Source organism: Zingiber officinale, chromosome 1B (assembly GCF_018446385.1).
Source record: "Zingiber officinale cultivar Zhangliang chromosome 1B, Zo_v1.1, whole genome shotgun sequence".
Lineage (NCBI taxonomy): Eukaryota > Viridiplantae > Streptophyta > Magnoliopsida > Zingiberales > Zingiberaceae > Zingiber > Zingiber officinale.
In genome coordinates this window covers 162,853,237-162,925,325 of record NC_055986.1, presented here as the reverse complement: position 1 = coordinate 162,925,325, position 72,089 = coordinate 162,853,237, and the positions used below count along the sequence as shown (strand labels likewise).

General features: G+C 37.2%; 1 protein-coding gene across 1 annotated transcript; it reads left to right on the top strand.

The window, feature by feature from the left end:
- Nucleotides 1–45,463: 45,463 nt before the first annotated feature.
- On the top strand, nt 45,464–46,962 carry LOC122016188 (putative anthocyanidin reductase). The gene is made up of 5 exons (XM_042573452.1): nt 45,464–45,626; nt 45,699–45,865; nt 45,949–46,161; nt 46,241–46,629; nt 46,706–46,962. Exons 1-5 carry the CDS (start codon nt 45,503–45,505, stop codon nt 46,869–46,871), a joined length of 1,059 nt encoding a protein of 352 aa, XP_042429386.1. The 5' UTR covers nt 45,464–45,502; the 3' UTR covers nt 46,872–46,962.
- Nucleotides 46,963–72,089: the final 25,127 nt, after the last annotated feature.

Sequence of the window (72,089 nt, the reverse complement as noted above, 5' to 3'; positions counted from 1 at the left end):
TTAAGCTCTCAATTTAAACTTGGCTTGAGCTTGGTTCGAGCTTGGCTTGAACTTGGTTTGAGCTTGGTTTATTTAGATGTTATCAAGCTCTTAATTCAAGTTTGTTTGATTATTTGAAACTTTTAATTATTTGATTAGTTATTAAGATTGATAATTTAAATTTATTTATTTATTTAGCATATTGAAAAAAGTTTTATTAATAAATATAGTTCGTGAACATTGTTCACGAACGTTAACGAGCTGAACACATATGTGTTCAAGCTTGCTTATTTAGCTTAACGAATTGTTCAAGCTTGTTTGTTTAATTAATCTAATGTATATTTAACGAACATAAACAAGCTCTTACCAAGCCGAACACCAAGTTTGTTCACTAACACTTGGTTCATTTACAACCCTAGTTAGCGTGGCGAATTTTCCAAAAGACGAACTGAGTTTAAATTTATGTAAATACCCCTGGCGATTCATCTATATTCACTAAACACCCCCTTAGGTTAATTAATGCTGTCATTTTCGTATTAGTGCTATGGTAAGAGTTAATTTCACATAAACTAATCAAACTTGTGATGAATTTAGCACCAAATTATAATTAATGTTAAAGGGTCAATTCCTACGCTCATCAATTCAACGGTTTTGGTGGAAATATAAAAGAATATTCAATACTGAATTGCCACTTCAAAATGTGACCAAATCTAATTTGGCCGTTCTAAAGAGAGCAAGATTCTCTCTCATCTTTACAAATAATGTGATTGGATTTGCCTCGTGAAAAAAATAGCAAAGAAATGAAATGAAAAAGTGTTTGGGTATTTTGATAATATTAAAAATATAATATATCTAAAGGCATTGAAATATTAATTATATATAAATAATGAATAATGGTGGATGGAATTAGTCGATGGAGTGTAGAGGATGTAATCAATTGAACCAATCTCAATCGCTAAGTGGAATATTATTATATGATTGATTTTATTTCACAAACTGAGTATACTCGTCCATTCAATTTCCCATCTTCTCTAATTTACTTATCCAAATAAACAATAAATAAAAAAATATTTTCTCTATTGTCCATTTGCTTGTGATAATATTTAATTTTCTCTATTGTCCTTAGGAGATTTCTATATTGTCGTATTTTTGCATTTTCAAATATCATTGATTTCCATTTTTTTTTTCTCCAATATAAAATTCCATTAGATGGCAGCCATGATTTCAATCAAATTTGGATAGAAAATGACTCCATTCAACTCTCATCGCAAGAAAAGTAGTTGAGACCTCCAACCAAATCTATGAGAGATACATTTAGATATTCATTATGTTTTACATTAACATGATTGACATAGATAATCATTTGTGCAGCAGCTAATTCACTATCATTGAAATATATTAAATAACTAGAGATGAAGTTGCATATCTTATTATTCAGTTAAGAATGGGGAGTTTTTAATAATAACTCTTAATTAATTTAATAAAATCTAAAATTAAGTTATCTTAATATTCTTTTTTTTCTTTGTGTATCAAAAATAATTTTAAGACCTATTAGTAATTTTAATTTTTTATCATTCTCAAATCACATATGCATTATCTACATCGCTCCTTATCACTTCAATTCTCATTGGTTTTTATCGTTCTCTCCTCGCCTCTCCCTCTCTAATTTTTACTACAACTTTCTCATTTTTATCCTTTTTTATATCACAATACATTAATTTATCTGTTTCAGCTCTTCTGCATATCGATACAACAACATCAATCTATCCGTATCTCATCAATTCTTCGGAAAAAATCACAACGACATCTATCCATTTCTGTATCTCATCAGTTATCTCATTGGTTCTTCGGAAGATATAAGACATTCTCGTTACATAACTTGAGGTATGCTTAATAACCTAGTTTCTATTTTATTTGCGGATTAAAATTTTTATAGAATAAATTATGCTAGCATTGAATAATATTGTTTAATTACTTGACAATAAATATTTATTTTATATAATTTATGTGTATTCATGCATTATATTATATACGTAACACGTGTGCACGATGGCTAGTCTAAATAAAAGATGTCTAGATTGGCTTCGCTTGTAATGTATATTTTTTTTTTAGTTAACATCAAGTATTCAATTCTTTGAGCCGACTAACCTTGGAGGTATTCGGACCGGCTCCGCAAAATTTTTTCATGCGCATGTGCACAGATTGGGCACTTTAGGATGCACTTTGCACTTCTTAGGACGGGATATTGTGTTTCTTGAGAAGGGATATGATTTATCGATTATCCAATTCAAGCTAAACGGATCAGATCTAATTAAATCAACAAATTCTTCTAACCATTTACAAAGTATAAATAAGGCCTCCACTTTGTCATTTCACTCATTCAAATTAGAATACAAGAATTGCATTTCATATTTGTATTATAAAGAGTTCAGAAAACTTCTTAGATTTGAAAGTCTTGCGGTTTACAATGCTGTTATCGTAAAGTAAAATTATTATATCTTAGGAGACGATTATTTTATTCCGTGAACATCATGTTCAAGATAAATTTATTTTAAAGAAATAGAGTCCAACTCTTATCTCAACTTCACCTAAATAATGTTATATCATCATTTTAACCCCGTTCAAATTGCACCACATTCACCGACTCTTACCACATTTTCATAATTAAATTTTCTATTCGGGAGATAATTAATAATATAGTTAAACTCTTTCAAAAACAGAGTATTGTTATATAGATTATTATATTATATGCAAATGATCAAGAGATGTTTATATAAGATTTTCAACTTCAAATCCCTTTCGGTCATAAATTCATCCTAAGAAAATAGGCCTAAAAGTGGTCGAACACTCGATGACAGCAACAAAAACAGGTGACCTTTGGTGGGTCAAATAGATAATGAATGGCTCAACAGGAAAATAATATTGTTGTTTCTTCCGGTTAAATCCAATAGATATTTGACCATCACACTATTAAATTAATATCAATAAATATTATTTTTTTTCAAAAGATTTAATTCCTGATTTTTTTATTGAACTCGTGCTATATATATATATATATATATATATATATTGGAGTCTATTTCTTATGACATACGTAATTACAATGTCCATTTAACTTATATATAACTCTGATAGCAACATAAAAGAAGACTAAGGCCACATTAAAAATTAATTGATACAAGGGCAAACATAGAAGAGAGTTGGATGGCTCTTGCATCATTTTTAATATATTTTTTTCCTCTCTACCAGATAAAAATTTGCACACAAAAAAGTAATATAATTTGTTTGAATCATAAGTCTAGCTACCACTAGGAATACATATCATTAATTATATCTTGAGGCTTTGGAAAGACAAAATTCATACGCATCTGTGAGGCCTATATTTTAGAGTGGTGACACAATATATATGATTGATCACATGCATATGAACAATAGCCATAAATGTAGCCACCAGTGGCCTTCAAATAATTGCAAAAGACAGAGCTCATGCATCACTCTCAACCCATGTTCAACCTAACTGTTTTGCATCTAACATCGTGTGTTTTTTTGGCTCCTGCTAAATGTACCAAATGGTCGTTTAAACCAAACTTCATTGCTGGAAAATCTCAATGAGACATCAATAAATATTTGAGGAACATTTTACGGCAGGCCATGGCGCTTAGTGTCCTTTGATATGTTAGAAGAACACATTTCACGTGATCGTTTGAAGAATCATTGATGAAGAGGCGACTGGCTATGAGGAGCTTAATTGCAGCAAAAAGATCCATAGGATCGTAAATGAATCAAATATTTTTGAACAAGTTTTCTTTTTAATTTAGTAAGAATTTATTTATATTCATTTAATATATATAAAATTAATTAAATAAATAAGTTTGAAGATCTCGTTAAATTAAACAAATAAATTTGAACACATATGTATTCAGCTAGTTCATATCCGTGAATAATTTTCATGAATAACGTTCGTGAACAATATTCACAAATCATATTTATTAATCAGACTTTTATCAACCTGCTAAATAAATAAAAAAACTTTTAAAATGAATAAAAAAGATTTAATTATCAAACTCAATAATCAATCAAATAAGTAAAAATTTCAAACAATCAAACAAATTTGAATTGAGAGCTCGATAATATCTAAACAAACCAAACTCAAGCTAAGTTTAAACCAAACTCAAGTTCATAAAAAATAAATCAAATCAAACTTAAACAATCATTTCAATAACTTAGTTTATTTTAGACTCAACTTAGTTTGACTCAGTTACTTTATCAAATAATCATGAACACCCTAAAATTTAGCTCAAGTTAACTTGTTTACCGCTCTGATCCATAGTTGTATCAACACTTATTAGTCTCCAATTGACGTGAGTTTTACGCCCTTGCTTTTATGCACTTGTAGTGTGACAAATTCATGGCTCGGTAGTATTCTAACCATATAATTTAAAGAATAATTGAGGGAGAGTAGATCTCCTGGTCCACTTTTTTTGGACCAGGAGGTGGCCCACTCCCAATTACGGTCGAATCATAATTGCGATACGACCACAATTAGTTGCGATTTCTCCTTGAGTTCATCGTCCTTACTGGGTTATAGTTTGGGTTGGAGCGGGCGGTCGGAGGTTGCCCCTGCTTAGCGCCCGACAACTTGGACACTTCTCCACTTTCAACAGCCTCCGGGCGATCTCCGGCCGCCCTCTCCGACTCAAACTATAACTTGGTGGAGACGGTGAACCCAAGAAGAAATCGCAACCAATTGTGACCGAATCGCAGTTGTGATCAGGTCGTAATTGGGAGTAGACTATCCCCTGATCTACTTTTTTTATGAACCAAGAGATCTGATCTGTAATTGAGGATGCATTCAAAGTTAGGTTTTCCAAAAGAAGCATTTATTTTTTACCCTCCCCATCAACCACACTGTAATGCTACATTTAAAATAAAATAGTAATGTAATATTGATATAATAGATGATGATATAATAGGAGATAGAATTCAATGACGTAAAATGATTCATACAGTCAATCTCACCTAGTAGGAAAAAATTTGGTTGCTGTTATTGTGACACTGTAATGTTGAATTTCACATAACACATTAAAAAATATCTGATTTTTAAAAATAAATACTAGAGTAGTGACAATTTTAGGATTTATGCTGCGCTAAAGCGCTATTGATTTTTGAAATGTAAAACTACTGAGATATTAATTTTTAAAATATAGCATCATGATAATGTTCTTTGAAATCCCTATTCTTTAAAAGCAACAATACATTAATTGGCGAGTGGGATAAAATATGAAACAAGTACTCTCTTCGACAAATCTCAAAATTAAATGTGTCTGTTGAGAATTCCGTAACTGCAAATGTGCATTGTAATTTAAAAAAAGTGGCTACTGTTCTTTTCAGTTCACAGTGAGATGAAGAAGAAGGTATGTGAAGAAAAGTCTTTTCACTGCATCTTTTTCTTTTCTTGGTGAAGCTTCCTTGTCCATAGCAATAAGCATGAGTATTCATTCTTTTTGAGACTTGGATTGATCCTTATCCAGCTGCAAGAAAATAATGAATTTGAGTTAAATTGAGCAAGAAGCTGATAAAATTCTTAGAAGGCTAGTCATCTTCATCAGAAGGTTTTGGGTCAAAAAATAAAAAAAGCTGAGAGTTGGAGTCAATCACAAAACTGAACATTTGATAGAGAAAATGGTGTTTTCTTCTGATGTGTGATATGTGTTGGACAATCTTCGTTCTGAGATAGAGGGGAATTTACTGAACTGAAAGTACCCGAAATTAATTTTAGATTTATCTGACAAGATGACCTGCATTGATAATTACATATGGTTAAGCTCCTTACTGCTTGGTTATCCAAGTGAGCGACTGAGTCTGAGTGGGAAGTGGAGTCTAAGTCAGCTTATCACCCAACTGTCGAGGTTGAGTGCCGAGCTGCTAGGTCGGTTGCGTCAGCCGAGTTCCACCTCCCAAGTATAGAGTCAGCCGAGTTCCGAATGGGCTTCCATGCTGCGAGTAGGGAGAGCTGTCGAGCCACGCCCCAAGCGGGTAGATGAACACTAAGTCAGGATGTCAAACCGCCCAATTGCTGAGTGGTCGGAGAGTGAAGCCGAGTGGTGACGGCCTTATCTGAGTCATCATCATAAATGGCCAGTGCCTCTGCTACATTCTTTGATGGGAGGCCTATCTCGCAGAGAATGTTGTACCCTTTCACAAATTCCCTCATCTGTTGAACCATTGTTTCAAATTCAAATATATTGTTTCATATTTTTCCAAAAAAAGAAAAGAAAAGAAAAGAAAAGAAAAGAAAAGGGCTTAAAGAAATGGAGAAAGACAATGTCATTCATTTGGGAGACAGCCGAGAAGTAAAACTTTAGCTTACACTCTGTATCTAGTTCCTCCATTTCGGTTATGAATCACTTTATTACATCCACACCAAAGATGAAGTTTGTAACAACACAGTAGGATAAGAAACGCAGTTGAAATGAGAAGAATAAAAAGAAAACAGCGGCAAATTTTCATCACAAAAGGAGTTAACTAATACCAGATGTGTAGTTGTATCACTTTTATGATGGGAGAGATTTTTTTTTTTAAGAAACATTAGGTACCTTTATTGGATTGTCACTAATTTTATCCGAAAGTTGAGAAGATGGATGATTAAAAATGTGGCTCTCGCATTAATTGGATGGAGACTCCTTACTATCCCACATGTCACAAAGACCGTTAGTGTCAGGCTAGAGAAGGGGTCCTAGTCAGTGATCAATTTTTGAAGAGGAATAGAAAAAGGAACAGTAGCAACGAGTATGTAAAATTACGTAGCGTCGAGTACTTCTGCCTATAGATGGAGATCCATTTTTATAGTATTTGTGTCTATGCATGAATCTCAAAACGTTTTTAAGAAAGGATAGATCATAAAGTGACTCTGACATCTTTCCTAAAATGAGCTTACAAATCCCTATGATTGGATAGGCTGGAAGCTTCGAAAGCATGATTTACCTGCAGAATATTCTCTATCCCCCGTAGCATAGAATGCCAAAAAAGATTAGGAGGTCATTGGACCACGGGACCCACAATAAGCCCTCCTGGCCCAGCGATCAAGTCCCTAATATAATCTGACTGGCAACTACTCGCGGGAGTCACTAGCTCGGCTTTGTTAAGTATAGTCGGCGACTTGGCCTTCATTCAGCTTCTTTACTGGAACACCTAACGAACAAGTCAAAGCGTCCATGATGTTCGATCGAATCATAAGTTTGATCGGCTAGAACACTTGGTCAGGCTAGTTGACACCGGGCTTCAAGTCTTGTCTAATTGGTCATCAGTTCCAACCGAGTGAGTTCTTGATCCACCTCAAGATTCGCCTATGCGAAAGGAGATCAGAGATCGAGATCCGAGGCCTGACTCGATCGACCATAAGGCCCGATCGGCGATCGATTGAGCTTTCGTTCATGTTGGTGGCTTAAAAGGTTGACTGCCCCTTGACTTTGACCGTCCTGTTAGTCGTCCTCCTGGCTTTTGACCTGCGTTTGGAGGGTTCATCTTAACCACCATATTATAAGCCTCCCCCTCAAGTCTAGTCGAAGGAGGTTGCAAGTCTGACTGAGACCTTTGGTGTTGTCTGTAATCCTCCAATCGAGCGTTCCTCTGCTTTGACAAGTTATTGTATTTATTCTCCAATGTTTGTGAGGTTCCCCATGTTCGACCGGTTAGTTCAACATTGTCAAGTAGCTTAGGTTGATGAAATACTCCCGATCGGATATTCACTTGTAAATGCGACCTGGATTAAGCTGATGTCATATTTGTTAGAGTGTATACTGAAAGCCTAAGCTTTTGTAAATATTTATTTTGAATAAAGAATCACATTTGGTCAAATCATCTACATTTGTTGCAGTTGTTCAATTAATTTAAATTGTAGATAACATAGTATGTGGTGTCACATACAGAAGATGATGTTATCAGTACCTTATAAATTATAAACAGTAGCTCACGACCAAAATGGAAAGGAACAAGCCATTGGAAGGTCGTAGTGTAATTAGATATTAGTTTATCTTAACTATATAATTACACTAGTACACTTAGAGTGTATTGAGTAGGACCATCAGAGGTCGTTTTCTTTTATACTGACTTTATAAAGGAACAAAGACCTCAGTTATTATGGAAGTGTGTGCTCTTAATCCTAATATAATAACAAGCACATATATTTGATATTTATTTCTTTAATTTATCAAAGGGTGAGATTTAGTTCGATGAATCAATAAGCCCGATAAGTTGGGAAATGATATCACTTATAGTGTGTGTTGTTGATTATAGAAGGAAACTGTATCCTAGTAATTTAGGTTGATAATGTCCTCAAGATGAGCTCATAAAGATTGTCATGTTAAACCCTGCAGGTGGACTTAGTCCGACATGACGATAAGGTTGAGTGGTACTATTCTTGGATTAAGATATTAATTAAATGAGTTGTCAGTAACTCACTTAATTAGTGGACATTCGACATCTTAAACACAGAGAGACTAACACACTCATAATAAGAAGGAGCCCAAAAATGTAATTTGGGATTGGTGCGGTAGTTCAATAATAGTTCTCTAGTGGAATGAATTATTATTGAAAAAATTAAGTTGTGTGTTCGGGGCGAACACGGGATGCTTAATTTTATCGGGAGACCAAAACCAATTCCTCCTCTCGGTCCCTATCGTAGCCTCTTATTTATAGAGTACTATACCCACCTATACCCACCTTCTATACCCACCTAAAGGGGGCCGGCCAAGCTAGCTTGGAATCAAGCTAGGGCCGGCCTAATCAAGGTTTAGGGTGGCCGGCCCTAGCTTGAACCCAAGCTAGAGGGGGCCGGCCATAATTAAATTAAAAAGAATTTTAATTTTAATTTTTATTATGTGGAAGATATAATTTATTAAAGAGAATTAAAATTAAAATATCTCTTTTAAAAAGGATCTACAAAAGATTAAAGAGATTAGATCTCTTTCCTTATTTGTAGATTGGAGAGATATTTTATTTTCTCTTTGAAACTTATTCACATGTTGAAAAATTAAAATTATAGAAATTTCTTTTTATCAACCATGAAGGGATTTTTGAAGAGAAATTTTATTTTTAAAATTTCCGGAAACAAATTAGGAAGTTTTAATTTGTTGATTGAAACTTGTCTAATTTGCCTCTCTATGATGTGGCCGGCCATTAAGAGTTTAATTGGGAAATTTTATTTTATTTTTCTCAATTAAATCATGTCAAGAAAATTAAGGAAATTTTATTGTAATTAAATTTCCTAATTTACCAAGGCTAAGGAATATAAAAGAAGGGGTGGGGTGCCTTCATTGTGTACAACCTCTATTATTTTTCCTCCCTCTCTTATTCCTTGGTGTGGCCGGCCAACATCCTCTCCCTCTCTTCCTCTTTGTGGTGGCCGAAACATCCCTCTTGCTTGGAGCTCTTGTGGTGGCCGGATACTACTTGGAGAAGAAGAAGAAAAAGGAGAGAAAGCTTGCATCCCTTGGAGCTTGGTTGGTGTTTTTCTTCTTCCTTGGTGAAGCTCTCTTGTGTTGGCCGAACCTAGCTAGGAGGAGAAGAAGGTTCATTGGTGGTTTCTCATCTCGGAAGATCGTTGCCCACACAACGTCCGAGGTTAGAAGAGGAATACGGTAGAAGATCAAGAGGTCTTTCTAGAAGGTATAACTAGTAATTTTTCCCTTTCCGCATCATACTAGTTATTTATGGAAATAATACCAAATACAAGAGGCTTACGATTCTAGTATTTCGAATATGTTTTTCGATGTTGTGCTCTTTTGTTTTTTCTTTTCCTTGTGATTTGATTGTTCCTTTTGGTTAACCTAAAGTTATTTTAGGAAATTAAATATTAGCTTTCCATAAAAGGTTTTGTCTAGTCGGTGGTGGTTGCTCCCATATCCAAGAAGGCCATGTGCCTCGCCACGTCAGTACTGGGAACCAATTATGGAAATTAATATTTAATGGAATTAATAACTTAAGGTGATTTGGATCGAACGTGTTAAGTTTCGCAGGAGATCCAAGTCTAAACCTAAAAGAACAAATAGATTAAGTTTTGGATCAAACGTGTTAAGTTCCGCAGGCGATCCAAAATTTAATTTAAAAGAACACATGGTAGCTAGGAAAAGGTTCAGACCTTTGTACAAAATTTTTGTACAGTGGAACCTCTAGGTTTTCCGAGTAGCAACCAACAATATTAACCTCTTGGAAGTTGAGAAAATCACCTGTCATTAATGCCCCCCATGCTGAGCATGAATCTTTGTCATAAGTCTACTAATTACTTCTCATCCCTCATAAATGAGTCATATGATTTATTACCACATGTTGTATGCTTGCACTGCCAAATATTCGAAGTGACAGGCGATTGTTGAGATGTGATGTGACAACTGTTGATCCCTTTAGCGACCGACTAGAGGAGCGTGAATAGCCTGCACAATAAAAGCACACAAATATCTTTCTCAAACTTTTACAGCTTTAATAAATTTAACACTCGCATAAAAAAAAAGAGACTAATTAAAGAAAGAAAGAGGCACAACGAGATTTACTTGGTTACAAAAGGGGAGATTGTTAATCCAAAAAAATTGAAAACACACTAAACTCTCCTTCAGGTGGAGAAGCCTCTTTACAGCAATTAACGCACTAGATCAGAAAGCTAAACGAAAGAGAAATGATTACAAGTGTTTTGTCTAAGCTTCTGGGACCAGGGCTGTATTTATAACCCTAGTTGGGGCGCTTGTAAGGGTTCCAAGCGCCTGGGAGGATAAACTTTTATCTCCATCGCAACAGAATGCACCACGTCGCATTTTGGATAAAAACCTACTCCGGGCGCGCGGAAGGGTTCCGGGCGCTCGGATTTGGAAAGTCAACATTCTGTTGACTTTTTATCCCGACCTTCTGCTCCGGCTCCGGTTCCGGTCGCATTGGTCTGAGTCTTCTGTTTTGACTCCACTCGTTTGTGTGATTTCGGCCATCCGGAATAGGGCTCACCCAAACCCATTTTCCAGCCTTCAAGCAATCTTTCGCTCCGGCTTCTTGTTCCTCGGAAAACACTGCGCGCCTCCTTCTCGTCCGTCAGCGTACTCTTCCGCAGCATTTCGTCCCTCGGACGCACCGAGCCAGTCGACTCTCTCCCGTGTTATCCTTCTCGCTAGCTGTGTCTTTCGCTCGACTTCCTGTGCTCTTAAGTTCCTGTACACTTAGCTTGATTGATCACATTAAAACTACCACGAGGTACTTACAATCTCCCCCGTTTTGATGTGAGCAAATCCCAAGTTAAGTTAGGGTAAAACCACAAAAAAAAAATAGATTTTTGCAAATACAAAAATTAAAAATTATACTACCCTCCTCATAGATTTAATCTTTACTACTCCCCCTTTTGATCACATAAAAAATGAGGTACATTAAAAAATTCTACTTAACAAAAAAGTCTAAGGGACAATTAAAAAAAAAACCTTAAAGTTTAAGCTTCAATTTTTTTAAAACATATTTAAGGTAGAAAAAAAATTTATATAAAGTTGAAATTATCATTAAAAAAAATTCTAAAAAATTTAACATTCAAACAATTTTAAGATTTGAAAATTTTCTTACAGTTAAGTGATAAAGTTCTCAAAAAAGTTAACTTTTAAATAATTTCTAACAAAATTTTTGACAAACATTTGAAAGCATTTTTATAACAACTAATTGCTTAATATTTAGTTAATTAAATACTTATTTCATAATTGACTTCCAGGCTATGACAAGACACTAGACCGTCTTGGATATTGGAACAATAACCACTTTCTAGATCAAATCTTTTAAAGAAATTAAATATTTAACTTTCTATCTGAAACCCCAAAAAAATAACTAATCTAAATATGATTTTGGAACTCAAAATAGGTTCCTTCTTACAGGATTAATAAGAAATTTCTTATGGTCGATTGCATCAGGTATCAAAATAACATTGGATAGAACTCCTTGGCATCCCCTCATCATGAGTTTCCTTACACTGATGCAAGAAATGAGGTGCAACCTCTGTCTGTTCCTGGTTGCCTCAAAAATAAACAACTCCCCGCGGAGTGGTTGGACGGCCACTGACCTCCGTCGGAAGTCGATTGAAGCTCCATTCTGCGATAACCAATTCATTCCTAGAATAATGTCGAACTCAGGCATTGGCAACACAATGAGATCTGCCTGAACCACATGCTCCTGCAGTCTAAGCTCCATGTCCTTCGCTATCCTGGTAGATAACATCTGCTCGCCAGAAGGTCCGGTGACTCTAAATCCAATCCCCCTATCTTCTGGTAAGATTCCTAGTCGCTCTACGAAGGTCTCATATATAAATGAGTGTGTAGCTCCCGAATCTAGCAAAGCATAGGTAGCTACACCTGCGATGGATATCCTACCTGTGACAGCAATACCATTATACCCACCTAAGCATAACAATTATCGAAAATTACCCGTTAAGCCCCTTAACATTTCTAATCGATCAAATTTTCGGCCTTATTATGTTTGGAGCTCTATATTTTTTGTCTATATTTCAGTTATTAGAGGTCCCATCTCAGATCATGTAAATCGGTCATGCTTAACATTTTATGCGATATACAATAAATACATTAAATTAGTTGTATTACATGTGACAAGCATAGTGTTTGGCTCTGCTTCCTTAGCATGCATCACAAATGCTCGTCCGGTCACCAGTTCTCGCAACTTTGGACATTCTTTAGCTTTGTGTCTGTCTCCTCCGCATTTGAAGCACTTGTAGGTACCCCACAGGCACTGGCCATAGTGTTGGCGATTGCACTCCTTGCACAATGACTTTTCCTCTGTCTTTGGGGCAGTTGCTTCCTGTGGTTGTTGCTTCATTTTCCCTTAAGGCTTCGACTGTCCTTATCCTTTCTATGGTCTGATATATGATTCTTATTCTGCTGTTGTTGCTGTTACGAAGGAGGCCTCTTCCTATGCACTTCCCACTCGATATATTTCAAGGATTGCTCGGCTCTGAAGGCTCTAGTGACAGTGTCCTGGTATTCAGTCGGATCGTCCAACAGAATGTCCCGGCGGATGGAAGGCTTGAGACCATTGAAAAAGTGTCTTAATTTTTTAGTAGCATCATTTGCAATTAGGGGCACAAAATGGCATCCTCTATCGAACTTTTTGACAAACTCAACAATAGACAAGTCTCATTGTCGGAGACTCATAAACTCCCTCTTCAACCTCGATCTCACATCAGCGGTAAAATACTTTTCATAGAAGATCCCCTTGAACTCCTCCCAGGTCAGGGTATTCTGATTAATCCCCTTTTGAGCTCCCTCCCACCATAGAGAAGCATCATCCTTAAGCAGATATATGGCACATCGAACTCTGTCAGTGCCATCCATATCCATATATCGAAATATCACCTCCAAGGATCGGATCCACCCCTCAGCAACAAAAGGGTCGGTAGTGCCAGCAAAATCCTTAGGGTCCATCCTCCTGAAATGCACATACACGTCTTCCTATCGTCCCTTATGGGAATTACTAGTATGCCACTCCAGGAGTCGAGCCATTCCTTCCAGTATAAAGGTAGCAACATCTGGTAGCGGATATGGGGGATCAAGCGCGACATGTCTCTCCTCCTCACGTTCTCCTCCATCACGACCATCTGCCCTACGCCTTTGATAGGCCCGTCTTGGAGGCATACCTGCACATATCATCCAATCCCACTCGTAATCATCTTACACTCGTTTGAAACATTTAACCGCCTAACTTTTATAACATATAAGCATTTAAATTTAGCATATACAATTTAAAGAGGTAACAACTCACATACTTGGAGCTCAGCTCTTGGACTTCCCGAAACTGACAGTACACATCCCTTACAAGATCCTTGCTCTGATACCAACTGAAACAACTCTAAGTTTTTTTTATTCATGCATCATATAACATTCCAATAAATAAGAAAATTGTTTGTAATTAATAAACAAGTTATACATCCTGGGGATCTAAATTAAAAACTACTTTATTCTCTAAATCATAAATGTTGTTTATTTATTCTTTATGCGGAATTGGAAGGTCCTCGGGAGTGTACTGTCCAACCAATCTGGTCAAGGGTCCAAGTCTCCAACGTCGTCCGTTTCTACACCTGCCACAAACTAAACCTAGTGAGTTTAACTCAGTACCTCCAAACTATAGCAGCAAAATTTCTTAACTAGTCGCATGCATCATTAAATCTACCTTTACTTGGAACTTGTTGTCAAGCATACAAGTAGCAGATATATAAGCATTTTTCCATAAAATATTAAACTATGAGTATCACATAATATTATTTTGAGTATCCTTCAATCATTACATTATGGAGCATTTTCCTTTTACATTTATCGTATATCATTCTTAGGTGGAGATACATTAGTCATCCTTTGTTCGATTGATCAATCTGTTTAACCATGATACCAAGTGGCGAGGTGTCAACAACTCTTGTCACTGGGCCATGGCCAAATATGGAAATATGATATCGGGGTCCTTCTGGGGCCTTGTCCCGTAAATGGGGTCCCTCTGAGGCCTTGGCCCTCACAGAATTTCCTTTAATCCTTCTCATTATTATTTATATATATACATATCCTTTCCATTAAGGTAATCATGCATTATAACTCTAGCACATCCTATTAGACTACGTAAAGTCTAATAAATATACAGGTATTGATCCTCTGGACCACTTTTTGCGGTCCAGGAGATGGTCCCTTAGCATGGATTGGTGAAATGAATGGTCCCCATTCATAAAATAGGTGGGGACCATTCATCCCCACCAATCCACATCAAGGGACCATCCCCTGGACCGCAAAAAGCGGTCCAGAGGATCCGGGCTGTAAATATACATATCATTAAACGTTGCAATACTCAATAAACATGCACATCATTAATCTACAAAAAGTCTAATAAACATGTATGCCACTACTCTACGTAAAGCCCAATAAACATGCTTATCATTAATCTACAAAAGTCTAATAAACATGCATAACATTAATTTATGTAAAACTCAATAAACATGCTTATCATTAATATACAAAAGTCTAATAAACATATATAACATCAATTTATGTAAAGCCCACTAAACATGCATATAATTATTCTACAAAGAAGTCTAATAAACATACATATCATTAATTTACGTAAAGTTCAATAAACATGCATATCATTAAACTACATGAAGCTAAACAATTATTTACAGTACTCATTTATTTTATTGTGTTGCGATTACTCATGTCAATGCCACGACACCTATCTTCCGCAGAGGTGGCCAACTATTCGTCAAACCTACTGTTTACTCTTTCCAACAACCATACGAAAATCTTTAACATACTACCCTCGAACACCCCTCGAAATATTCTGCCCACGATCTCAAACAACCCTCCAAAAAAAATCTGCTACATACCACTCTCAAGCACCCCTCAAAAAATGCTACACACGACCTCAAACAACTTTCAGAAATCTGCTATGTACCTCCCTCAAGCATCCCTCGAAATCTACTGCACATGACCTCGAACAACCTTCCAGAAATCTGTTACGTACCCCCTCCAGCACCCCTCAAAATTTGCTACACACGGTCTCAAACAACCCTCCATAAATCTTCTACTCCTAGCCTTCAAATCCCCTCCAGCACCCCTCAAAATTTGCTACACACGGTCTCAAACAACCCTCCATAAATCTTCTACTCCTAGCCTTCAAATCCACCTCGAAAACCTGCTGTAAATAATCCAAATATCTTACAAAACCTACTACTTGAAGCCCTCCAACCCCCTTGAAAACCTGTTGCGTATACATGTTCAAAGACATAGAAAGAAAAGTCGAAAACTTGGCGCGTTTATAGATTTAAAGGTATAGGAGGAAAACCTACTACATGTATAGATTCAAGGTGTAGAAAGAAAAGGGTTTAAGAGGTGCCTTGCTCGGAGGCTTGTTGTTGGCGCAGGTGACGACGAGGGGTAATGGTGGGGCATCTCTTTGGCCTCGTTCTTCCTTCCAAGGTCAAAGCCAAGAGCTCTCCCTCCCCCTTTCTTTTCTCCCCCGAGACTTCTCCCTCCCCCTTTCTTTTCTTCCGCCGAGAGCCCTCCTTCCTCTTTTCTTATTCTTTTTTTTCCCTCTTCACCGCCCCTCTTATAAGAACTAAGCCCAGGGTTAGGTCTAGTCCTCACTAATTGGGTCGATCCCATGTGCCCATTAGTTGATTATTAGCAAATTAGCCCCCCTTAAGTAAATAAAGAACCTATTATCATGCTCCCCCTTGTTTTTTTTTTTAAAGTTGGGCCTTACATGAAGGCTCCCTCCATCCGGATTGGAACTGTGTCAATCAATCACGGGGAAAAGTCAGAGAAGTTTAGTGGAATGAACTTCAAGAGGTGGCAGTAGAAGATGCTCTTCTACTTGACCACGCTCAATCTGACTCGATTCTTGATCAAAAACCCTCCTAAACATGCTGAGGATGCTGATGCACAGACCATCAGTGTAGTGGAGGTATGAACTTATTTTGAGTTCCTTTGCTGAAACTACATCCACAGCTGTCTTGTCGACTCGCTGTACTCTATGTATAGCATGAAGAGAACGACTAAGGAGGTATGGGAGTCCCTGGACAAGAAGTACAATACGGAGGATGCATAAGCCAAGAAGTTCATCGTGGGCCGATTCTTGGACTACAAAATGGTTGACTCCAAGACGGTGATCAACCAAGTCCAGGAACTTCAGGTGATCTTACACGAAATCCACTCAGAAGGAATGATTCTAAGTGGAACCTTCTAGGTGACTGCAATCATTGAGAAGCTGCCTCTAGGCTGGAAGGACTTCAAGAACTACCTGAAACATAAGCGAAAGGAGATAAATATGGAGGAACTCATTGTTAGACTTTGTATTGAAGAAGACAACAAGAGTTTAGAGAGAAAGTTGTTCTCTCAGGCTACTATGAAAGCCAACATGGTTGAGCACGGTCAAAACTTGAAACGAAAGAACACCAAGTCTTCCAAGATGGGATCTAGAGGAGACATTAGCAAGAAGAAGTTCTCTGGAAAGTGCTTCAACTGTGACTGAGTCGGTCGCAAATCTTCGGAGTGCAGAAAGCTAAAAAAGAAGCAGGAGGCCAACCTGAACGAGGGACCAGAAATGGATGACCTCTGCACTGTGGTCTCTAAATTGAACCTAGGGGGTTCAAACTCGCAACAATAGTAGATCGATACTGGAGCCACCAGAAATGTTTGTTGAAACAAAGAGTTGCTCCATAACTTTGAAGAAGTCAATGGAGACAAACTGTTCATGGGGAACTCAACAATCTCGGACATCATGGGCCAAGGAAAAGCAGTGCTGAAGATGAACTTCGGTAAGAATCTTACTCTAAACAATGTGTTGTATGTTCTGTAGATTCAAAAGAATCTAGTGTTCGGATCACTGTTAAGAAAGCATGACTTTCGCATTATTTTTGAGTCAGACAGAGTTGTATTGTCCAAGAATGGAATGTTTGTAGGAGTGAGCTATGCATCTGATAGACTATTCAAGCTCAATGTAATGGCCATTAGGCCTAAGATAAATAAAAATTAAAGCTCTTCCACTTATATGCTTGAGTCTTCATGTTTGTGGTATAATAGACTAGGATATGTTAACTATGATGTGTTGTATAAATTACTAAACATGCAAAACATACATACATTCCACTTTGACCCGAAACACAAGTGTGAAATTTATGTTGAAGCTAAAATGACAAGGTCATCATTTTAACATATTGAAAGAAGTAACAAACCACTTGATCTAATCCACACAGACGTGTGCAACCTAAAAGGTACGCCAATACATGGTGGTAATAAGTACTTTATCACTTTTGTAGATGATAACACAAAATACTGCTATGTGTATCTTTTCAAAAGTAAGGATGAAGCTATAAAGAAATTTGCTCTCTGTAAGAATGAGGTTGAAAATCAACTTAATAGGAAAATTAAGGTGCTTCAAAGTGACTGAGGTGGTGAATATGTATCACCATTCGCTGAATTATGTACTGAACATGGATCAGACATGAAACAACGACTCCTTATACACCTTAGTAAAATAGAGTTGTAGAGCAGAAGGATTAAACTCTAAAGGAGAAGATGAATGCTCTTCTATTGAGCTCTGGGCTGCCAGAGTTCATGTGGGGGGCAGCTGTGTTAACAACTAATTACTTTTTAAATAAGGTGTCCCGGAAGAAAATAGATAAGAGCTCTTATGAGTTGTGAAATGAAAGACAACTATCCTATAAATATTTATGAATATAGGGGTATCTTGATAAAGTTTTGGTTCCTAATCTGAAAATGATTAAGATAGGAATAAAAATTGTTAATTGCATATTTATTGGATATGTATATAATGGCAGTGCGTATCAATTTTTTATATATGAGTCACAAATATCGGATATACACATGAACTCGATAATAGAATTGAGAAATACCTCGTTCTTTGAGCATGTGTTTCCTTATAAGACTTGAGAGGAAGCTAGCTCCTCAAAATGGGCATGTAAAACACAAGGTGAAGAAGAAACTGATGAGGAACCAGTCGAGGTTGAGCTTAGACGGAGTAAAAGAGCTCGGATAGAAAAAACTTACGGATCATATTTTATCACTTTTATGTTGGAAAGTGAGCCTTAGAGTTACTCAAAAGTCGTAAGCTCTTCTAATGGATCTCACTGAAGAGTGGCAATTGCATTTGAGATAGAATCAATCTTGCAAAATCACACTTGGGAACTTATGGATCTTCCTCTTAGGAGTAAACCACTAGGTTGCAAGTAGATTTTTAAGAAGAAAGTGAAGTCAGATGTCACAATTGATAAGTATAAGGACAGATTGGTAATCAAAGGATACCGACAACAAGAAAGTTTTGATTACTTTGATACATATTCTCCTAGGTCGAGAATAACTTCCATTAGAGTATTGTTAGCTATAGTCGCTCTATGAAATCTAGAAATATATCATATGAATGTGAAGACAACCTTTTTAATGGGGATTTAGAAGAAAAAAATCTACATGAAGCAACCTAAGAGATTTTCTATGCCAAGATAGAAAAATAAGGTTTGTAGATTGGTGAAGTCATTATATGACTTTAAACAAGCACCAAAGCATTGGTATCAGAAATTTGATAATGCCATAAAGGAATGTGGATTCAAAATTAATGAATGTGATAAATGTGTTTACATGAAAATCACTGAGAATGACTATGTCATCTTGTGCCTATATATAGATGACATACTTATCATTGGGAGAAATTATAAGATAATCAAATCCACTAAGGACATGTTAAACTCAAGATTTGACATGAAAGACATGAGCCTAGCTGATGTGATTCTCAAAATCAAAATTCTTAGAACAACAAAAAGATTTATTCTTAGTCTGCCCCATTACGTGGACAAGATTCATGAGAAATTCACCAATGATGATACTGCGTTGGCACAAACGACAATAAATATGCGTCAACATCTATCAAAAAATTGAGATGACAGTATCTCTCAAATAGAATACTCTTAAGTGATTGGAAGTCTAATGTAACTGATGAGTTGTACACGACCAGACTTGGTCTACGCAGTAAGTAAACTGAGTAGACACACGAGTAATCTCGGTGTTGAGCACTAGAAAAGAATAACAAGAGTACTGAGATAGTTGAGCTATACTCATGAATATGGACTGCACTATACAAGATATCCTGCTGTGATCGAAGGATACAACTGTTGGTTAGTCCTAAGAAAATCATACTGGTTCCACTGTATAAAATTTTTTTGTACAAGTGTCGAACCTTTCCTTAAATAACCTATTGTGTTCTTTAGAAGTTAAATTAGGAATCACAGACGGAACTTAACATCATTGATTTCAAATTTAATTTATCTGTTCTTAATGGTTTAGATTTGAATCGCAAGTGGAACTTAATACTATTGATTCAAATCTACATAAGTTATTAATTCCATAAATATTAATTTCCGAAATTGGCTTCCAGGACTGCATGGCGAGGCACATGACCTTCTTGGATATGGGAGCAACCACCACCGCCTAGGCAAAGCCTTTTAAGGAAAGCTAATATTTATTTCCTTAAATAACTCTAGGTTAACCAAAAAGAACAATCGAATCACAAATTCGAAAAAGAAGAAAACACAAACTTGAAAAAAAAAACTATTTCGAAAACTCTAGAATCATATGCCTCTTGTGTTTGGTATTTCCATAAATAACTATACAAAGAAAACTAGTATGATGCGGAAAATAATTGCTAGTTATACCTTTCTTTGTAAGCAAAATAACCTCTTGATCTTCTACTGTATTCCTCTTTTTATCTCGGACGTTGTGTGGGCAACGATCTTTCGAGACGAGAACCACCAAGCTCCTTCTTCTCCAAGCTAGATTCGGCCACCAAGAATTCTCCATGAGAAGTAGAGGTCCGACCACCACCACCAAGCTCCAAGAGATGCAAGAAACAAAACCTTCTTTCTCTCCTTCTTCTCCTAGCTTGAACCGGCCACCAACAAGAGCTCCAAGAGGGGATAAAACCGGCCACTAGAGAAGAAGAGAAGAGGAGAGGGAGAACCTCTAAGGGCCGGCCACACCAAGGAGAAAAAGAGAGGAAGAAAAGAATAGAGTTGTTAGCCATGAAGGCACCTCTACCCCCTCTTTTATATTCCTTGGTCTTAGCAAATAAGGAAATTTTAATAAAAACTTCCTTAATTCCTTTGCCATGAAAAATAAATTTTAATTGATTTAAAATCAATTCCTTTTTCAATTTCAATGGCCGGCCACTTATTTCCCCAAAACAAGGAGAGTTTTAATTAAAACAAAAATTAAAACTTCCTAATTTGTTTCCGAAAATTTATAAAAAATTTCTCCAATAATTTTTCTCTTCATGGTGGATTATAAAAAGGAAATTTTATAAATTAAAATCTTTCTTTTAAACATGTGGATAATTTTCAAAAAGGAAAGTTATTTCTAAAAATTAAAAACTCTTTTCAATCTACAAATAAGGAAAGATATCAAATCTTTTCTTAATCTTTCGTAGAAACTAATAAAAGAGAATATTTAATTTTTAAACTCTCTTTTAAATCATGAACATGGTTAAAAAAGGAAAGTTTTCTTAAAATTTAAAATCCACCTTTTAGTCTACAAATAAGGAAAGATTTTAAATCTTTTCTTAAACTTTTGTAAAAAGTTATAAAAGGAAAGATTTAAATTTTAAACTCTCTTTTAAAACCATGGAATCCACATAAGAAAAAATTTATAAATAAAATCCTTTTTAATATGATGTGGCCGGCCACATCATGCTTGGACTCCAAGCATTGGCCGGCCACCAACTTGGCTCAACCTTTGGGTCTTGGCCGGCCCTAGCTTGGGTTCCAAGTTAGCTTGGCCGACCCCTATAGGTTGGGTAAGAAGGTGGGTATGTGGTGGGTATAAATCTCTATATACAAGAGGCTACGATAGGGACCGAGAGGAGGAATTGATTTTGGTCTCCCGATGAAATTAAGCTTCTCGTGTTCGCCCCGAACACACAACTTAATTCCATCAATAATAATTCATTCCACTAAAGAACTATTATTGAACTACCGCACCAATCCCAAATTATAATTTTGGGCTCCTCCTTCTTATTATGAGTGTGTTAGTCTCCCTGTGTTTAAGATGTCGAATATCCACTAATTAAGTGAGTTACTGACAACTCATTTAATTAATATCTTAGTCCAAGAGTAGTACCACTCAACCTTATCGTCATGTCGGACTAAGTCCACATGCATGGTTTAACATGACAATGCTTATGAACTCCTCTTGGGGACATTGTCAACCTAGATCACTAGGACACAGTTTCCTTCTATAATCAACAACACACACTATAAGTGATATCATTTCCCAACTTATCGGGCTTATTGATTTATCGAACTAAATCTCACCCATTGATAAATTAAAGAAATAAATATCAAATATATGTGTTTGTTATTATATTAGGATTAAGAGCACACACTTCCATAATAACTGAGGTCTTTGTTCCTTTATAAAGTCAGTATAAAAGAAACGACCTCTAAATGGTCCTGCTCAATACACTCTAAGTGTACTAGTGTAATTATATAGTTAAGATAAACTAATACCTAATTACACTACGACTTTCCAATGGTTTGTTCCTTTCCATCTTGGTCGTGAGCTACTGTTTTTAATTTATAAAGAACCGATAACACGATCTTCTGTGTGTGACACCACACACTATGTTATCTACAATATAAATTAATTGAACATCTACATTTGGTATATATAAATGTAGACACTTGACCAATGTGATTCTTATAAATGTTTATATAAAAGCTAGACTTTTAGTATACACTCCAACAACAACGATACGAATTGGATAATTTACATAAAAGACTCTAAGTCTACGAGTGGATGTGTATTCACTCTAGGAGGTGCAGCCATTTCCTGAAAATTTTCTAAGCAAACAGTAATAACCATATCCACGATGGAATATGAGTTTGTGGCTCTTGACAAATATGGTGAAAAGGCTGAATGGCTAAGATAATTCTTAGAAGATAGTCCGGGATGGCTGAAACCTGTACATGCAATTTACATACATTGTGACAGTCAATTAACAATCGGTCGGGCACATAGCCATATGTATAATGGCAAGTTTAGACATATACGTCGTAGACATAATACCATTAGACAACTACTCTTAACGGGAGTTATCGCAGTTGATTATGTAAAGTCAAAGGATAACCTAGCAGATCCGTTAACCAAGGGGTTAAATAGAGAGTTAGTTGCAAGCTCATCGTGAGGGATGAGCTTGATGCCAATGAATGTTGGTGCAAAGGAAGCCCAACCTATGCAGAATCAAGCATGTTCATGGCCAAGAACGAACATACTCATGAGAACTGAGTTGTATCAGGGAGAGTCTTGAGTGAGATATGCCAATGCTTGCACAGACGGTAGAACAATTCAAGGACATCGTGTCTACTTTCAACCAGTAAGAAAACAGATCTTCACAAGGGAAGGTTCAAAGGGTAAAATGTACCTGTCCTATACTAGACTCAACTACTGAATGCTATCACATACATACCCTATCTCTATTTATGTGGGGGATTGTTGTACATATGTGAATGAAGAAGATGTAGAAGAGGAAAGAAGCTCTATTGTGAATGAGACTTTAGTTTTACATTGGGAGTTTCAAGGCATATTGGTTAGTTTATATTGATTAACATGCATTGATGATGTGAAAAAATACAAGGGGAGAGGCTCTCTCTCACGTGTGGGTGCGCAAGGGGGGGGGGTGTAAATCCAGGGCCCGGATTGCATTGAACCAAGTTGACTCGTATGCGAGCACGATCTGGCCGTGCTGAATGCCAGACCGGTCGAGGTAAAATTTGCCCAAGTGGAACAACCAACATTTTACCACATAAATCTTTTTGATACTTATTTAATGGATGCATTAATTTGAGATTAATGCAGCTGAGTGAAATGTTGACGTTTCATAGCTCGACGAATAATGATCATTAAACGATCATTAACGTTGCTCATTGGTCTAAGCTCCTATATAAGGAGACTGCGACTACAGGCAAAAGGTTACACACACAAAAAGCAGAAGCTCTCCACCTACGTTCCCCTCTTCCTCTGTCATGCAACTCTTGCTCGGCATAGTGCCCGTGATAGCAGTTGGGTACCAGTTCACCGTGACCATCAGTGTTTGGTGGGAATCACAGTTAACCATTGTATCCTGGGAAACAGACGACCCGAGTAACGAAGCACAGTTGGAGGTGGGGCGAATCTGTTTTAAGAAAACTACGACCATCGCAGGCCTTAGTCTATTTGCCCACTCAGCCTCGTTGCCCGGCCGACCACATGCTCGCCCGACCGCTTGCTCACTCGATTGCTCGATTTTCTGCCCTACCAATCAAATATTCACTCGGTCGCTCACTCGCTCGGCCTATTCACTCGCTCGACCGCTCACTTGCTCGACCTCTTCGTCGGCTCGTCTGACCACTCACCCTCTCGGTCTCTTCGTCCGCTCGTTCGGTCACACACCCATCAGGCCGCTCACCCGCTTGATTTCTTCGTTCGCTCAGCTGCTCACCTGCTCGACTCTGTGTTCGCTTGACTGTTCACTCGCTCGACCTCTTCGTATGCTCGACTATTCTGCTCGTCTGGCCGCGCTCGCTCGACCGCTTGCTCACTCAACTGCTCGGTTTCTCTACCCGTTCGACCGCTCGCCCACTTTGCCGCTCGACCATTGTGCAGTTTGCGTTTGACACTTAGCAGAAACCAACCCCTACTGGTAGCCTGAAATTATTTGCTCAGGTCATGTCGATAGATATAAGTTGAATTTAATTCATTGCAGTTTAAATTTAGCTAATTCTCAAATATCTCCGGCAAATTATCCAACACTTGACACTTCCCGTATGCAACGTATTCACGCGACCTAATTGCACGTGACGCAGGCCTAATCGTACTCGACGTCAGCCTAATCACGAAGTGGCTACTGCCTTGCCACTGCCGCCTTGCCTTGGCCATTTTGGTTGCTGCCTTGGCTATCGTAGCCTTGGGCACTTCACGTATGCAGAATTGGATGTGGCATCAAAAGATGATAAAGGTTATCTTCATCATGAGTTTATTGAATGTGGCATCAAACAAATATGATAGGCTTACTTAAATGATATTCCTTGTGAGTTCATGTATCATATCAACAAGAAAGCTTGTGCGAATTTGTGAATTTAGTGCATAGTTTGTGTGTGATACATATAATTATTGTGTGTATTATAGATTAGAGAATGGCATAACTTCATTGGCAAATGGATGCTGCCATTCTTTGGCGGTGTTTCTGAGCTGCAATTATGATGACGCTAACATCATTGGCAACATTTTATATGCTAGGTTTAGTTACATACGGATATTACTAATGATGCATTTTATATTCTGCCATTTTATATTCTTTAGATGCTACCCTTCAGTTACATACGGATAAAGCATTCCAGGTTCTAGAAGATTTGAAAATGGTTCTGTGATTAATTTTATATGATAACTCCGCCCATAATGACCGATCATGGTCGATCCTAAGTCCGGATAAAAGAGGAGGGTTGCGTTAGGTTGTCAGTTAGCGTCAAACTATGGTAAATATTCAATGAATAAATCTATTAAACTATTGTGCTAATGCTAGGTTGTTCCCTGGAAGGAACGCGTTGCAGGATCCTACTGTAACGTCTCGGCAATGACCGCTATATCTCCAGAACTCGGGTGCAGTGATAAATATGCAAGAGTTCGCGTTATAGGGTCCGACTGTAACATCTTAGCAAGGATCGCTACATCTCCATGAAAACTTGGGTGTAGTGTTAAATAGGCAAGAGTTCTCACACCATAGGTTAGATCAGAACAAATATGATAAGAAAACTAATAATCTAAGATTTGGAACATGGAACATAGGAACTCTCACTGGTAAATCAATGGAGGCATAGTAGTAGATATGATGATTAGGAGAAAAATTAATATTTTGTGTGTACAAGAGACACAATGGACAGGTGAAAAGGCAAAGATGATAGAGAACTCGGGTTTTAAGTTATGGTACACTGGAAAGAGTAAAGCAAGAAATGGAGTGAGTATTATTGTAGATAGTTTGTTAAAAGCTGAAGTTGTAGGAGTAGTTAGAAAAGGAGATAGAATTATAGCTCTTAAAATAATAGTGACGAAAGAAACTATGAACATAATTAGCATATATGCACCACAAGTAGGATTAGATGAAGCTACCAAATCAAGATTTTGGGAGGACTTAGATGAAATATTACAAAATATTCCACAAAATGAAATGATTTTAATAGGAGGTGATCTAAATGGGCATGTCGGAGTGGAAAATGAGGAATATGAGAGAGTACATGGGAGTTATGGGTTTGGAACGAGGAATGAGGAAGGAAAAACTATATTAGATTTTGCGATAGCATATGACCTTATATTAGCTAATATGTTTTTTTAAGAAAAGAGAAGAACACTTAGTCATATTCAAAAGTGGGAATAATAAATCTTAAATTGACTTTCTTATGGTTAGAAAAAGGATAGAAAGATTTGTAAAGATTGCAAAGTCATCCCTGGAGAAAGCTTAACTACCCAACATAGGGTAGTAGTGTTGGATATACGTCTCAAACATAGTATTAATAGAAAGAAAATATATACAATTCCTAGAATTAAGTGGTGGAAGTTAAAGGATGGAAAACAATATATATTTAAGGAGAAGGTAGAAGTACAAGCATTAGGTGAAATATACGATGACTCTAATACAACATGGGATAGATGGTATCAAAGTTGAAAATAGTAGCTAAGAGTGTACTCGGTGAGTCAAAGGTGTTGGTGCAGGAAGCATCCGACGATCGAACCTAAGTTTTGATAATGGCAAAGGGATTCAAAGTTAAGATTCTCTGTTATCTAATATGTTGAATGAGTGTTTCAGGAAAGTCCTAACTACAGTTAGGCAAGTGAAAACCCTAGGGGGTGGTAACCCTAGGTCCTAGGGGGTGGTAACCCTAGGTCCTAGGGGGTGGTAACCCTAGGTGGAGAAAAGTCCTCGCTGCGGTTAGGCAAAGGGAAAACCCTAGGGGGCGGTAACCCTAGGTCATAGGGGGTGGTGGTAACCCTATGCGGAAAGTCTTGGCAGGTCGATGGCTTCAGGCAAAAGTCCTAGGGGGTGGTAACCTAGGTGGAAAGTCCTGGTGTCGCGAACCAGGTGAAAGACTGGACTAGCCGGGGAAGCGGATGTCCAACAGAAAGTCCGGAAGCATCGAGTGCTGAGCAAAAGTCCAGTCGATCTGGAGGATCGACTGGCAACAAGTAAATCTCCTGAGTGGAGTAGGTGAGGACGCGTTCCCCGTAGAGGGAACAGTAGGCGTCGGGTCGACCTAGGGTTTCCGGATGGAAATCCGAAGTCACAGTCCGGAGACTGTCTATACTTCATTTATCATGTTTATTGTGCTAACTTTGTGCTGCAGGATAGTGTTTGGGACTAACGTATCTTGCAGGTGCAAAAGAGCAACCTAAAGCCTCGGATGAACAGTGTCCGAGGCGCCTCCATGGAGCTTGGAGGCGCCTCGGGTGCAAAAGCTGAGCTGGCTTCGAAGCACCACTGGAGGCGCCTTGAAGCAGGCAGAAGGCGCCTTGAGAGGGCTATAAGGCGCCTTGAATGGATGAAATTCGACCAGGTCAGTTTTGATCCACGCGGAAGACCAGACAGCATGGAGGCGCCTTGAACAGCCTTCAAGGCGCCTTGAACACCCTTTATAAGGGGGTTTCGACCAGCACTTTAGGACAACGCATTCCAAGTCTTCTCTCTTCAACGTGCTGCTCCGAAAGACGCCCGGAAGTGCTGCTACAAGTCTCCGACGACTCGAAGCTTTAAAATTCTACTCTTGTCGTCGGTATAACTAGTTTTTCCATTTACTTATACTTCATCTTGTAATCCTTTTATCGAGCTTATAGTTGTTGCCCATTGGAAGCGATCAAGGATCGCGGGCCTTCGAGTAGGAGTCGATCAAGACTCCGAACGAAGTAAAAATCCTTCTGTCTCTGTGTGCTTGTTTTGTTTCATTCCGCTGCTTAATTACTCCGATAATTCTTACGATTTCGATAATCATATCGAATAAAATAGCCATGAGCGCTATTCACCCCCCTCTAGCGCGATCTCGATCCAACAATTGGTATCAGAGTGGGGTCGCTTCGAATAGGTGAAACCACCGTTCAAGCATTTCTTTTGTGGCTTTTTCGTCTTTATAGGGTAAAAAAAAACCTTACGCCTTTCGTTTTTTCCCTCCAAAATTATTTTCGAAAAATTCATTTTCATCCTTTCACGGTTTGTTAGTATTGATAAAATATTGAATTTGGCAAAATTTGAAATAATATTTTTTAAAAATATTTTTTAATAATATTTTATTATTATTTTATTATTTTTTCTCGAAACTTGTGAACTTCTATTTCTATCCTTCCATACCGCACTGCTAATCCAGGATCAAGTCCTGGTACATTTTTTTTGCTATTTTTTTGTGTGCAAGGTTCTTTTAAAATGGCATTCCAAGAAGGATTCTGCACCGTTCGACCGCCGCTCTTTTCTGGCGAGAACTTTGGATATTGGAAGAACCGGATGGAATACCACCTCAAGACGCAAGTCGAGATGTGGATCATCATCCAGACCGGACTCGAACTTCCACGTGACGTCACTGGAAAACTTATCTCATGCATCAACTGGGATTCTAGCACAATGAGAAAAGTTGAAGCCGATGCCAAAGCGACCTGCATGCTACAATGCGGCCTAACCGATGAAGAACTGAACCGCATCGGCCCCTTCGCAAGTGCAAAAGAGTTGTGGCAAAAATTGATTGAACTACACGAAGGTACTTCCGACGCTCAAGTAAGTAGGCATAATTTAATAAATGATTTATTTGAATTAGATGAGCAGAAAAATACTACTTCGGTCGAGGAAGGTATTACGATGGTTGCAGGTACAAGTAAAACAGAGGAAAAGATGTTGAAGGCGATATGGTCCGAGTCTTCAGATGAATCCGGGTCCGACCAAGAAGAACCGACGAGCTTCCTTGCTTTACCAGTACTAGCAACTGTGGTGGAAACTGAGTCCGAGTCCGAATCCGAAACCGAGAGCGAGTCGGACACCGAGTCCGAGCAAAGCCACGGATCCGCATCCGTTTCTGAAGGACCGAACTCCACTGTAAGTTCACTACTCGCAGAATTTTAATTAGATAACTTGCATGAATTATTACCTTACTTAGTAAAAAAGTTGGCTAAATCCAACGTCCGGGTTAAGTCGCTCCAAAAGGAGGTAACAACCCTTAAGGAAGCGACTGACTCGAGCTCTTTAACTGAGTCAGTTCAAACTGGAAGTTCAACTCAAGTCCAACAACTTGAGAAAGAAAATTCTAATTTGAAAGCTCAAATTAAAGAACTCAAAGACACGTTGGAACGGTTCACCATGGGCTCCAAGAATCTGGATCTGATTCTTGGAAAACAGCGAGCCGTTTACAACAAAACTGGACTTGGATTTAAAACTAAAATAAAATACAAATCATATTTATCGCTAGTTAATAGAAATAATAGAAAAATTCTCCAAGCATGGGTGCCAAAATCTAACTTGGTTAATCAAGTTGGAACTGGTCACTATTAGGTCCCCAAGGATCAAGTCTATTACCTTGATAGACCATATCGAGGCTATGATCCAGGGGAGCTAATAGAAAAACAATATTAAGAACATAATTCAAATTAATATTCAAATTAAATTTGAAATTAAATTCAAAATTAAAAATTTGAAATTAAAAATTCAATTAAAAATTCGAAATTAAATTAAATTCAAAATTAAAAATTCAATTAGAAATTCAAAATTAAATTCAAAATTCAATTAAAAATTCGAAATTAAATTAAATTCGAAATTAAATTAGAAATTAATTCAAAATTAAAAGTAAATTTCAACTTAAGTTAAATAAAAATAGATGGAGGATCCAGACTCGCTGGCACCCCCAACTGAACTACCCGACAGGGTAACTGAACCTAATCTACCCGAAATGGGTAAAACAAGAGTAGATTACCCGGCATGGTAATTAAGGTTAGATCAAAACGGGCTAGGTTTAACTTGACCCACAGTACTGGTAAAGTTTTTGGATGATAGTACGTTAGGGAAACTTGGGCATCGCATGTCTAGGAAGATATGGCTTCGACCTGGTGCATTTGGCCAAGTGGAACTGACCGAAGCTACCCTTAAATGAATCCTAACTAGTTAGACCAAGGTTTAGTATTAAGCTCAATGGGTAGGACTATTTGGGAAACCTCGAAGGCATGGTTACTTTAATGAGTACCTTGTGACTCACCATAGCTCAGAAGTTTATCCAAAGAATGCTTACTTGTTGAACCCAAAGCTAAACCTGAATCTAACACAAAGTTAAACAAAACCCTTAAATTGAACCTCAATTCATCTCACAAAAATTATAGGATTCCCTGATTGAAAACATAGATGAGTGAGATGACTAAGGAATTTAAAAAATTCAAACTGATTTAAATTAAAAAAAATATATATATCTAAAACTTAATTTCAAAATCATTTCAAAATCTTTTAAACTTAATTTCAAATTCATTTTAAAAATCTTTCAAAATCATTTTAAATCTTTTAAAACTTCTTTTCAAAATTATTTGAAAAATCTTTCAAAATCATTTTACATTTTTAAATCTTTTAAAACTTCTTTTCAAAATTATTTGAAAAATCTTTCAAAATCATTTCAAAATCTTTTAAACTTAATTTCAAAATCATTTCAAAATCTTTTAAACTTAATTTCAAATTCATTTTAAAAATCTTTTCAAAACTTAATTTCAAATTCATTTTAAAAATCTTTTCAAAATTATTTGAAAAATCTTTCAAAATCATTTTAAATCTTTTAAAACTTCTTTTCAAAATTATTTGAAAAATCTTTCAAAATCATTTTTAAATCTTTTAAAACTTCTTTTCAAAATTATTTGAAAAATCTTTCAAAATCTTCAAAACTTAATTTCAAATTCATTTTAAAAATCTTTTAAACTTAATTTCAAAATCATTTCAAAATCTTTTAAACTTAATTTCAAATTCATTTTAAAAATCTTTCAAAATCATTTTAAATCTTTTAAAACTTCTTTTCAAAATTATTTAAAAAATCTTTCAAAATCATTTCAAAACTTAATTTCAAATTCATTTCAAAATCTTTTCAAAACTTAATTTCAAATTCATTTTAAAAATCTTCTAAACTTAATTTCAAAATCCTTTGAAAAATACTTGAAAAACTTATTCAAAAACCTTTGAAAAGTCTTTGGAAAACTAATTTCAAAAACCTTTGAAAAATCTTTGGAAAACTAATTTCAAAATCCTTTGAAAAATACGTGAAAAACTTATTCAAAAACCTTTGAAAAATCTTTGGAAAACTAATTTCAAAAACCTTTGAAAAATCTTTGGAAAACTAATTTCAAAATCCTTTGAAAAATACTTGAAAAACTTATTCAAAAACCTTTGAAAAATCTTTGGAAAACTAATTTCAAAATCCTTTGAAAAATACTTGAAAATTTTATTTCAAAATCCTTTGAAAAATACTTGAAAAACTTATTTCAAAATCCTTTGAAAAATACTTGAAAAACTAACTTGAAAATCTTGCTCCCCTAAATTTACTAGACTTACAAGAATATGGAATTAGCCCTAAAGGAAATGGAGATTTGAAGTTTGAGCATGCTCATACTTTAGGGCTCTGATACCTGAACAAAACAATCTGGATAACTTAAAATCTATTTAACCTCATGCTTGGAATTAAAGACCAACTAAAATAAATAACCTAAATTAAACATTTAGTCACTCCCTCTTTATAAAAAAAAAAAAAAAAAAATTCTAGCTAAGTTTTTCTAACTTTAGTTAGGTATGTCTTTCTAAAAACAACCAAGTCTCAAAAGTGGCTAAAGGCATCATTCGAAATCATCCATATATTAGCCTTCTTCTACCTTCTCTCAAAAAGATTGTTTTCTTAAAATCTTAAAACTTGCTTTCAACTGATTTTTGATATATGGCAAAGGGGGAGAGTAGAAGCAAATTCAAAGAATTAAAGAATTAAAGAATTAAAGAATTAAAGAATTCAAAGAATTAAAGAAAATTGAAAGAAATTCAAATTTTAAAAAGTGAGCTTTTATTAAGGGGGAGTCTTTGTATTAAGGGGGAGCTCTGCACTTAATTTAGCTCTGCACTTAACTATCAATATGCTTGTATTTTCATGCTTATCTTTTAATGACATTATTTTCTTAACTTTGAATTTTTGTTGCCATAATAAAAAATGGGGAGATTGTTGGTGCAGGAAGCATCCGACGATCGAACCTAAGTTTTGATAATGGCAAAGGAATTCAAAGTTAAGATTCTCTGTTATTTAATATGTTGAATGAGTGTTTCAGGAAAGTCCTAACTGCGGTTAGGCAGGTGAAAACCCTAGGGGGTGGTAACCCTAGGTCCTAGGGGGTGGTAACCCTAGGTGGAGGAAAGTCCTAGCTGCGGTTAGGCAAAGGGAAAACCCTAGGGGGCGGTAACCCTAGGTCATAGGGGGTGGTAACCCTATGCGGAAAGTCTTGGCAGGTCGATGACTTCAAGCAAAAGTCCTAGGGGGTGGTAACCCTAGGTGGAAAGTCCTGGTGTCGTGAACCAGGTGAAAGACTGGACTAGCCGGGGAAGCGGATGTCCAGCAGAAAGTCCAGAAGCATCGAGTGCTGAGCAAAAGTCCAGTCGATCTGGAGGATCGACTGGCAACAGGTAAATCTCCTGAGTGGAGTAGGTGAGGACGCGTTCCCCGTAGAGGGAACAGTAGGCGTCGGGTCGACCTAGGGTTTCCGAATGAAAATCCGAAGTCAAACTCGGACAGTCCGGAGACTGTCTATACTTCATTTATCATGTTTATTGTGCTAACTTTGTGCTGCAGGATAGTGTTTGGGACTAACGTATCTTGCAGGTGCAAAAGAGCAACCTAAAGCCTCGGATGAACAGTGTCCGAGGCGCCTCCATGGAGCTTGGAGGCGCCTCGGGAAAGCACCACTGGAGGCGCCTTGAAGCAGGCAGAAGGCGCCTTGGAAGGCGCCTTGAGAGGGCTATAAGGCGCCTTGAATGGATGAAATTCGACCAGGTCAGTTTTGATCCACGCGGAAGACCAGGCAGCATGGAGGCGCCTTGAACACCCTTTATAAGGGGGTTTCGACCAGCACTTCAGGACAACGCATTCCAAGTCTTCTCTCTTCAACGTGCTGCTCCGAAAGACGCCCAGAAGTGCTGCTACAAGTCTCTGAGGACCCGAAGCTTTAAAATTCTACTCTTGTCGTCGGTATAACTAGTTTTTCCATTTACTTGTACTTCATCTTGTAATCCTTTTATCGAGCTTATAGTTGTTGCCCACCGGAAGCGATCAAGGATCGCGGGCCTTCGAGTAGGAGTCGATCAAGGCTCCGAACGAAGTAAAAATTCTTCTGTCTCTGTGTGCTTGTTTTGTTTTATTCCGCTGCTTAATTACTCCGATAATTCTTACGATTCCGATAATCGAATAAAATAGCCACGAGCACTATTCACCCCCCCTCTAGCGCGATCTCGATCCAACAAAAGGGACATGCACCACTAAGTAAAGAATCTTGGTGGTGGAATGAGAAAGTACAAGAGAAAGTGAAGGAAAAACGAATAGCTTATAAGGAATTATATATTTGTAAGAACGAGGAAAACTTAAAAAAATATACAATAGCCAAGAAAAAAGCTAAGAAAGTAGTGAGTGAAGCAAAAAAATGAAACTTTTAAACGGTTAAATAAAAAATTAGATACAAAAGAAGGGGGAAGAGATATTTATAGAATAGCTAAAGTGAGAGAAAGAAAAACAAGAGATCTTAGCCAAATAAAATATATTAAAGATGAATGTAATAGAGTATTATTAAATGATGGAGAAATAAAAGAGCGGTGGAAGTGGTATTTTCATCAACTTTTTAATGAAGATTTAGGTGACTAACTTAACTTAGGTAATTTAATTAGGTCAAATGAGCATAGAAATTTTAATTTTTATCGTAGAATTCAAACTTCAGAAGTAAAACAAACTTTAAATGAGATGCACAATGAAAAAGCCGTTGGACTAGATGATGTTCCGATAGAGGTATGGAAGTGCTTAGGTAAACAAGGTATTGAATGACTTACAAAATTATTTAACATGATATTGAAAATAAAAAAAAATGGCTGATCAATAGAGGATAAGTACTCTAGTTCCCTTATATAAGAATAAGGGAGACGTACAAAATTGTGCAAACTATAGGGGTATTAAACTAATAAGTCATACTATGAAACTTTGAGAAAAAGTAATAGAAAAAAGATTAAGGAAGGAGACCACAGTGACAGAAAATCAATTTGGGTTCATGCCTGGAAGGTCGACAATAGAAGCTATACATCTTCTTAGACAATTAATTGGAAAATATCAGGAGAAAAAACAATATTTACACATGGTATTCATTGACTTAGAAAAAGCTTATGATAGAGTCCCAAGAGAAATTATATGGAGAATTTTAGAAAAGAGAGGTGTTAACGTAACATATATTGAACTAATTAAGGATATGTATGAGGATGTAACGACCAGAGTAAAGACTTCAGGGGGAGTAACTAAAGCATTTTTAATAAAGATAGGGTTACATCAAGGATCAACTTTAAGTCCCTATCTTTTTACATTAATTATGGACGAACTCACTGCACGCATTCAAGATACAGTACCATGGTGCATGCTGTTTGCAGATGATATTATTTTGGTAGATGAGACACGTGAAGGAGTAAATGCTAAACTAGAATCTTGGAGGAAAACACTAGAAGGGAAAGGTTTTAAGCTTAGTAGATTAAAGATAGAATATATGAAATTTAAGTTTAGCAATATTAGAAGTAATGAAACAATTGTTACAATAGGAGAGGACGAGTTGATAGGAACCGAGAGATTTAAATATTTAGGATCATTTTTACAAAATGATGGAGGGATTGAGAGAGATGTCTTACATAAAATACAAGCAGGATGAGTGAAATGGAGGGGAGCGTCGAGTGTTTTATGTGACCGTAAAATACCTCTTAAACTTAAAGGTAAGTTCTATAAAACCGTAGTTAGACCTGCTATGTTATATGGAGCTGAATGTTGGGTTATGACTCGAGCACATGAGCAGAAGATTAGAGTTGCAGAGATGAGGATGTTAAGGTGGATGTGTGGACATACGAAGATGGACAAAATAAGAAATGAGAGCATTAGAGAGAAAGTCGGAGTTGCATCTATTGAGAAAAAACTCTGAGAGACACGTTTAAGATGGTTATGGGCATGTACTTAGACGACCAATAAATACTCCAGTTAGGCGATGTGAAACTATGATAAACATGCATATCAAACGAGGAAGAGGAAGACCAAAAAAGACTTGGTTAGCAACAATAAAATAGGATAAAATTTATTTAAATATAGATGATGATATAATAGGAGATATAGCTCAATGACGTAAAAGGATTCATACAGTCGACCCCATATAGTAGGAAAAGACTTGGTTGTTATTGTAACTTTTTCCTAGACTAACATTTCAGTAGGCATGCATTGCTTGACATGGATAAAGCATTCTAGGATTATACCATGTTAGTCTAGCATAAACTAATGATGCATGCGATATTCAAATGGATTAGTAGGTGGTTTGAATTTACTTGAGTTTTCAAAGAACCCTGCGCTGCATCGGCAAAATGACTTCTAGAGTTTGAGAAATTTGAAGAGTAGGTAAACTTTTCAGGTTGAAATGAATTTCCCTCATCAACATTGTAGAGATTCTTTTGTTTTTTTTTTGGTGCTACCAGGACTACCCAATGTTGATTCAATTTAGCCTCATACAATTGTCTTTGTTATTTCCAACACATGCTTATTATGGTCATTATTACTATGAAAGAATTTTGGTAAGTACTAAGTAATCTGAAATACTGAAAGATTATCTCGATGGGATTTAATGGACAATGCTAAATGATCAGAATTTGATCAGTTAGAATATACTTTGTAAATCATTATTAATAATATTTTAGTAATATTTTCTCTATATATCAATTACATGCATATATTACAATTCAATTTTGAATAGTCAGAGTCTGACTAAATAGATTTATCAGAATTTAATATGAATCTCATCCCATGCATGTATTGGTTGCACTATGTGAGTAATTGCCAATAAAAATAAGGGTATGATAATCAAACTGTGTGAGTGAAAAGATCTATTTGGAATGAGAGATACTCTTTGCATCATTATTTATTATCAAATCATATTATGTATAAGAAAACAATTCAACTATATGGTTTTTTTCTCTCATTTCAGTTCTGTATAATAACTATTGATTATTTATTCACCTATATTATTTATAGCCATTGATTACTTAATTGTGGGATTTGATGCAATTGAAATATAATTAGGATAATTTGGCCAGCTAAAGAAAGTGGCATTATTATCACAAGAAGATTTAGGAAGAGAACTAGACAGATTAGATATGATAAGTAGGGGACTTGATTAGATGGAAGCTAATATATAGAATGACTTAGTTAAAATTCATCGGAATAAAGAAGATCACAAGATCAAATGTGAAATTACACGTAAGAATAAAATGACAACGAAGGATGTGTCTACTACCAAACATACCGGGGGTTCAATCTCTTTTGGAGCACACTGTGAGAGAATGATAAACCTATTTTTTTAACACGTTTCTTCCAATAATTTACACATATCATAAATTTATTAAAATTCTATATTTAGATATCAATTCAATGTAGTTCATTTATTCTATTTTAGGTTGATATATATTATGTATGAGTGTAGAAAAAAGATTTGGGATGAGAAATTAATGGATTTGAATTTTTTTTAACGAATGCATAGAAAAAAGTAAGGTATTGGAGAGTTTGTGGACAACAAATCGGCTCGAGTTAGTGTGAGTGAACGAAATAATTATTTTCATTAATTTTTTTATTATCTTGTATTAATTCTTACTTGTTTGTTTTTATATTTATTAAACTAATATAAGCTATTGTTATATGTATAGGAACAATATAAAGAGAAATAAAATGTTGATGATCACTTTACTAAGCCTTTATTCAATTTCAAATCATGAATTGATATGGTGGGATATCCATGTAAGGGGAGGGTGTATGAATTTGGATGCAATCAACATTTTAGAAGAGCATACAATGAAAGTTCCAATGAAATGTGCTCCAATAAGAAGAACAAAGAATTATCTCAAGAAATTGGAGACATGTCTGCTATTAGCAAGAGGATTGAGGAAGAAATTATTGAAAGCAAAAATAAATTGGAACTAGTTATCACAGAAAATAGATAGAGAGAAGAACTACTTATCGAAGAAGGTAGGCAAAGAGAAGAAAATAAAGGAGATGGTTCATAAAATGATTTAAGAAGCAGTATATACAAATCATTTATATCCAGTTGGATTTAGTCTCTGTTAGAGTCGTGATACATGAAATAAAGATTAAATTATTTTATCTTTGATTAGTGGTTAAATGGATTTGGATGATGTAAATATTTATTTATTTCAATGTTAATTGTAGGATACTTTTGCATTAAAAATTAATTATTTTAAATATTTTTATTTTTTTGAAATGTATAATGGTTTCTTGTAGAATATTATGTAGACGAGAAATATATATGAATTTGTAGACAAATTAAAATTATATTTGATATGCTAGTTGAGAGGGATTAATAACGGATTTAATCTAAAATTTGAGACGGAATTTATATATGAATTTATAAATAAAATTATAAATGGATTTATAGATTAAAATTTTATTTAATATATAATTTAAAACAGATTAATGATGAATTGAAAACAAAATTAGAAACAGAATTTGTATTTAAAATTAAAGACGTAATATTTTCGTCTTAAATTTAGTCACGGGGCTTTCATTAACAAATTTTTGAGATGAAAAGAAACTATAATTTATACACTCTATACCCTAAACTTAAATAAAGGAAATAAATCATAATATATAAACTATAATTTTAACTTGTAAATAAAGAAAGAAATTCTAAAAGAAACTAAAAATTATTAACATACTTACCATCCTTAAAATTTTGAAATAGACTCAAAATCTAAAAAAAATAAATGATAAAAATGATCAAAATAAAAAAAACAAAAATTACAAAAAAAATACAAAATAATTTACTAAAAATAATATAAAAAAAAATCCAATGAGTCCTACATCACAACCCACAAACTTAAAATGCCTATATAAGTATATAAATAATACTTTTTATTAATCCACAAACAAGGTGGGTTCACATCAAAATGACTTCATTATTTGCTCATTGAACTGAGAACTAGCAGTCAAACAAACTTTTCTTGTGGGTAGGCCGTAGGAAGAAGATTCTAAGAGAAACCAAGAGGATAAAAGAGGACGAGGACATGTTGTTGAATAAGTGGATGAAGAATAAATGGAAGAGGAAAGATGTTTCATTGTGAATGAGATTTTAGTTCATATTGAAAGTTTCAATGCATTTTTATTGATTTATATTGATTCACATACATTGAGGATGTGAACAAATACATGGGTTGAGACTCTCTCTCACGTGTGGGTGCGCAGAGGGTTGCAAATATTTTCCTCCTCTTCTGTCGTGCAACTCTTACTCGGCGGAGTGCCCGTGGTAGCAATCGGGTGTCACTCAGTTCACACTGACCACCAGTGCTTGGTGGAGTCCACGGTCAACCGTTGTATCCTGGGAAACAGACGACCCTTGTAAGCCTCGAAGCACAGCCGGAGGTGGGCGAATCTGTTTCAAGGAAACTACGACTTGTAGGCCTCAGTCAGCTCGCTTGATTGGTCTCTTCATCTGACCGTCAAACTTCTCTGCCCGCTCGGGATCTTCGCCCGGCCTGTCAGCTAGCCCGGTCGGCCAATCTCTCTTTGATAACCTGACCTATCTACTTCACTCGGCCTGTCTGCTCGACCCGATCTGTCTGCTCGACCCGGCCGACCTCTTTGACAGCCCGACTTGTCTGCACTGCTCGACCAGTCTGCCTCGTCCGACCGACCACTCCTGCTCGGCCTCTCCTGCACGACCTCTCCTGCTGGGCTTGTCTGCCTCGTCCGACCGACCTCACTGCTCGGACGCTCTGCTCACTCAGTCACTCTGAGGTTGGAACTTGATAAAAACCAGCCCCTGCTGGTAGCCTGAGATCATCTGCTCAGGTCAACTCAACTGTAAGTTGAATTTAAATTCTATGTAATTTTAAATTCAGCTAAGTTCCTAAAATCTCCGACAACATATTGTTTGTGTCCTAACACATGTGGTTTACTAAAGAGTCCTTATATATTTTGGTGGATTTTTTAAATGCATGTTGGTAATGACCCTATCCGAAAAGGTCTTCTCTTTCAACTATGATAAGCATTGACATTATATTTTCATTTACAAACAAGTAAATAACTTATGATCAAATTGCCATATGGTATGGAATTAGATTAGATAAACAATTATTTTTCTTTTACAAGATATTCTTTTTAACTTTTTTGATTGCAGAAGATGCTTCCAATATGTTAATCATGCCCCCAAGAATTGCATTGATACTTTGGTCTATGTTCAACAATTGAAAGAATTAAAATTTACCTTTAGGCTTCACTTGATGACTAAAATTGCTGAAGGACACATTAGGTTATACAACAACTGAAAATTTTAAGATGATATTTCTAAATGAAATGAATATATGAGTAAGTTTTGATCAATTGGAGATTGCTTTGAGTCCAATCATATTTAAACTAAGAATCCAGATGGTAGCTCAATCTACGTATCTATGATGCATTTGCAATTTAGCAACACTCAAGTCATGGTATGGACAACTCAATGCACTTACTCCACATAGATATATGATCTAAGCATATCTAGACTAGAAACGGTGGCAAACCATTGTTAAACAACCCCACCCAAATGATATTTTAGCCCTTGAGTTGCTTGGTGCGTTATCTTCTAGTTTGCAATCATATTTCTCAGTTTGCATTATAGCCATAGTGATTCAGAACTAACTATCATAGTTTATATCGCCTAAATGCAACAAAAATGAAATATAAAGGTTTTGTATGAGAGTAGATCGATGATAGTTCACAGCACCACAAAAAATAAATTATTTTAGAAAATTTTAACATGTATCCACAAAAGAGTAGAACAAATGAAAGCACCTTAAGTAGCCTGGTCCACGGTTATTAAATGATTTGTGGACCATGCTCAGGGGCTAAATCACAAGTTACATTTACATCAACAAGCTAGGAAAATAGTCATAAGTGGAGATATGAGAAAAGTAAAAGTTATAACAAGCATCTCATATAGTTACGCTATTGTATAATTAAAAGTCGTGCAAGTCGCTCCATTCTAGCACAAATGAAGTAGCTAGGAAAGTATAAAAAATTGTAGAATATTTATTTTGTTTTAACATAAGAAACTTAATCATGTTCAAATTAGATTCATCTCAACGCCAAATTGAATTCATGTTTTAATTCAATTGATACCAAACAAGGTTCTATGAATTTCATGGGTATTTTATTTTATCAAGAAAAAATTTATCATGTTTAAATAAGATTGATTTCAGAGGTAGATTCAATATATATTTAATTCAATCATTAATGAAATAAGGTTCTATAAATCCCACGAGCGATGATAGTTATTGCTTGTTTGTAGAAGAGACACCACAAGCTCTCCTATAATTAGCTTTCTTCCACTGGGAGATGCAAGTGAATGCTAAAACCTAAGGGAGATAAAAGAGAGAGACTTTTGGTTTATAATGTTCATTTACACATGAGAAGTCAGTACAGGAGAAATTCAAGAGTCTATAGCCCTTTATATGTCCTTATTAAAGATGCATTTTCATCTCCCAAAGATGCATTAACTACTGCAGATTTCACATTCTCCCTTCTACAAACTAATATGAAATATAGACAAATAGTTACTCGTTGTATTTAATTAAATTACATAAAACTTTCTAGTTTCATTCATTAAATTGAGAGAGTTAGATCCAAGTATCTATTACATGATACAGTCTCATGGTATGTGAGCGATATAATGTTCAACACTTATAGGAAACTAAAAGACTTATTTCTCAACCAAAAAAATGTGAGTATATGGATATCAAATAAGAAAGTCTAATGAAATATAAGGAGAGAAAGTAGCTAGTGATTGAAAAGGTCACCTACCTACCCATTTCTGTTGCCACCTCTTTGTGGAAAACAAGCTTTTGAGTGTCAACACCTCTCAGGTGGAAGAGTTTTAACGGAAACCATTTAACAAAATGTTATATTTAAGAGACGTCTTAATGCTATATGGCATGTATTATTTATTAAATAAATAAAAATTTATTATTTGAGTGTACATTTTCTATGTATATAATTAGATCTTAAACTTATTTACTGAATGTTCATAATACGATTCATAGCATGAGAGAACTTGTGATCAGATCATAACTAGTGAGCATCTCTACATGTGTAATTATGAATGTATTGAAACAATCCCTAGTCGTGAAGTGATGAGTTTGGATATTATCAATTCTATGAGACTAGCACATATTATACTCTTTGATTTATCCAAGCAATTGCTCCTCACTGCTGAAGACATTGGGATTGTTGGTGGGGAAAGCATCCGACGATCGAACCTAAGTTTTGATAATGGCAAAGAGATTCAAAGTTAAGATTCCTTGTTATCTAATGTGCTTAAATGAGATTGCAGGAAAGTCCTAACTACGGTTAGGCAGGTGAAAAACCCTAGGGGGTGGTAACCCTAGGTGGTAGGAAAATCGTAAGGGGCGGTAACCTTAGGTCCTAGGGGCGGTAACCCTAGGTGGAGGAAAATCCTAAGGGGGGGTAACCTTAGGTCGTAGGGGGTGGTAACCATAGGTGGAGAAAAACCCTAGGGGGCGGTAACCCTAGGTCCTAAGGGGTGCATGGTAACCCTAGGCAAAAAGTCCAGTCGGTCTGGAGGACCGGACTGGCACCAGGTAAGCTCTCCTGAGGGGAGTAGGTGAGGACGCGTTCCCCATAGAGGGAATAGTAGACGTCGGGTCGACCTAGGGGTCGTGCTTCATCAATCAAAGTAACAAAGTACTTTATGCCTCCTTTAGTTTGCATGAATTTTAAATCACATATGTCATTGTGAATTAATTCTAGAGGGGTCGTGCTTCTTTCTACTGAATGGAATGACAATTTTGTCATTTTAGCTTCGACACATATTTTACATTTATATGTTGAATCAATATTAAATGGTTGACAATAAATTTAAATTCATAAGTCATCGTAAAGTGTTATAATTTACATATTAAGTCTAGCACGCCATAAATTGGAATATTTGACCAAATAAGTAGAATTTATAATTTTATTGTCATTGAATTTACGGTATACAACCATTACATTCATTTTGAATAAATCGTTCTCTATAAACCCTCTGCTTATGAATTGACCAATTTTTGTCAATACATACTCATTTGACTCAAACTCTAGCCTAAATCTAGCTTTGACAAGAGCCGACCTTTGACACTAAATTCTTCCAAATGTCGAGAAAATGAAGTACATCAATTAGTATCACTTCTTTGCCTGATGTCATCTTTAGTACCACCTTCCCAAGACCAACAATGTTAGAAGTTATAGAATTGTCCATGATTAATTTTCTTGTATTAATAGAGGTATAAGTTGAAAACTGGACCTTGTCAGAGCAAATGTGTCGTGTAGCACCAGTATGGACCCACCACTACCTTGGATTGTCCACTAAATTGGCTTCAAATACAATAGCAGTCATGTCTAATTTTAAAATATTTATTGACACTGACTTATCTTTAGTCATGTGCACTTGAGTGACTTTATTTAGACATCGGCAGTCTTTGGCCTTCGTAATTTGATTTTTCATAATTATGGCATGCTTTTTTTGGAACTTCTTGGCCCTCCCTTGACTCTACCCTTTGCCAGGATACTTTCTTTTCTTACTAGTTTTTGGTTCTAGCAAATTTACCTTTGCAAATATAGACATTTGTATTGATTCTGATTGCTTTCAGTTGTCTTCTTTAATCCGTAGTCTTACAATCAGATCCTCAAGTTCCATTTCGTTTTGCTTGTGCTTTAGATAATTTTTTAAATTCCTCCATAAAGGTGGAAGTTTCTCGATTATCGTAGCAACTTGAAAGGACTCATTCATTGTCATGCCCTTAGCATGCAGATTATGTAAGATCAACTGCAACTCTTGGACTTGAGTTGTCACAGTTTTGGAATCAATCATATTTAAGTCTAAGAATTTGTCGACAATGAATTTCTTCAGTCCAACATCTTCTATTTAATACTTCCTTTTGAGAGATTCTCATAACTCCTTTGCAGTTGTCATTGGAATATACATATTGTATAACATGTTGTCCAACCCATTGAGGATATAATTAATTTTGATATAAGAAGTCAGTATGTCCTCAAGCATCATATGCCACCCTCTTATGTTTATCAGTCTAGCATTGAAATATGGAGGGTGCATCTTCACGTATGAACCTCACAAGGTTCAACGTGGTTGGGTAAAATAACATCTTTTGTTGTTACCTCTTGAAATCTATACTTGCAAACTTCTCTGGCTTCTCGCTATGTGCCGGTGGAACAAAAGGCACCGATGATGAATCCATTAAGATGCACGAATAAATTTGTATTAAAATTATATTGGTATATGATTGTGGTGCAATCTGAGCACGGATAGAATGATGATATAACACCACTTTGGCGAAGTCGAGACTAGATTTAGACTCTATCTCTTTAAGATGAATTTACCTTGCACATGATGCTCATAGAATACGACAATCGTCTCCCAAGACTTAGAAGACTTTAAGTCACTCCTTTCATAATTTTCTATTTTCAATGCATATAAATTCTATCAAGAAGCCCCTGGCCGTGCGATTAATGTAGATGTTTACATTTACTGCAGTACACAAATAAAACATTAGAGCTTTATAAATAAATAATCAAATAATATGATTTTCGTTAAATTAACTTAAACTATTTAGAAGACCATACCACTCCATTAAACAATTCGTTAATAATAAGTATATATGACATAAGAGTTAAAATAAATTATATATATAGCTAGCTCACCTGGATATAATAAACAAACTTAAATATAAACTAAATATGACAACTAATAATCATAATAATTGATGGTACAGATCAAACCATTTGTAAACAAATAACTACTAAGTAGATGATGATACTGAGATAATGTATTCTTTTTTATTAAGCTCGATGACTTAACTATATCATACTACTTAAGCTAATTGAATCACATAACTTTTATGAAATTAAGTTAAACTAAGTATATATTTTGTTTAAAATTTTTGAAAACATAAATCAAAATAATTTCACTTGCGAAGTTTTATGTAACCTTGGAGTCAACCCTCACACGGACTTATTTATTTTGGTGAATAAACACTAGGTGAAGGGATGAAAGCCTTATATTAGAGGGAGAGCACACGACGTTGGTGAAGAGCTGAGAGCTACTATTTTCAATTTTGTCGATGAGGCGTGAGTCAGGCTAGTAAAAGCGTCAGTGAACACTAAATTGAGGTAGACCGATAAAGTAAAAGTAGACTTTTAAATAGTTATCATCGATGGGAATTAGGATTTTTCGTTTTGCCAATGAAGCGGGAGCGAGACAGTGTCGAAATTTTTTTACGAGAAAATAAGTGAATAGTTTGGTGAGATGCAGCCTAGGACTACCGTTTAAACAACAATGCGATTGGAAAAAATGAAAAATGAATTCATGGGAGACTAAGGGGACGTTTGGTACGCGCGTTTTTCATTTTCATTTTCTGAAAAATGCACGTTTTCTGAAAAATGGTATTTGACTTGCGTTTTCCACACGCGTTTTCTAAAAAATTGACTATCGTTTTCTAGAAAAACAGAGAATGACAAAAAGTCGTTTTCTATTTTCTAGAAAACGCACGTTTTCTAGAAAATAAAAATGAAAACGGTGCAAACCAAACGTACCCTAAGTGATTTGGACAATCCCAAAACAACTTACATGATTGGAAAAAATGCATAATCACCCATGCGATTTGGGAAATCGCCAATTCTTTTCATAAAAAAAGGGATTAAAAATTAAAAAACCTCCTAAATTATACAAATCATTAAAAAACAGATGTCTTAAAAAATAAAAAAGAAAAATTCCTTACATTTTTTATCTCTAAAATATTTTTATCCAATATAATATATCTTTTATCAGACATTATTATAGGCGATTTTTTATCTCTAAAAAATCTTTTATCCAATATTATTATAGAGTAGTTATTACGATATTATTTCTTATTTCTAAAATTATTGTACCAACTACAATTAACTATTATAACGTGTACAGATTGCATATAACGACTACAACTATGAAAGATATTAAATAGCTGTTACCCTATTACAATAATATTATATTAAGTATTACATGTTAGCTAGTTGAATGTAAAGATTTTTTCAACATAAAATAGTTTATGGAGTGCCTTTTTAATTTTTTTTTTTGAACAGCCTATTTTAAATTTACTTAATTGGGAGTGTCATTTTGACTTTTGCGTCCCAAAAAAAATCAAACAGCTTAACTACTCCATTCTGAATGTTACCGTGCCTACGTGTGACAACGAAATGAATGTTAAAAAAAAACCAAGTTATTTTGGACAAGGATATGACTTAAGAAGAGGATAAGCCAATTAGAAAAATCAAAACTTTCTTGTCTACGCTGATATTTATTGATGTTTTTATTAAAATTTTCTAGAATGGGAAGACTTTTAGTACATAAAATGAGTTTGATGATCACATCAAATATTCATAGATATTTATTGAATATAATAGGAACACTGTCGGTCGGGTTGACCATTTAAAAAAATGGAGAGACTTTGATAATTTCGAAAATTGTTAGGAGTAAGTTGGAAAAGGCAACAAACTCATATGTAAGGCGGTGGCTCCGCATAAAAATTTAAAAAAGACAACGTGGTCTATCAGAACCAGAACAACAGATATCAGAGTCTCGTTGCCATGGAAGAAGGACAGAGACGCTGCAGAGTGTGCGTCACCGGTGCCACCGGCTTCATGGGATCTTTGCTCGTCAAGAAGCTCCTGGAGAAAGGCCATGTCGTTCATGCCACCGTCCGGAATCCAGGTCCTCTCGTCTCCTCCGCAGCACTGATCTGCGTTGATCTCTTAGCTTAATTAGACAGCACAAATGGCACAGGGGATGAGTCCAAGGTGGGATTTTTAAGGAACCTAGCCGGCGCCGGCGCGAGGCTCTCCCTCTTCTCCGCGGACCTCTACGCCGCCCACACCTTCGCGCCGGCCATCCACGGTTGCGAGTTCGTCTTCCTGGTCGCCACCCCCTTTCAACACATCCCTTCCTCTCAGGTCTTCCCGATCCCCTACGTCGTCATCCATTTTTTTTTTTTCAGAAATACGGCTGTATCTTGAATTACTCTGTTCTGGTTTAGTTCAAGGACATCGCCGAAGCGACGGTGTCGTCCGTTCGCACCATACTGCAGCTATGCGAGCGATCGAGGACGGTGAGGCGGGTCATCTTCACAGGCTCTGTCACCGCGTCGTCCGCCATGAAGGAAGACGGCTCCGGCTTCAAGGAGGCCATGGACGAGTCTTGTTGGACTCCCCTCCATCTTCCCTTCCGTTACTGTGAAGATTTCGAGAAGGTACAACAATTCATTTTAAAATGATCATCTGAGGCATTCGACCAGCTTCTGCAGTCCTCATCCTGATCTGCAAATCTAGGATTACACTCGTTCAAAGACGCTATCTGAAAAGGAAATACTATCGTACAACGACGAACGGCGAGAGACATCAATGGAAGTTGTGAGCTTAACTTCCGGCTTGTTCGGAGGCGACACGATTCTGTCACAGTTACCGTTGAGCTCCCAAATCGTCGTCTCGCCGATGACCGGCAATCCGGTGCATCGAAGGCAGCTAAAGTTTCTCCACGCGTTGCTGGGCTCGGTGCCCGTCGTGCACATCGACGACGTTTGCGAGGCTCATGCATTCTGCATGGAGCCGCCTTCCATGGCCGGGAGGTTTCTCTGTGCGGCGGGGTACCCAGCACTGCAACAGATCGCAGACTATTATGCCAAGAAGTTCCCTGATCAGCTACCAGTGATCACCAAAGAGTGAGAACATTAATTTTTGTTTGATCGCGAGGATCTTCATCTTCTTTTTGTTCTTAGTGCAAGTGTTCGATTTCAGGGAAGATGAAGAGGCTGCCAAAGTGAATGTACCAGGCAAATCAACTAAGCTGACAGATTTGGGGTTCAAGTACAAGCACACTGTGGAGCAGATTTTGGATGATAGTTTCGAGAGTGCCAACAGGTTTGGAGTACTCCTCGACAAAACTACAAGCAATCGATATTAGGGCTTCAGCGTAAGGTTTGTGAAAAGTTTGTAATATCAAAAAAGCTGAATAAAAAAATTTGAACAAATAAAGTTTGAGATTTATAATTTAAGAGTAATAGTGAAAATTAAAATATACTTATTTATTGTGAAATTGATATAATATGTATGGAGTCACGTAACTATATATTATGAATTAGACCATAAATTTTTTTTCTTATAATTCTAATTATTGAAGATATTCTAATAAGTTTTTAAAATATTAATGTGACATATTTTGAACCTTTCGAGTAGCTATTTTCGAATAATAATTTGAATAGTTTGTAAATTCGAACCCGAGTCCTAATTCGAATCGAATAGAACAAAATTTTTTGAATTTTTCGAACTTCGAATTGAGCTCGAACTCAAATATACCTATTTCGAGTCGAATTCGAGCCTTAGATTTTTCTGGGTTCAATTCGGTTCGTTTACATCCCTAGGTCTCCTCTAGCTATCATGACTTCATGAATTATACCTCCAAGTCCCATGGCATTGTTAAAATGGTAACCACAGATAGAATTGTTGAATGGTGAAAGGGTTGAATTTCGGTAAAGTCATGTGATAATATTCTCTCTTGTGGAGACTATCTATAATTTTTTGATTTACTCTCTTCTAATGGTGTGGGATAATCATGAGGAGCCGTTAGGATGACAGATTCACTTTGCTGAACGAATTATATCTCCAAGTGGGACGGTAAATAAGCATCGAGGTAAGTCGAGTCAAATTTTATGATGTTCAAATTTCAAATTTATTTGATAAGGTCATCAAGTTAAATCAAAATGAGCCTAAAATAAATTAAGTCATTGAAATAATTATTTAATTTTACATTTTAAGTTTGTTTGATTGGTTATTTAGTTTGATAATATAAATTTATTATTCAATTTTAAATTTTTTTTATTTATTTAGCATGCTGATAAGAGTTTTATTAAAAAATATTATTCATGCTCATGAGCGTTTTTAATAAACGTTGTTCATGTTGTTCATGAATATTAATAAGTTGAATACTGATGCGACAATTGAGGTGGGGCCCTGAGTCTAATCAAAGTCAAGAGGTTCAGATGACATGGCAGTCAGAATTGAAGAAGGGGCAGCCTTTGAAGCTAGTGCAGTTGATTACTTCGACCGAGAGATAGTTAATAGGACCGTCAAGCTAACCGGACTGAGGGGTCGGTCAGACACTCATCCACGCGACATTGATGAAGCTTTGAGCCAAGTCAATATATTGCAGAGCCTTTCCTATCCTTGGTTCAGAAATAGCACAGTTAACCAGCTTGGCAAACTAAGCTAATCGATTGGACCATCCGTTCGATCGGACCAGCCAGATACTCAGTCTGCTTGAGCTTTCTGACTTAATGAGGAGGTCGAGTGAAGGATGAGTCTCTATCTCTAGCTATAGTTCTCTAATCTGATTGTTGGTTGGTCCTAGGAAGATTATACCGGTTCCACTGTACAAAAATTTTGTACAAGTGTTGAACCTTTCCTAAACAACCTATTGTGTTCTTTAGAAATTAAATTAGGAATCGCAAACGGAACTTAACATTATTGATTCCAAATTTAACTTATCTGTTCTTAATGGTTTAGACTTGTATCGCAAGCGAAACTTAACACTATTGATCCAAATCAACCTATGTTACAAATTCAATTAAATATCTATTTCAAAAATTGGTTCCCAGGACAAACATGGCAAGACACATGACCTTCTTGGGTATGAGAGCATCCACCACTGCCTCGACAAAACCTCTTAACGAAATTAAATATTTAATTTCCTAAAATAACATTAGGTTTAACCAAAAGGAACAATCGAATCACAAATTCGAAAAATAAAAAAAAACACAAACTCGAAACAAATTCGAAACTCTAGAATCATATGCCTCTTGTGTTTGGAATTCATACAAAGAAAAACTAGTATGATGCGGAAAACAATTATTAATTATACTTTTCTTTGTAAGCAAATAACCTCTTGATCTTCTACCGTATTCCTCTTCTAATCTCGGACGTTGTGTGGGCAACGATCTTCCGAGATGAGAACCACCAAGCTCCTTCTTCTCCAAGCTAGATTTGACCACCACCAATTCTCCAAGAGAAGTAGAGGTCCTGCCACCACCACCAAGCTCTAAGGGATGCAAGAGCAAAGCATCCTTTTGCTCCTTCTTCTTCTAGCTAGAACTGGCCACCGACAAGTGCTCCAAGGGAAGGATGATCCGACCACTAGAGAAGAAGAGAAGAGGAGGGAATAGGGCCGGCCACACACCAAGGAAAAGAGGAGGAACAATAGAATAGAGTCGTTACCTATGAAGACATCTCTACCCCCTATTTTATAATCCTTGGTCTTGGCAAATAAAGAAATTTAAATAAAAAATTCTTTAATTCCTTTGTCATGAAAAGGAAAATTTATTTAATTAAAAAATAATTTCCTTTTCATTATTAACATGGCCGGACACCTATAAGCTCTAAACAATGAAAGTTTTAATTAACACAAAATTTAAAGCTTCTTAATTTGTTTCCGAAAATTTATAAAAAAATTCTCCAATAATTTTTCCCTTCATGGTGGGTTATAAAAGGAAATTTTATAAATTAAAATATTTTTTTAAACATGTGGATGATTTTCAAAAGTAAAGTTTTCTCTAAAATTAAAAACTCCTTTCAATCTACAAATAAGGAAAGATATTAAATCTTTTCTTAATATTTTGTAGAAACTTATAAAAGGCAATTTTTAATTTTGAAACTCTCTTTTTAAATCATGAACATGGTTACAAAAAAAGGAAAGTTTTATCAAAATTAAAATCTCCTTTCAATCTATAAATAAAGAAAGATTTCAAATCTTTTCTTAATCTTTTGTAGACACTATAAAAGGAAAGATTAAATTTTAAACTCTCTTTTATAAAACCATGTTATCCACATAAGAAAAGATTTTAAATAAAATCCTTTTAATTTTATTAAGGTCGGCCACATCATGCTTGGGCTCCAAGCATTGGCCGGCCCCTCCATCTTTGCTCAACCCTTTGCTTGGTCGGCCTAAGCTTGGTCTCCAAGCTTGCTTGGCTGACCCCTTTAGGTTGGGTAAGGAGTGGGTATGCAGTGGGTATAAATATCTATATACAAGAGGCTACGATAAGGACTGAGAGGAGGAATTGGTTTTGGTCTCCCGTTGAAATTAAGTTTCCCGTGTTCGCCCGAACACCCAACTTAATTTCATCAATAATAATTCATAACACTAAAGAATTATTATTGAACTACCACACCAACCCCAAATTACATTTTGGGCTCCTTCTTATTATGAGTGTGTTAGTCTCCTTGTGTTTAAGATATCGGATGCCCACTAATTAATTGAGTTACTGACAACTCATTTTAATTAATGTCTTAGTCCAAGAGTAGTACCACTCAACCTTATCATCATGTCGAACTAAGTCCACCTGCAGGGTTTAACATGACAATCCTTATGAGCTCCTCTTGGGGACATTATCAACCTAGATTACTAGGACACAGTTTCCTTCTATAATCAACAACACACACTATAAGTAATATCATTTCCCAACTTATCGGGTCTATTGATTTATCAAGCTAAATCTCACCCTTTGATAAGTCAAAGAAATAAATACTAAATATACGTGCTTGTTATTATATTAGGATTAAGAGCACACACTTCCATAATAACTAAGGTCTTGTTTTTTTATTAAATCAGTATAAAAAAAACTTATCTTAAATGGTCCTGCTCAATACACTCAGAGTGCACTAGTGTAATTTATTAGTCAAGATAAACTAATACCTAATTACACTACGACTATTCCAATGGTTTGTTCCTTTCCATCTTAGTCGTGAGTTACTGTTTATAATTTATAAAGAACCGATAACACGATCTCTTGTGTGTGATACCACACACCGTGTTATCTACAATATAAATTAATTGAACGACTACACTCAGTATATATAAATGTAGATACTTGACCAATGTGATTCTTATTTCTAAATAAATGTTTATACAAAAGCTAGACTTTTAGTATATACTCTAACAATCTCTCACTTATGCTAAAAGACTATGCTGCCATAAATGCTGCCATACATCTGATTCCCAACCCTTCAACATTCCCATCAAAAGCTCTTGCCTTAAGGACCTTAGTGAAAAGATCTACAGGTTATCACCTGATGCAATCTAGACGGCAACAACTTCTTCTCGTTATACGATGTCTCGTATTGGGTGGTACTTGCGCTCTATTGTGTTTACTTGCCTTATGGACTCGTGGTTCCTTCGAGTTTGCTACTGCACCACTTATTATCACAATTCATTGTAATAATTTCGGGCAAATCAGGAATCACATCTAAGTCCATCATGAAGTTTTTGAGCCATATAGCTACTATGGCTATCTCAGAGGCTGCTACATACTCAGCTTCTATGGTGGAGTCTGAAAAACATCTATGCTTAACACTCCTCCATTGTTATGGCTTTACCTCCTAAAGTAAACATAAAACCCTGAGGTTGACTTACTATTGCCCCTATCTGATTAGAAGTCAAAATCCTTGTAACCCACAGGGATTAAATTATCTGCCTTATAAACTGACATATAATCTCTAGTCTCTCTAAGGTACTTTAATATATGCTTTATGGCAGTCTAGTGTCCTAGTCCTAGGTTATTTCGATATCTGCTAACTATGCACTGGGCAAAACAGATATCCGATCTCGTGCATAGCATACATTAGGCTTTCCAACAGCCAAAGCATAAGGAACTTGCTTTCATGTCCTTTATCTGCTTTGATGTCTTCGGAGACATCTCTTTAGATAAAGTTACTCCATGCCTGAAAGGTAGAAAAATCTTTCATGGAGTCTTGCATGCTAAAACTAGCTAGGATAGTATGAAGCTCAGGATAAGCACATCATTCTTTTCTTGTGATCTCTTTGATCCCGAGAATATGTGCGCATTCTCCCAAGTCCTTCATATCTAATTGCTTGGACAACCATACCCTTACTTCCGACAACACTTTGATATTGTTTCCAACTACCAAAAATGTCATCTACGTATAGTACAAGAAATACCACTACGCTTCCGTCACACTTCTTGTATACACAAGACTCATCTGGACACTGAATAAATCCATAGGTCTGGATTACTTCATTAAACCAGATGAACCAAGACCTTGAAGCTTTTCTTCAGTCCATAGACTGATTGAGCTTGCACACAAGATGCTCTTTGCCTTTTGCGATGAACCCTTATGGTTGCTTTATATGGATATTTTCTTCAAGACTTTCATTAAGGAAAGCTATCTTGACATCCACTTACCAAATTTCATAGTCCATATAGATAAAAGAATCCGGATAGACTTAAGCATGTCTACCAGCGAAAAAGTTTCCTTTTTCAACAAGCCTTGCTTTGAAAGTTTCCACCTTCCTGTCTATCCCTCTTTTCCTATTGTAGACCTATTTACACCCAATGTCTTTTACACCATTTGGTGGTTCTACAAGCTCCCAGATTTTATCAGAATACATATATTCTAATTCTGTATTCATTACTCTTTGCCAAGATGCTGCATCTTTATCTTGGAGTGCTTTGTCATATGTCCGGGGATCAGGTTTATGTTCACTAGGGATCAAGTCCAAAAATTCTCCCAAAACATGAATCTTTAGGGTTGCCTTACAACCCTTCCACTACGACGAGGCACTGTCTGTAATTGTGTATCATTTGTGATACGTGTTGCAGTTTCTTGTGATATTTCATCTTGTACAGTTGGTACTAGATTATGTCACGCCCCGGAGGAGTCTCTGTCCGAAGAAATTTCGGCAGCATCTCCCCTATACGACGGACAATCTGAAACTTTTCTACAAACACTATATACCTCAGCCACATGCGGCTGGAATAATAACAATAAAAGAAAACAAACACCACGCAGTTAATATCAAATTCAGCCTCTGGCTGACACAACCACGCAGTTAAAAATAAAGCAGCCCACTCGGGTGTACCAAAACCAAAACACAAAACTGCTAGCCGGCTAGACTTACACAACCAATAACATAAATACAAAATACCACATAACAACGTCAACACTCCAAAAATAAAACCAGAGTACAGAGCTAAACAAACTGATACAAAAAACAAACAAAACATACGTGAACCGATAAGTCTTCTGATGTGACGTGGGGACCAGCAGACAGGATGCTCCAAGCGACACCATAAATAACCTGGTACCTGAAAAAGATAGTGTCAACGGGGGTGAGTTCAACAACTCAGCTAATACCAATGGACATGAGTAGTAAGATATATCTAACAGCAACAAACATGGAATACAGCTTCCTAATCATATATAGGGAATATGCAAAACTGAAAGGTAACTAAGGAAGCTGTACTCACTAGGAACTCCTATCCAGACAAAAGGGTCGTTAAACCGAAAGTGTCAATAATCCTGTATGCAGGTCAAAGGTATGCATCCAACTAAAATGCAGCAACCAAATGCAGCAAACACAATCACAATAATATAAATACATCAATGCATATGATGCTAATGATGCGTCCTGGTCACCCCTGACGCCAGTCAGTCCTCTCACACACAAATGGCGAGACCGAGTGGGTAGGGCTATGACAAACTTGCACTCTGTCGTCACTGCTCCTGATGAGTGACAGAGTGGACGGGATGCTGTTGGAGTACTCCTGTCCTGTGACCCCAAATCATAAATGGGGGAGCTCAATGCTCTCAACTCCCGGTACACGATAACGGGGAGGTATCTCTGCCGGCTACCACGCTGACCAACGGAGCCAAACAGACGGCTACTACGCTGCTACACTAAATGCCAGCGGAGCCAAACAGAGCGGAACTGTCTGCCGGCTACCACGCTGAGTCCTCAGACCAACGGAGCCAAACAGTAGAACCGCTACACACCTGTCTGATATACCACTACCCCATGAGTGGTGGTGTGTGTAGTACATGTAACTGGCGATGTGCTCAACCATAGTGGAGCCGACAATCGCACAGCATGCAATCATGATGCATGTCACTATGCATAGCAAAAACTGATCAACATAACCATATCCATAAATACAAAATGGGTACTGTAAAAGCGATGGCCACATACCAAAATATAGAGTACACAGGTCAGATAGAATATCAAAACATATGTCCTGAACATAACAAGTATGATATATCCTGATCAGCATAGAAAAATCCATATATATATAATATGAGTATCACACTATCAGTAGGTCAAATCCACAGATCTAGGGCATACAGGTCCTCTATGGTATAGCAACCTAGATCCTAAACATATCTCCTTCCATAACATATGTACCAACAATATGCACATATCAAGAATCAAGGTCTAGGTACACGAATCATATATGATATACAAATAGAGGTACACAAGCCAGTCATGGCATAAAACCTAAGTATCAGATAATCTCGATACACATAACTGAAACCAAAAGTCCAGAACCTAGTCCTAACCTCAGTAAAACATGGTATGTCACTTATTCTAGAAACTAAGATACTCATTGTAATACAGTACTTATGGCAATAAATCACATGATATAAGCACGGATACGTCACAGGCGATAAATCTAACATGCTATGGATATCAAACAGTGACATACCAAAGACAAACATGTTCATTGCTTATAGTTATAAAATACTATGCATATCCAAAGACAATATCATAAAAGATAAGTCAAGAGGTACCCGCCTTCATACGCAGGTCGTATCAACCGTCCTCAACAAGTCCAAGAGATCGCATCCAACTCAAATCCTACAAATACAGGGTATTCAACAAAACTAAGGATCTATGATCAACATATCAACTATTAATCCCTCTAATCTGATCCAACCCTTTCCTTCACATCAATTTAATCCAAGAACACATAAACTAATGATCCACTTATCCAATCAAGTTCACTACCATCAACTACTAAGCATCATGAATCAACCTCAAAACTTACCCGAATTCAAGTGGGTTGCTGATAGCTCACCATCAAAGGATGACTTAAGATCGGAAGGTTGGCCGAAGCCAAGGATCGTCCACGAACAGCACAGCTTGAGCTGCAATAGGTAACAACACCTACAAAGATACCAAAACAAGTCACTCCTTGAAATCCTTATTCCACATCAATTGACGTTAAAGCTAAATACCAACAATAACCTGTTCTCACCTCTTCTTCTTCTTCAACAGCTAGGAAGCCATGGATCGGGCAGAGTCAACAACAAGCTGCCAACACAATGGTAGCCGGAACCAACCGAATACCCTTGCTCGGTCGACGATCCACTGGAGTAAAGGTAAACCGACGCTAGGGCACTCCTCAGAGGGTAACCAGTGACAGTGCTAGGGCATGAAGATCGGCCGTGATGGTCGGCTCTGGCAGCACAGAGGGAAAGGAGAGCGTCCACGGTGATGTTGCTCGGCTAAGGCACGGGATACTAGCCGGAGACCGGTGCTCGGGAGAGGAAGAGAAGGAGAGGCCGGCGGTAGACTCCTGTAGCCGGCGATGTCTCGCGAAGAAGGGGAAAGATGGCCGGCGTCAAAGAGAAGCGTCGGCACGTTCCTGACCTTCCCCAATCTAGGGCTCGACCTCGGCGGTGCTGAGACGTCTGCGGCGATGAGGCAACGGCAGGGGAAAAAGGCAATCGGCGTTGCTCTCTTCCACCGGCGTCGGCTGTGGCAAAGGAGGCGATCGGCGTCGTCGCTCGACAAGGAGGAAAAGAAGAAGGGGAATCGGCTCTGCACGCGCACGGGGAGGGAAGAAAAAGAAACGGCACAGTAACGGGGAGAGAAAAAGAAATTAAATAAGAAAAAGGAAAAGAGAAAAAAGAAATAAAACTTTTCCTCATTAAAACGGGATAACCTAAACAGGCTTTTTCCGGACCCCTTTTAATCCCCGATAACTCATCCGTACGAGCTCCGAAAAATTCCTGAAAAATTTCCAAAAATTACGAAAAATTCCCTTATTATTATTCTCTATTTTTTCGGTATTTTACATTCTCCCCCACTAATAAAAATTTGGTCCCCAAATTTCGTTATCTACCATCAGCAAGTACTAACAACAGGTAAAGTGTATATATGCTGAACGGTAAACTAAATCACATACCTCAAGTGAAAAGGTGGGGATATCGAGCTCGGATCGTATCCTCAAGCTCCCAAGTAACCTCCTCGTCTAAATGATGCTGCCATCCGACTTTAACCAGCCGGATAGTCTTGTTCCGCAACTAATGCTCCTTCCGGTCCAAAAATCCGTACCGGAATCGGCTCATATGAAATGTCAGGCTGAACTGGAACTGGAATATCAGCCAGCACATGCGTCGGGTCGGGCACATATCTCCGTAACATAGATACGTGGAATACATCGTGGACTCCTGCCAGGGACGGTGGTAGTGCCAACCGGTAAGCTACCACTCCAACCCTTTCCAAGATCTGGAAAGGTCCAATGTATCGCAGAGTTAACTTACCTCTGAGGCCAATCTCTTCACCCCTTTCGTGGGTGAAACTCGCAGAAATACATGGTCGCAAATAAAGAACTCTTAGAGTCTCCGACTCTGGTCTACCTAACTCTTTTGGCAGTCTTATACCTCTGACATCCTTTGTCTAATAGTACGGACCAACTCTGGCTCATGCTAGGCTCTATGAGGTCCCAACAACTAGGCCTTCCCAACCTCATCCAGAGGGTGGGTGTCCGACAAGGCCTACCATACAACACTTCAACGGTGGCATTTGGATAGTCGAATGCAAACCGTTGTTGTAGGCGAACTTTACCAATGGCACATGGTCCTCCCAACTGCCTCCGAAAATCCAATAAACAAGACTTCAGCAAGTCCTCTAGAGTCTGAATGGTCCGCTGTGACTATCCATCTGTCTGAAGATGGAAAACTGTATTGAAACAGAGCTGCGTGCCCAAGGTCTGCTGCAGACTCTGTCAAAAACGAGACGTGAATCGGGGTCTCTATCCGAAATAATAATCAATGGAACACCACGTGATCTGATGATCTCCCGGCAAAATAGATCTACCAATCGATCCAGGAAATCTGTCCCCCGATTAGCTAAAAAGTGCGCGGATTTGGTTAATTGGTCAACGATTACCCAAATCGCGTCATAGTCTCGTCATGTCCTTGGCAAACTCACCACAAAGTCCATAGTAATATGTTCCCATTTCCACTAGGGAATAGGAATCCGCTGAAATAAACCGACAGGTCTCTGGTGCTCGGCCTTCACCTGCTGACAGACAAGACATCTAGCTACAAAATCCACGATGTCTTCCTTCATGTCGTTCCACCAATAGAAACACCTCAAATCCTGGTATACACGGGTACCGCCTAGATGGACAGCAAATCATGAGCGATGAGCCTCCGGAAGTAACTCCTATAAGACCGGATGAGACTGAAGTACACATAATCTGCCTCGGAAGTGTATAACACCCTCCTCGTCTCGTGTGAACTCGGTCTGCTACCCGGAAGCTACCTGGCTGCAAATAAACTGCAAATACTGATCAGCAGCATAGGGCTCTCGGATCCTCGTCCTGATCGACGACTGAACAACCATGGTAACAAGAATACCTTTCTCTGTCCATTCTTACTCCTCAAGGCCTAACCCGGAGAAACCTTGAATCAAGTCTGTGACCACAACTCGGTGACAAACTAGAGTCCCTCCGGACTTCCTACTAAGTGCAACGGCAACAACATCAGCTCTCCTCGGGTGATAGCTAATGGTACAATCATAATCCTTCAGGAACTCCATTCATCTCCTCTGTCGGAGATTAAGTTCCTGCTGAGTGAACAGACATTTGAGATTCTTATGGTCAGTGAGAATCTCAATTGTAACACCGCACCGATAATGCTGCTAAATCTTCAAGTCAAACATACTGGCGTTCAGTCACAAGTCATGTACTGGGTAGTCCTCCTCATACTCCCTCAACTACCGAGAAGTAGGAGACTACCCTGCCGTGCTGCATTAAAACAACGCTCAACCCTGTAGAGATGCGTCGGTATAAAGCACTAATCCGTCCTCTCCAGAAGGTAAAACCAAAAATCAGAGCCGACACTAGTCTCCGCTTCAGCTCCTGGAAGCTGGTCTTGAAATCCTCAGCCCAAGTAAACTTCACGCCCTTTCTGGTCAGACGTGTCAGTGGCATAACAATCCGAGAGAAACCCTCAACAAAACGTCGGTAATATCCGGCCAATCCCAGAAAACTACGGATCTCCTGAGCTGACTTCGGCTGCCCCCAACGGTAACAACCTCTATCTCCTGTGGAACCATGGTATACTCCTACCGGTGACCGTGTGTCCCAAACATCATCACAAAAGACAATCCAAATCAGCACTACTGATAATCACATATACATGTTCTCGTCGAAACATCTTTAGATCTATGCAAAGGTAGTGTACGTGACTCACCTCAGATCCGTAATAAATCACAACATCGTCAACAAAGACAATGGAAACCGATCCAAACATTCTAGGGATACCCAAATCATCGAGTCCATGATAACATCTAGGGCACCGCAAGCACTAATGGTAAAACCAAGACACATAATGTCCGTATCACAGACATTCCTAACCATAAGATCCTCAACAATAAACAGATCTGATCACCAACGATATATAATCACCAAAGAATAGATCCTCTAGTGTGAGAGAAATGCTCCATCACACGAAACACCACATATGTGGGAGCAACGCTCTACCACAAGAAATCCTCCATATGTGGGATAATCCGAAATATGTATCCACAATAAATATGGGAGCAATGCTCCGCTACAAACAATCCGCAATATGTAGGAGCAACGCTCCACTACAAAACAATCCCTAAATATGTGGGAATCCAGAATATGTGGAAGCTACGCTATACCACAAACGATCCATAACATGTGAGAGCTACGCTCTACCACAACAATACATAAGTGCCCAAGCACCTAACTATCTAGCTAGAGACTGCACAAGATCTCTCTACCACAGATCAATGTGGTTAGCCTAGGGTATAACCACCCAGTAAGCAAATCAAATCCATAGTCAACTTTATCATCCTCCTAGTGGGTAAAACAACCAATATCATAATGTAGACATTTTACATTCTACTTTAAACATAGGTAGAATCATCATGATGCTACCAACCATACATCTGACACACGTGCACACACAACATATGTATGGTCGACATAATCCTCCAATTAGTACACACCAAAAATACTCACATCATAGGTATAATTCACCATGATACCTCCAAAAATGTATACCGAACCCGTGTGCACATATCATGACACAGATTTAAATCGATAAGATACCTCCAACATGTCAATCAGGCACGTACAACTAACTAAATAGTTATAATCCACAAGGAACCTACAATAACCACATCAAGATGGGAATACCCACACTATCTGCAAATGAACTATCCATCATAGAATTCCTTCAACTCATAACAATCATATCTACACACCACATAAATATGCATAATCTACATATTTTAAATCCAATCTACCACACAAACCCTACGCCACCTTCTAAGTTATCCTACAAGATACATACAGTCTAAATTTAAGGTACCCACGGAATAGGATAAATCAATCCTCTAAAGACTGACCAAAATCGACAATGATATACGATCAACTCAGTCTTTTCCACGTCAGTACAAAACATGTACTCAAATGTGCTCTAGATACCAAACTAAGCACAAACAACCCAAAGATCAGCATCTCCATAAAAATAGGGTATGATGGTCCTCTACTGATCGGTCCAACAAAACTAAATCGGTCATCTACCAACTGATCAAAATTACATTAATCCCCTTCAAGCAACTATGGTAAATCAAACTTCTACTGACCGATCTCACAAGAGTAGATCAATTATCTACTAATGAAATTAACTAAGATAACATGGTATACTACTGGTTAGGTCATCATAAAGATATAAATACTATCCATTACCCAGCTAATAAAAGCAGAGGCCAGTATGTGCCTCAATCTGCTAACCAACTGGTAATAACATAAGCTAAAAAAAACCACTGGTGTATGATATAATAAATCACCAGAACTGTAACCCTTAATCTCTATTAAGGTCAATCAAGATCAGTGGCTAACCTAATACATAAAATATATGCTATATCAACTAGACAGGTACCAGTAAAGAGTGCTAATACAGGTCATAAACAGTAATAGTCAACAGTGCATATACTAACAAAAATGTAGGAAAACATATACCAACATACCTCCTATAGCTTGGAGATGTCCTGCTGCTGCCAGGTCCCAAAACCCGAAAAAAATCACATCGAGAAGACCAAAACACGAAATCCGAAACACCGAAAATAAGACTCGTAAGTCGATCTCTGATACCAAATAAATTGATATTAGATAAATCTCGAAAATCCAGAACACATAGCAAGTATCGTATACCTGCTCTGATACCACTAAATTGTCACGCCCCGGAGGAGTCTCTGTCCGAAGAAATTTCGGCAGCATCTCCCCTGTACGGCGGACAATCTGAAACTTTTCTACAAACACTATATACCTCAGCCACATGCGGCTGGAATAATAACAATAAAAGAAAACAAACACCACGCAGTTAATATCAAATTCAGCCTCTGGCTGACACAACCACGCAGTAAAATATATATCATCAGCCCACTCAGCTGGAACAAAACCAAAACACAAAGACTGCTAGCCGGCTAGACTTACACAACCAATAACATAAATACAAAATACCACATAACAACGTCAACACTCCAAAAATAAAACGAGAGTACAGAGCTAAACAAACTGATACATAAAACAAACAAAACATACGTGAACCGATAAGTCTTCTGATGTGACGTGGGGACCAGCAGACAGGATGCTCCAAGCGACACCATAAATAACCTGGTACCTGAAAAAGATAGTGTCAACGGGGGTGAGTTCAACAACTCAACGAATACCAATGGACATGAGTAGTAAGATATATCTAACAACAACAAACATGGAATACAGCTTCCTAATCATATATAGGGAATATGCAAAACTGAAAGGTAACTGAGGAAGCTGTACTCACCAGGAACTCCTATCCAGACAAAAGGGTCGTCAAACCGAAAGTGTCAATAATCCTGTATGCAGGTCAAAGGTATGCATCCAACCAAAATGCAGCAACCAAATGCAGCAAACACAATCACAATAATATAAATACATCAATGCATATGATGCTAATGATGCGTCCTGGTCACCCCTGACGACAGTCAGTCCTCTCACACACAAATGGCGAGACCGAGTGGGTAGGGCTATGACAACCGTGCACTCTGTTGTCACTGCTCCTGATGAGTGACCAAGTGGACGGGATGCTGTCGGAGTACTCCTGTCCTGTGACCCCAAATCATAAATGGGGGAGCTCAATGCTCTCATCTCCCGGTACACGATGACGGGGAGGTATCTCTGCCGGCTACCACGCTGAGTCACCTGACCAACGGAGCCAAACAGAGTCCACCGTCTGCCGGCTACTACGCTGCTACACTAAATGCCAGCGGAGCCAAACAGAGCGGAACTGTCTGCCGCTGAGTCCTCAGACCAACGGAGCCAAACAGCAGAACCGCCACACACCTGTCTGATATACCACTAACCCATGAGTGGTGGTGTGTGCAGTACATGTAACTGGCGATGTGCTCAACCATAGTGGAGCCGATAATCGCACAGCATGCAATCATGATGCATGTCACTATGCATAGCAAAAACTGATCAACATAACCATATCCATAAATACAAAATGGGTACTGTAAAAGCGATGGTCACATACCAAAATATAGAGTACACAGGTCAGATAGAATATCAAAACATATGTCCTGAACATAACAAGTATGGTATATCCTGATCAGCATAGAAAAATCCATATATATATAATATGGGTACCACACTATCAATAGGTCAAATCCACAGATCTAGGGCATACAGGTCCTCTATGGTATAGCAACCTAGATCCTAAACATATCTCCTTCCATAATATATGTACCAACAATATGCACATATCAAGAATCAAGGTCTAGGTACACGAATCATATATGATATACAAATAGAGGTACACAAGCCAGTCATGGCATAAAACCTAAGTATCAGATAATCTCGATACACATAACTGAAACCAAAAGTCCAGAACCTAGTCCTAACCTCAGTAAAACATGGTATGTCACTTATTCTAGAAACTAAGATACTCATGGTAATACAGTACTCATGGCAATAAATCACATGATATAAGCACAGATACGTCACAGACGATAAACCTAACATGCTATGGATATCAAACAGTGACATACCAAAGACAAACATGTTCATTGCTTATAGTTATAAAATACTATGCATATCCAAAGACAATATCATAAAAGATAAGTCAAGAGGTACCCGCCTTCATACGCAGGTCGTATCAACCGTCCTCAACAAGTCCAAGAGATCGCATCCAACTCAAATCCTACAAATACAGGGTATTCAACAAAACTAAGGATCTATGATCAACATATCAACTATTAATCCCTCTAATCTGATCCAACCCTTTCCTTCACATCAATTTAATCCAAGAACACATAAACTAATGATCCACTTATCCAATCAAGTTCACTACCATCAACTACTAAGCATCATGAATCAACCTCAAAACTTACCCGAATTCAAGTGGGTTGCTGATAGCTCACCATCAAAGGATGGCTTAAGATCGGAAGGTTGGCCGAAGCCAAGGATCGTCCACGAACAGCACAGCTTGAGCTGCAATAGGTAACAACACCTACAAAGATACCAAAACAAGTCACTCCTTGAAATCCTTATTCCACATCAATTGACGTTAAAGCTGAATACCAACAATAACTTGTTCTCACCTCCTCTTCTTCTTCAACAACTAGGAAGCCATGGATCGGGCAGAGTCAACAACAAGCTGCCAACACAATGGTAGCCGGAACCAACCGAATACCCTTGCTCGATCGACGATCCACTGGAGTAAAGGTAAACCGACGCTAGGGCACTCCTCAGAGGGTAACCAGTGACAGTGCTAGGGCATGAAGACCGGCCGTGATGGTCGGCTCTGGCAGCACAGAGGGAAAGGAGAGTGTCCACGGTGATGTTGCTCGGCTAAGGCACGGGATACTAGCCGGAGACCGGTGCTCGGGAGAGGAAGAGAAGGAGAGGCCGGCGGTAGACTCCTGTAGCCGGTGATGTCTCGTGAAGAAGGGGAAAGATGGCCGGCGTCAAAGAGAAGCGTCGGCACGTTCCTGACCTTCCCCAATCTAGGGCTCGACCTCGGCGGTGCTGAGACGTCTGCGGCGATGAGGCAACGGCAGGGGAAAAAGGCAATCGGCGTTGCTCTCTTCCACCGGTGTCGGCTGTGGCAACGGAGGCGATCGGCGTCGTCGCTCAACAAGGAGGAAAAGAAGAAGGGGAATCGGCTTTGCACGCGCACGGGGAGGGAAGAAAAAGAAACGGCACAGTAACGGGGAGAGAAAAAGAAATTAAATAAGAAAAAGGAAAAGAGAAAAAAGAAATAAAACTTTTCCTCATTAAAACGGGATAGCCTAAACAGGCTTTTTCCAGACCCCTTTTAATCCCCGATAACTCATCCGTACGAGCTCCCAAAAATTCCTGAAAAATTTCCAAAAATTACGAAAAATTCCCTTATTATTATTCTCTATTTTTTCGGTATTTTATAGATTAGACGTTTCCTTAAGAACACATTTACTTATAGGCTTGTGGTTCATTACATATTCCTCTAAAAATCGGGCATTGTTGCTAACCATGACCTTATGATTTTAAGGACTATAAACCTCCTTTCGTTTCTCTAGGATAACTCATAAACAAGTGAACTCCTGTCCATCTTATCAGTGTCTCCCTTCAGCACATGTGTTGGACTACCCTGTATCCGAATATGCTTCAAATTAGGCTTACGCCTATTATGCAATTCTATGTTAGTAGAGAGTTCTGACTTAGGAGGTACTATGTTCACTTTCATTTCCAGAATATATCCTTAAAATGAATTTTTGGTAATTTTCTAAATAACTCATCGATCTAATCATTTCCATAAGAGTCATATACCTTCTTACTACACCATTCTGTTAGGGTGTATCAAGTGCAGTTAGTTGGGATTGAATCCCGACTTCTGATAAGTGACTCCTAAACTCTCCCAAGAGGTACTCGCAACTACGATCTCAGTGTAGTGTCTTGATACTTTTACCTTGATGTTACTCCACATCAGCTTAATACTTTTTGAATTTATCAAAGCACTTATACTTACGGCGCATCAAGTAAATGTACCCGTATTTTGAATAGTTGTCTATAAAATAGATGAAATATTCAAAACCACCTCTTTCCTGGATAGTCATAGATCCACACAAATCAGAATGAACCAATTCCAACACATCTTTGGCTCTATACCCCTTGTCCTTAAAAGGTCACTTGGTCATTTTACCTTCCAAGCAAGATTTACAGGTTGAAAAATTTTCCAACTCTAATGAACCCAAGAGTCCATCGGCTATAAGCCTTTGAATCCTACTTAAGTTAATATGACCAAGCCTTAGATGCCAAAGATATGTTTGGTTCATCTCTGAAGGTTGCTTTCTCTTATTAGAGTTAGAAGATATGTTATTAATTTCCATTTATTGAATCGTGGGAGTTATTGGATTTATAACTTGGCAACCAACATACCAGAATAGATAACTTTCCTCTTTTCTTTGATAACAACTTTGTTATCAAAAGAGACAGAATATCAAGTTCTTTGATAGTTTAGAAACTGAAATCAAATTTTTTCTAAACTTGGTACGTAAAAATAATTTCTCAAAATCCATATTTTATTCCTATCAGAGGATAAACATCTTCCACTGTAACAGTTGCTACTTTTGCAGTAGTGCCCATGTAGATAGTGTTTTCCCTTTTATATAGTTGTTCAAGTTTCCGGGAACCCTGCAATGAATTGCAGTCATGATCAGTGGCTCATCGTATCTACACACCAGGTATCGGTAGATAACACCACTAAACATGTTTCAACAACTAATGAATAAAATACACTTATATTGTTCTTAGTTATGAGAGGACAGTCCACCTTAATGTCCAAGTTTTCCAATCATTATAATTGGGACTACTAAATCTATTCTATAGTATAACAGCTAAGGGATTGAAAACCTAAGAATCACTAAACATTTGGTCAAGACTTTAGAATTTAAAATAATATTGATTCCTCAAACAATATCATTTAAATTCACCAACACCTCAATCACCGTGAATTTTGCATGCCACGATAGTGTGGACGTATACAAAATTGAACATTTGTAAGAGGAGGGTTTTACCCATTAATAACCTTGTCAACCTATCTTTATGACAAATAAAATTACCTCAAACATCGTGAATATTGTATGCCACGATAGTGTGGACGTATACAAATCCAAACATTTGTAAGAGGGATTTTACCCATTAATTTTATTATCTTGTCAACTTGACAAATAAAATTACCTCAAACACCGTGAATTTTGTATGCTACGATAGTGTAGACGTATACAAAATCTCAACATTTGTAAGTGGGGGTTTTAATTTTATTATCTTGTCAATTTATCTTTATGACAAATTAATTAATAGTTGGTTTTCTTCGGTCACACAAATAATAGCAGTGACTCCGATGGGGAGGATACTATTAAGTGTGTCTAAGTGTATACCATTACTTGATACTTAGTCCATTAAGTAAGATTGTGCCCCTTCCGATAGGGAAGATCACACGCTCCTAAATAATTTCCTATAATCATCCAAATATGGAAGTTTGATCTAGTGATCTGCAAATAAACTCATCCGATATGGAGGAAGACACTCAAAGCCAACGCGCAAGCTTGTTGCATCACTTACAAATCAGTAATGGAGATCATGAGATTCATATACTAATCCCTCTCCCACTTAGTTATTTATGGTGAGGAATTTTAACCTATGCTAGCATACATCACATGCACACACACATCACAGTAAATAAAAGCAATAAATATGGAAATTAATTTTCCAACTATTATGACTTCTTCCATCACTGTCCTTCGCGTGTTGTCAGCCCTCAGGTTCATGCCGTCGGGTCCATCGAGCTTCCTTTTTCCACTGCGCCTCTGGTCCTCTGATAGCACCACGCCTCGTAAGGATACGATTCATGACAAAAACAGGGTTTTTACATAAATCGATCTTATATTCCATAAAGGAATGTACATGTAATCTATATCGAAACAAAAATGTAAAATTCTAATAACTAATACAGCTCCTGCTGTATTTAATTTTACAATCATGCACACACAATAAAATTCTCTTGACATGTCCAAGGGTCCAATCACACATAATATCTATATGCCATAATAGTTGGAGCATGCAACCACAAAGTTAGCACATCCTACTATTATCCTGCCTAAATTATGTATGACATGTGCATAATCTATTTGAAAACCAAACACACAGAGGCAAACCCTAGCTCTGATACCAATTGTTGGTTGGTCCTAGGAAGATTGTACCGGTTCCACTGTACAAAAATTTTGTACAAGTGTTGAACCTTTCCTAAACAACCTATTGTGTTATTTAGAAATTAAATTAGGAATCGTAAACGGAACTTAATATTATTAATTTCAAATTTAACTTATCTGTTCTTAATAATTTAGACTTGGATCGCAAGCGAAACTTAACACTATTGATCCAAATCAATCTATGTTACAAATTCAATTAAATATCTATTTTGGAAATTGGTTCCCAGGACAAACATGGTGAGGCACATGTCCTTCTTGGGTATGGAAGCATCCACCACTGCCTCGACAAAACCTCTTAACGAAATTAAATATTTAATTTCCTAAAATAATATTAGGTTTAACCAAAAGGAACAATCGAATCACAAATTCGAAAAATAAAAAAAAAAAATACAAACTCGAAATAAATTCGAAACTCTAGAATCATATGCCTCTTGTGTTTGGAATTCATACAAAGAAAAACTAGTATGATGCGGAAAACAATTACTAATTATATCTTTCTTTGTAAGCAAATAACCTCTTGATCTTCTATCGTATTCCTCTTCTAATCTCGGACGTTGTGTGGGCAACAATTTTCCGAGACGAGAACCACCAAGCTCCTTCTTCTCCAAGCTAGATTTGGCCACCATCAATTCTCTAAGAGAAGTAGAGGTCCGGCCACCACCACTAAGCTCCAAGGGATGCAAGAGCAAAGCCTCCTTTCTCTCCTTCTTCTTCTAGCTAGAACCGGCCACCAACAAGTGCTCCAAGGGAAGGATGATCCGACCACTAGAGAAGAAGACAAGAGGAGGGAATAGGGCCGACCACACACCAAGGAAAAGAGGAGGAACAATAGAATAGAGTCGTTACCCATGAAGGCACCTCTACCCCCTCTTTTATAATCCTTGGTCTTGACAAATAAAGAAATTTAAATAAAAAATTCCTTAATTCCTTTGCCATGAAAAGGAAAATTTATTTAATTAAAAAATAATTTCCTTTTCATTATTAACATGGTCGGCCACCTATAAGCTCTAAACAATGAAAGTTTTAATTAACACAAGAATTAAAACTTCCTAATTTATTTCCGAAAATTTATAAAAAATTTCTCCAATAATTTTTCCCTTCATGGTGGGTTATAAAAGGAAATTTTATAAATTAAAATATTTCTTTTAAATATGTGGATGATTTTCAAAAGTAAAGTTTTCTCTAAAATTAAAAACTCCTTTCAATCTACAAATAAGGAAAGATATCAAATCTTTTTTTAATATTTTGTAGAAACTTATAAAAGAAAATTTTTAATTTTAAAACTCTCTTTTTAAATCATGAACATGGTTACAAAAAGGAAAGTTTTATCAAAATTAAAATCTCCTTTCAATCTACAAATAAGGAAAGATTTCAAATCTTTTCTTAATCTTTTGTAGACACTATAAAAGGAAAGATTAAATTTTAAACTCTCTTTTATAAAAACATGTTATCCACATAAGAAAATATTTTAAATAAAATCCTTTTAATTTTATTAGGGCCGGCCACATCATGCTTGGGCTCCAAGCATTGGCCGACCCCTCCATCTTTGCTCAACCCTTTGCTTGGTCGGCCTAAGCTTGGTCTCCAAGCTTGCTTGGCCGACCCTTTTGGGTTGGGTAAGGAGTGGTTATGCGGTGGGTATAAATCTCTATATACAAGAGGCTACAATGGGGACCGAGAGGAGGAATTGGTTTTGGTCTCTCGATGAAATTAAGCTTCCCGCGTTCGCCCGAACACCCAACTTAATTTCATCAATAATAATTCATACAACTAAAGAATTATTATTGAACTACCGCATCAATCCCAAATTACATTTTGGGCTCCTTCTTATTATGAGTGTGTTAGTCTCCCTGTGTTTAAGATATCGGATGCCCACTAATTAATTGAGTTACTGACAACTCATTTTAATTAATATTTTAGTCCAAGAATAGTACCACTCAACCTTATCGTCATGTTTAACTAAGTCCACCTGCAGGGTTTAATATGACAATCCTTATGAGCTCCTCTTGGGGACATTATCAACCTAGATTACTAGGACACAGCTTTCTTCTATAATCAACAACACACACTATAAGTAATATCATTTCCAACTTATCGGGTCTATTGATTTATCAAGCTAAATCTCACCCTTTGATAAGTCAAAGAAATAAATACTAAATATACATGCTTATTATTATATTAGGATTAAGAGCACACACTTCCATAATAACTAAGGTCTTGTTCTTTTATTAAATCCGTATAAAAAAAACTTACCTTAAATGGTCCTGCTCAATACACTCAGAGTGCACTAGTGTAATTTATTTGTCAAGATAAAATAATACCTAATTACACTACGACTATTCCAATGGTTTGTTCCTTTCTATCTTAGTCGTGAGCTACTGTTTATAATTTATAAAGAATCGATAACACGATCTCTTGTGTGTGACACCACACACCGTGTTATCTACAATATAAATTAATTGAACGACTACACTCAGTATATATAAATGTAGATACTTGATCAATGTGATTCGTATTTCTAAATAAATGTTTATACAAAAGTTAGGCTTTTAGTATATACTCTAACACTGATCAGGTGCTGCTCAAGAGTGATAGATGGTTAGGATACTCGGGAGGCTCAGTCAGATTATCAACTAAGCACATAGTATGCCCCTCAACCCAATGACATACTATTACTCTTTTAGTATTTTGTGCCATGGAGGACAAAGAATATTATGCATGCAAGCTGTACATTTGAAGTTTTTTCTTTGACAAACGTAGAAATTGAGGGTCCAATTTGAGAAAGGTGTCAGAGCATATTTATGGTCTATCCATTTCTGGAAACTTTTTGATATTCATGTATAAACATTTACACTGTAAAAAGGGTCTCTATTTACAGGCGATAATTTTACACGCTTATTTGCTATTGTTGATTCCATTGCTCATCACCCCTAAATTGATCACCGACTTGAGCGTTGGAGGGACAACACTAAGGACCTCTTCCCTAACCCGATCACTAACGCTCTTTTTGATACGTGGGACAATGAGAAGTCTTCGTTTGGTCAACATCACAACTATACTTCCCAGTAAGGCATCTTCTTCGCTGTCAGACATAATCAAATATATACATGTTCAACCTTGTTCTTTTAATTTAATAATTATTTAAACTTATTTATTTAATTATTCTTGTATATATTAAATGAACATAATTAAACTCTTACCAAATTGAAAATCGAAGTTTTTTTCACAAACATTAGACTATCTCGAAGATGTTGATAGTGGGCACACGTGGCGATGCATTGATTGTTGGCACACGATGCCTAGTAATGGACACATATTGTCTTCCCTTTCTCTCCTTTATTAATACGTCCAAGTAGAAAAGAAAGGGTGTCCTCTCGGATGGATTTAGTGGTTAGCACATGAGATGTTGTCATAATGAGGTCTGAGGTTTGAATTTCCGCAAAGCTGAGGTAAATACTTCCCTTATGTGCTAGTCACTATTACAAAGGCTAGTAGTCGTCTGTGATTTACCTCCTTCGTATTGATCTTGGGACAAATTGACAAGAGCACTAGGAGCAAGAATATTCATCTTTTGCCACCAAATAGAGAAGAAGGGGTTGTTGATACCTTAGGATTTTTGGTGACTTAGAATCGTCCTCCTCTCTGTGAGAGGGATATCCATAGAAGAAGAGGGGATTTGATTCGTTAACACTAAAGGACTATTCGATCTGGTAACTGCTCTTCTGATCTGCCGCCATTGCCAGATGAGATCGTGAGCATGTCACTATCTGCCATTGTCACTGGCCCCGAGTGCAACAGCTAACATCCACGAATTTAGTCTGCGGACAAGGGGGCCGCACGGGGATGATGGCATCGCAGGTGTTGGGCTGTTGGCGGCAGAGAAAAAGCAGAAGCGTCTTCTGCTTGCTGGCGTCGAGTTCGAGACTAGGTTCACCGGATTTATTTCATGAAGAAACCCGATGAAACGTTTTTTATTTGATGCATGCACGATGAAATAATTTTATTTTATTGCAGCAAAAAAATGAAATCCTCGCCCCAGGATCTTCATAACATCCGAGCTAATATGGGACAGATCAGATGGGATACAGGGATAGAAGATTTATTCTCCCGTTGAGTTTCGACCCGATGACCTCATTGTAACAATTTCTGTCTTATACCATCTCGGATGACCCAGACGATCAAAATAATTTTATTTCATGCTTCACGTACTGTTTGCAATTAATTGGGAGCGTCTTGTAATTAATGCAATGCATGTTGAAATTACTGTAATGTTTTTAGTTAATGCAATGCACGTTGAAATCAATTGGTTGTGCTTCATGCTTCACCGATTCAATTAATTGGGTTTGAGCTTGAAAAACTGAGTTTCGGTATAGGTCCAAGTTCTTATGAGGTTACTGAACCAAGCTATTACTCAGATTTGGCTGGCTCACAAAGTCGATATTATCTTCAAATTGAGTGACTCAGGCAATGACGTAATCAGAATCTTCAACTGCCCTGAGTTAAATTATGATAATACTAGGGTTATAAATAAGCCGAGCCGAGCCGAGCTTTGGGGTATTCAAGCTTGTTTGATAAGATAACCGAGCCGAGCCAAGCCGAGCTTAAAATGAACCAAGCTTTTGAAATGAGTGTTCAAGATTGGCTTGGTTTATTTTTTATGAGCTTGAGCTTGTTTGAAGCTTGGCTTGAGCTTGGTTCGTTTAGATGTTATCAAGCTCTCAATTCAAGCTTGGCTTGAGCTTGGTTCGAGCTTGACTTGAGCTTGGTTTGAGCTTGGTTCGTTTAGATGTTATCAAGCTCTCAATTCAAGCTTGGCTTGAGCTTGGTTCGAGCTTGGCTTGAGCTTGGTTTGAGCTTGGTTCGTTTATATGTTATCAAGCTCTCAATTCAAACTCTCAATTCAAGCTTGTTTGATTGTTTGAAACTTTTAATTGTTTGATTGGTTATTAAGATTAATAATTTAAATTTATTTATTTTATTTTATTATTTATTTAGCATATTGAAAAGAATTTTATTAATAATATTGTTCGTGAATATTATTCACGAAAGTTGTTCACGAACATTGTTCACGAACGTTGTTCACGAACGTTATTCACGAACGAGCTGAACACATATGTGTTCAAGCTTGTTTGTTTAGCTTAACGAGCTGTTCAAGCTTGTTTGTTTAATTAATCTAATGTATATTGAACGAACATAAACAAGCTCTTACCAAGCCGAACACCAAGCTTGTTCACGAACGCTTGGTTCATTTACAGCCCTAATAATAAGTCAATATACATGCATATTGACATTTAACAAACATATAATATTTGTAAACGTACCAATATTCTTTTATATAGTTTAAATTTTATACAAAATACCTTAATATCTACTTAAGCTTGACAAGATTCTAGAGTATTAAACTTATCTTTCCAAGTCTATTTTCTTAGACAATTGTTATTTTATGTAGGGAATCATGCAATCAAAAAGTAAATCATCATCTATCTTATTGCAATATGTCGTTTTGAGAAATTTCATGGATGAAAAGGTTCTCTCTGTCGTTGCAGTTGATACAAGAAGAGTAAATACAAGACGAATCAATCTCTGAATTATAACATAACTCAGCCTTTTTGGTCACTGATCCTGTCTGAAGGGTAGGGAGATGACGCGCTAGCTCAGATGGATGGTCTGTTGACCGGTGGAAGACTTCTTTAATTGGTGATGGAGCTTCTCAATGATCCTACGCACAATCCAATAATTCAACAAAGCGTTAGTGACTAAAGACCAGGGAAGGGGTCC

Excerpts from the sequence above, each read along its gene's own strand:
- LOC122016188 (XM_042573452.1), top strand. The coding sequence starts at position 45,503 with ATGGAAGAAGGACAGAGACGCTGCAGAGTGTGCGTCACCGGTGCCACC. Across the intron at positions 45,866-45,948 it reads AACACATCCCTTCCTCTCAG|TTCAAGGACATCGCCGAAGC; the intron begins GTCTTCCCGATC and ends GTTCTGGTTTAG. Across the intron at positions 46,630-46,705 it reads CTACCAGTGATCACCAAAGA|GGAAGATGAAGAGGCTGCCA; the intron begins GTGAGAACATTA and ends GTTCGATTTCAG.